This window comes from Coptis chinensis, chromosome 1 (genome assembly GCF_015680905.1).
Source record: "Coptis chinensis isolate HL-2020 chromosome 1, ASM1568090v1, whole genome shotgun sequence".
Taxonomy (NCBI): domain Eukaryota; kingdom Viridiplantae; phylum Streptophyta; class Magnoliopsida; order Ranunculales; family Ranunculaceae; genus Coptis; species Coptis chinensis.
In genome coordinates, this window is record NC_141456.1 from 51,642,296 (window position 1) to 51,714,384 (window position 72,089).

General features: G+C 39.2%; 4 protein-coding genes across 6 annotated transcripts; 3 read left to right on the forward strand and 1 right to left on the reverse strand.

Annotated features, from left to right (window-relative positions):
• The first annotated feature begins 2,749 nt into the window (after nt 1–2,749).
• On the forward strand, nt 2,750–3,088 carry LOC147524478 (uncharacterized). The gene has a single exon (XM_086575031.1). It carries the CDS (start codon nt 2,750–2,752, stop codon nt 3,086–3,088), a length of 339 nt encoding a protein of 112 aa, XP_086431157.1.
• Nucleotides 3,089–12,929: 9,841 nt separating this feature from the next.
• Nucleotides 12,930–20,020, forward strand: LOC147524479 (Zinc finger (CCCH-type) family protein). Its single transcript, XM_086603381.1, has 2 exons — nt 12,930–13,960; nt 19,265–20,020. The coding sequence occupies exons 1-2, from the start codon at nt 13,219–13,221 to the stop codon at nt 19,558–19,560; spliced, it is 1,038 nt and encodes a 345-aa protein (XP_086459507.1). The 5' UTR covers nt 12,930–13,218; the 3' UTR covers nt 19,561–20,020.
• A 15,576-nt stretch (nt 20,021–35,596) lies between these two features.
• Nucleotides 35,597–36,304, forward strand: LOC147524480 (RING-H2 finger protein ATL29-like). The gene has a single exon (XM_086575057.1). It carries the CDS (start codon nt 35,597–35,599, stop codon nt 36,302–36,304), a length of 708 nt encoding a protein of 235 aa, XP_086431183.1.
• A 478-nt stretch (nt 36,305–36,782) lies between these two features.
• Nucleotides 36,783–40,805, reverse strand: LOC147524481 (replication factor C subunit 3-like). Of its 3 annotated transcripts, none has more exons than XM_086603408.1 (11): nt 39,873–40,805; nt 39,402–39,512; nt 39,281–39,313; nt 38,986–39,157; nt 38,711–38,889; nt 38,470–38,606; nt 38,113–38,208; nt 37,854–37,923; nt 37,692–37,769; nt 37,487–37,598; nt 36,783–37,086 (listed from the first exon to the last, which is right to left on the reverse strand). In XM_086603408.1, the coding sequence occupies exons 1-11, from the start codon at nt 40,710–40,712 to the stop codon at nt 36,980–36,982; spliced, it is 1,935 nt and encodes a 644-aa protein (XP_086459534.1). In that variant the 5' UTR covers nt 40,713–40,805; the 3' UTR covers nt 36,783–36,979. The 3 variants fall into 3 exon arrangements, with proteins under 3 accessions (XP_086459534.1, XP_086459518.1, XP_086459526.1); XM_086603392.1 differs by having other exon boundaries at nt 39,402–39,503; nt 39,873–40,784; XM_086603400.1 differs by lacking the exon at nt 36,783–37,086 and adding an exon at nt 37,341–37,374 and having other exon boundaries at nt 39,873–40,785.
• Nucleotides 40,806–72,089: the final 31,284 nt, after the last annotated feature.

A 72,089-nucleotide genomic window follows, 5' to 3' on the forward strand; every position in this document is an offset into this window, starting at 1 on the left:
CCTAACTGAACAGTTCCCTTCCATTTTTGAAACTAATGGAATCGTTAAGTACAAATACCCTGGTCGTCCTACTATAACTTATACATTTGGAGATCGATATGCCACAACTCCACTTCTAGAGTTGGGGGCAAGTGTGGATTGCTTACTCCCATATTACATATTCAAACAACTATGTCTAAAACAACAAAAACCAACTAAAATGTCTTTGTACCCAACTGGTCGTTCCATAAAATACCCCAACGGCATTGTTAAAAACGTCCTTATAAAAGTTCAAGATTTCTTCTACCCAGCTGATTTCATTATTCTTGATACTGAAGTTGCTCATGACATTGTTCCTATCATCTTAGGGAATCCCTTCTTGGCAACTTCCAACGCCCTAATTAATTGTTGTGATGGATCAATTAGCATTTCCTTTGGAAATCTCTCTAGGTTTATTATCAGATCATTGGTGGATCGATTACCATTTCCTTTGGAAATCTCTCTGGGTTTATTATTAGATCGTTGATGGATCGATTACCATTTCCTTTGGAAATCTCTCTGGGTTTATTATTAGATCGTTGATGGATCGATTACCATTTCCTTTGGAAATCTCTCTAGGTTTATTATTAGATCGTTTAAGCAATTAGTCCAATATTGAACGAGTTAACTCGGGCGGTTCTCCATTAAACCGGACGGTTAAGCACTGGGCCGAGCCAATCTAGCTAATTGCCTAACTGTGCCATTCTTATAACTTCAAAAATAAATTAGTTGCGAGCAAACTCGAATCTTGGTTCCACACATCACCTCATCTTACTCATTAATTAACCCACTACGTTTCCCACAAAATATTATTGATATAATGATGTATAAGTATCTAAATATGTATACAGTCCACAAGTAGTGACCCACTAGTTGAACCACTAACCCAGTGACCCTTCACTGGGTTGATTTTCGGGCTGGGTCTGATAACATTGGTTCGGATAAATACTTATTATCGAATTGCCGACTTTGCACAATAATGTAATGGTCATAAACTTCAACCGTGCTCATCATTGATTCTCTATTATTCTCCATCAAAGCACATTTAACTCTCTCTTCAAGAGAACCTGATTTGACACTGAAAAAATGAAGAATCACCAAATTTACTATATAAAGAAAAGAAGAACTACGTCTGATTGGATTCAAGTTGACCTGAGAAGTTCATATGTAGGCAGCTCGCACAGACCCGAGCTCAGTCATTACTACATTCTCCCCGTTTTCCCATAATTGGAAGGTTATGCACATCGCTCGTCATTGATTCTCCATTATTCTCCATCAAAGCACATTTAACTCTCTCTTCAAGAAAACCTGATTTGACACTGAAAAAGATGAAGAATCACCAATTTTACTATATATATAAAAAAAAAAAAAAAACTATGTCTGATTGGATTCAAGTTGACCTGAGAACTTCATATGTAGGAAGCTCGCACAAACATGAGCTCAGTCATTATTACATTCTCCCCGTTTTCCCATAATTGAAAGGTTATGCACAAAACGAACCTTTACAATAACCATTCCCCATTCATAAAATCTTCTCATCAATTCTAAATTATTTTCAGAGTAATATCAATTAAAAGTCTTATAGACGAGAATTAGTATTTACATCGACCCACCTATTAACTTCTTCTGAAGAGTAAAAAACAAACACTACTACAACAATGAAATAGTCACTTTTCAAAATCAAATGAACAATATGTGTAGTGGCCGAAGAATGGGAAGTGGACTGGGTCAGCGGGGAATGGTTTGGAATAAAACATAACAAGGGAACTCGAGGAGTAGGGGATCATTGCCATGGAAACCTAAACCGCAGATGTGGCAGGGGCATGGAAATAAGGGGGACCGAGGGATGGGAAGACAAATGGGAGTCCAAGATGAAGGTTGTGGTAGGATCTGGGGTATGGGAGATCGGTGGTGGGAGGCACCCGAAATAACATAATCGGCGGAGGTGTGGTGTACAGGATCGGACCACGGACTCAAAGGTACTGTACGACAACCTTACACGTGGAGAAAAGAAGGCCGAGAGATAGAGGGCTAGATGGATGGCTGGGATCAAAAGAGAGAGCGGTATAAAGAGGGAAAAGGAGGAGAAAGAGAAAGGGGGGAAAAAGAAAAGGAAAAAGAGGAAGAAAGAGAGGCGAGACCTAGGAGGTGAGGAGAACAAGATAGTGTAATAATGTGATTGATACTACATTTGGTGTTGTCTGTGGGGAAGATCAAAGCAATCCAAAAATGGCAACAGGAGCGAAGAGAGGGGTGGTAGACCAAAAAGGGTAGTATTGCAGGAGCCGGCGTCGGATGTGATGAGTGATGAAGAGGGAGATCAAGCAGAGGAGCCAACAGTAGAAGAGACACGACTTATGCAAGAAGAGATTATGAGGTTGAGAGAGGAGAGCAACGAACTGAGAAGAGAAAAAGAAATGGCAGAGGAAGAAGCAGGGGAGGAAGTAAGTAAGGAGTCTGACAATGAAGAAGGTGTGTTGGATCTCATTGAAAACCCGGTGACCGGCTTGACAATGGAACAAGTTCAAGAGATGATAAACAATGATAGGGAGGCAAATCTTCAGCAGCCCATGGAGGAGCGGCTAGCCAAGTGGTAGCCGGTCTAAACCGTAATCCATTAGCGGATGCCATCTGGGCTTCAAAGGTTCTGAAGCGTTTCAATCAGCCCTGATTCGAGAGATATGATGGCAAAGGAGACCCGGCGGATCACATTCACCATTTCCGATAGCAGATGCCTCTTTGGAAAGAGGCTTGGTATGATGGGCTGCGGTGTATGATGTTCTCAGCTAGTCTTAAAGGAGGGGCTTCGGATTGGTACTACATATTGCCAGCTAGAAGCATAAATAATTTCCAGGAGTTGAAACAGGCGTTCATAGACCACTTCATACATCAGAAAATGCGAGTGGTGGACATCACAGCTTTATTCAATGTTAGGCAAAGATCTGCGGAGTCAGTTAAGGACTATCTGTGCATATTCAAAGCTGAGACATTGAAGGTTAAAAACATGGATGAGAGAACCGCGGTAATAGCATTTGAAAGAGGTCTGCGATCGGGAATAGGAGTACATTAGTCCGTGGCTTAAAATGAGATCGCAACCTTGCATGAGCTGTATCCACGGGTGGAGAAATATATAAGGTATGAGGACACCATGCAGAAAGATTACAAGAGGTTAGGAAAGGCAATGTTATCTTTAGAGAAAGGCATGGAACACCGGAGAACGGAGACGCCCGAGAAAGGGAGTGGGGGGTATCGCGGATACTTCTCACAGTCTGAAAGAAGCCGGGAGGGGATCAAGAGGGAGAATAAGGAGAGAAAGCCATACCGCGAGATGGAGCAGACACCGCTGAATAGGACGCTGAGTGAGATCTTGCCCTTGATTAAGAACCTTCAGGGATATGAAGGACCGCGGAGCACACCGATAGATATACTAGACAAGCCATACTACGCATATCACCAGGTACAAAATCACGAGACTAATAATTGTTACGCATTAAAGTGGTTGGTTCAGAGGCTGGTAGAGAAAGGGATGATGAGAGAGTTTGTGAGGGGCACACAGAATGAGGAACAGATAGAAGATCATATCATCAGTACCTTATAAAGTATAAGTAATCGTTCACAACCTAAATGGATTTGGACAAACCATTGGTACGGTTGTAGTATAATCTGGTATTAGTCTATCTTGACTATATGATTACACTAGTACACTTTGTGTGTATTAAACAAGACCAAGTGAGGTTGTTTCTTTTTATACTGACTATAAAAGAGAACAAACGCCTCTGTTATTATGGATGTTTGTCCTCCTAATCCGGATATAATAACGAGCACTTACATGCATTATATATTACTTTAAATCATCAATGAGTGAGATTCATTTGTGAATCATCAAACTCGATGGATTGGGTAATGACATTGTATGTAAGGTGTGTTGTTGATTATAGAAGGAATCCGTGTCCCGCAAGAAGTCGGGCTGATGATGTCCCCTTGAGGAGCTCAAAAAGATTGTTATGTAAACCCTGCAGGTGGATTTATTCCGACATGACAATGAGGTTGAGTGGTACTACTCAAGGACATAAGAAGTTGATTAATGTAGTTGTCAATAACTTGACTTAATCAACGACATATCTCGATATCTTAAACACGGGAGATCAACGAGCATATAATATGGAGCCCATAAACGCCGACACGTAATTTGGGATTAGTATGTAGTGTAACAATGGCCTTTAGTGGAATAAGTCATTTATTGACGGATTTGGGCCGCGGTGGTGCGGGCTTAACATGGGAAGCCCAAGCCCGCCGGGAGGTCCAACCCTAATTTCTCCTCATGATCCCTGTTGTAACCTATAAATAGAATCCTTCTTCTCTCTGGCTGAAATTAACCTATTCACTATTCACTGGATTAGAAAAAGAGGCAAGGAAAGATAGATCCAAAATTGGATCTAGGTTTGTGAGAAAGAAGGGGATTGGTAGATCGTTGTCCACACAATGTCCAATCTATTCTAAAGGAATACAACAGAAGATCAAGAGGTTGATTTTGGATTTCATAAAGCTTGAATTCTCAGAGTTATCTAAACCAGATCTAAAAGGTATGTTCTCAATTCAAAATCGTGAGAACCCCATTGATTCCGCTGCGCGTGGGTTCTCGCGGTTTGTAGAAATATTCATTCTGAAATGGTTCCTACAGTCTTTGCTTGGGTAATTAAGGATGTCACTGGATTAGACCCAGGATTCGCATGTCATCGTTTGCACATGAAGGAAGATGCTAAGCCAGTGAGACAAAGGATGCGAAGCATTAGGCCGAAGTATGCCGAGGGAATTTGTGAGGAGGTCGCGAGGTTGAAAGGAGCTGGAATAATACGAGAAGTGAAATTCACAGACTGGTTGTCCAATGTCATTGCGGTACCGAAAAAGAATGGCAAGGTCCATATGTGCGTCGATTTTACAAATGTTAACTTAGAGTGTCCCAAAGACAGTTATCCCATGCTGCGAGTAGATGAATTGGATAGAACAGCGGGATTCAAAATATTATCGTTTATGGATGCATCTATGGGATACAACCAAGTCGCGATGTACATACCAGATCAGGAGAAGATGGCCTTTGTGATGGAAGGCGGTACATATTGTTATACAAGAATGCCATTTGGGTTAAAGAATGTCAGGGCCACTTTCCAGCGGTTAGGAGAGAAAATGTTCGAAAGCAAGATCCGAAAAGGAATTGAAATATACATAGATGACATGGTGGAAAAGAGTATGTCGAAGGAGGAGCATTTAGAGGGTCTAAGAGAGACATTCGGAATACTACGGAGGCACAATTTGAAGCTAAATCTAAATAAGTGCACGTTTGGGGTGACCGCAGAAAAGTTTCTGTGTTACATTGTTACTCACCGGGGAATAGAGGCTAACCCCGAACAGATAAGATCCTTAGTGAAGATGTCATCACCACATAACGTTAAGGAAGTACAATGGCTAGCGGGAAGGGTCGCGGCCTTAAATAGATTTATTTCAAAATCTTCTGATAAGTGTAGGTCGCTGTATCAATCACTAAGAAGTACACCAGATTTCTTATGGACATTAGAGTGCGAGGAGGTGTTCCAAGAGTTGAAGAGATATTTGGGCAAAGCTCATTTGTTATCTCGGCCGGAGCAGGGGGAGAAATTGTATTTGTATATGGGGGCCACAGAGTACGCAGTTAGCTCAGTCCTCGTCCGGGTCGTCGACAAGGTGGAGAAGCCGGCATATTTCCAGACCAAAACATTATTGGATGCCGAGACGCGATATAGTAGAATAGAGAAGTATGCTTTGGCGTTGATATTCTCGGCCCTAAAGTTGAAACCTACTTTGAATCACACTCAATGGTGGTGGTGACGAACCTGCCTTTGAAATAAGCGTTAAAGGCAGAAAAGTCCGGCAGAATGTTAAAATGGGCAGTGATGCTGAGTTATTATAAGATACAATATCAAATAAAGACCGCAGAGAAGGCACAGGCGATGGCAGAGTTTTTGGCGGAGTTCCCAGCAGAGGACCCCACTTGGGGAGAAGAGATGGTCATGGAGCCTGAAAGGGATATGGAGCATGCTCTCCTAGACCCATGGGATAAAAGGAATGAGGGGGAGGGTGTTCGCAGATGGATATGCCATGGATGCATGCAGCAGCATAGGGGTTGTATTGGTTACGCTTGATAACAATATAATAGAACAAACCATGAAGCTAGGGTTTGCAGCATCTAGTAATGAATCGGAGTATGAGGCGGTGATAGCGGGTTTGAGAATGGCCGAGGATTTCGGGGTAAAGGAGATGACAGTGTATTCCGACTCAAACTTAGTGGTGTGTCAAGCAAATGGAGGGTTTACTGCACGGTGCCCATGAATGGCGAGGTATTTGGAGGTGTTGTACAAAAGGTTAGCTAAGTTTATGAAGATCAGGTTTGTACACTTGGGTCACGGTGAAAATAGACATGCGGACGCCCTTACTTACGTAGCCGCAACAATACCTAGATCCGAGGAAAGAACAATAAAAGTAGAGAGGTTGGAGAAACCGAGCACGGAGGAAGCGATAGAGGTATGTCAGACCACGGAAGAAGAAAGGGGTTGGATGGATCCTATCAAGTGCGTTTTGTCTGGGAAAAAGGTGGCTGATAAGAAAGAGAGAAGAAGGTTGGAACCGACTTCTTAGAGATACGTACTGCTGGAAAGAGAGTTGTATCGAAAGAATTTCAATAGGGCGCTGTTAAAATGTCTCGGGCCGAGATTAGCACTAGAGGTGCTAGCAGAACTGCATGGGGGATATTGGGGGAGCCATTCAGCGGGAAGAACTACGACACATCGGCTGTTGACACAGGGCTACTTTTGGCCCCATATGAAAAGAGGTACGGTGGAGTTTGCTAAGAAGTGTGGCAAGTGTCAAAGATTCTCTCAATTGACCTTCGCACCCACTGAACCACTGCATAATGTATCTAGTCCGTGGCCATTCACCATGTGGGCGATGGATATAGTAGGGCTGCTGCCCATGGCCAGCAGCAAGAGGAGATTCATGCTAGCAACTACCGATTATTTCACCAAGTGGATAGAGGTCGTACCTTTGCAGCAAGTGAAAGAGGCGCAGGTGATTAAGTTCTTATGGGAAAATATCATATGTAGGTTTGGACTGCCGTATGCCATCATCGCGGACAATGGGACTCAATTCACATGAGCAAAGGTACAGGATTTCTTGCAAGAGTACAAGGTGAAATAGGGGTTTTTGGCCTCATACAATCCCGAGGGCAATGGACAAGCGGAGTCTTCCAATAAAACCATAATGAACAACTTCAAGAGGAAGTTGGAAGATAAGAAGGGGGCGTGAGGCGATGAGTTGAATCATGTCCTCTGGGCTTATTAAACCACACCTCGGATGACCACCAGAGAGACCCCTTTCTCCCTAGCTTACGGCGTTGAGGCCGTGATTCCGTCGGAGATGGTGGCATCTACAACACGAACAAAGGCTGTGGAGGAAGGTTTGAACTGGGGCATACTGGCAGGGGATTTGAATTTGGCAGAAGAAAGAAGAGACTCTGCCCGTATCAAGTTAGAAGAGTACCACAGACGCCTACAGAGATAGTATAACAAGAGAGTCAAGCCACGGCAATTCCAGATAGGAGATTTCGTGCTCCGCCGAGTGACCACTAGTACTAAGAGGGAGAAAGATGGAAAGCTGGGTCCAAATTAGGAGGGCCCCTACACCGTGGTGGACTTAGGAGGGGCTAGCACCTACAAGTTACAAACAATGGAGGGCAAATTAATAGAGAAGCCATGGAATGTGAGAATGTTGAAAAAAATTTACACATGAATGTAATGGAGATCCAGAGTATGAGACTGGAGCTGTTTGTAAATATATAATGCAACGACACTTTTGAGAAGAGAATATCACTTGTAATGAAAGGTTTCCAAATCAGACTTGAAACAGGAGAGGGGATGAGCCCTTCGCTGACATAAGATTCAAATCGAGCTTGGGGCAAGATGAGTTGCCACAACAGGCTTTATGGCTTAATAGAGCCTGCGGAGTGGGATGTGCCCTTCGTGGACGGGAGATACAAACTAAACATGGGGCAAAGAGTGTTGTCCCCCTCAGGCTGCACAGCCAATCAAAGAGAGGGACAGCAGAGGGGACAAGCCCTTCACTGACACAAGGTCCAAATTGAGCTTGGGGCAAGATGAGTTGCCCAAACAGGCTTCATGGCCCAATAGAGCCCGCGGAGTAGGATGAGGCCTTCGCGGAAAGGAGATACAAACTACACATGGGGCAAAGAGAGTTGTCCCCATCAGGCTGCACAACCAATCAAAGAGAGGGGCAACGGAGGGGACGAGCCCTCTACTAACACAAGGTCCAAATTGAGCCTGGGGCAAGATAAGTTACCCCAACAGGCTTCATGTTCTAATAGAGCCCACGGAGTGGGATGAGCCCTTCGCGGACGGGAGATACAAACTACACATGAGGCAAAGAGAGTTGTCCCCATCAGGCTGCACAGCCAATCAAATAGAGAGACAGCGAAGGGGATGAGCCCTTCACTGACACAAGGTCTAAATTGAACCTGGGGCAAAGTGAGCTGGCCCAACCACCTTCATGGCCTAATAGATCCCGAGGAGTGGGATGATCCCTTCGTGGACGGAAAATACAAACTACACATTGGGCAAAGAGAGTTGTCTTCGACAGGTTGCGCGGCTAACCAAAGAGAATAGTGAGGTGTAGAAAGGCTTTAGGAAGTTAGGGCCCAATAGTACATTAATGGGGTGCCAAGGGTTTAATCGAGAACATATCCAAACTTATACGATCAGAAGGGATCTAAAAGGAGGAATAGTGGCATGAAAATCTTTCTGCAAAGGTAACTTGTAATTCCAAAGGCTAGCAAAGATCAAAGGATAAAGGAACAAACACATTAAGCAAAGTAAATTCAAGCACAATATTAAGCAAAATATCCACAAGACAAAGTTCGAAACAAACAATGGATCACGAGTTTTCACAAAAGTACCATAGCAACAGAGAAAAATGGGAAAGAGCCACAAAAAAGAGAAATACAAGGCTCGGAGCCAAGAGAAGGGTTCCTAGACTATCTCAGGTACAGGTTCAACAACTTCTACCGCGGTAGTCTCATCATCTGCCACCTCCTGGTCCGCTGACCCCTCTATCACGGTGGGCTCATTAGCCACCTCGTTGGCCAGCACCTCCTCCACAGCGACATCAGGGGTTTCAGGTACAGGGGTGGCTGACTTCTCGGGAAGGAGGCGCTCTTCTTGGAGGAGTCGCGCATGTTCTTCTTGGATTTTCTTTGTCACCCTATTGTTAGCTAGGAGTTTGAAGCATTCGTGGAGCTTGCCCATGTCCACCTAGTGCTACTTTAGAAGGTCTGCGGAAGCATCCTGATGCCGCTGAGTGAGGGCATCCTGGTTTTCTTGATGTTGTTGGAGGAGCGTTTCCCTTTGACGGCTGAGGTGGTCATTGACCCCATCCATGTATTGTTGGTGGGAGGCCTCCGCAGACTTCAGTTCGTCCTTAGCCTTGAGTTTGTCTAGATTGGCAGCTTCTAGTTCTAGTTGGAGGCAGGCACAGACAGCCCGTAATCCGGTAGGGCCGCCGAGTTCTTTCTCAAAGGACTCCACCTTGGCCTTGGCACCGAAAAGGCCGCAGATCATGTAAAAGATGTCCATGCTCACCTGAGATCGAAGAGGAGGGTGGGTCAAGGATAGAATGTAAAAAAAAACATACATTCTCCCAGTTGGTGTACAGAGAAGTCCAGTGCTGTTCAAACGACCCCCCTTCCGCATAAGCCAGATCTTTAGGAAGATGGGCGCCATAAAATAAGGAAGAGGCCACGGCCGGGTTTTCTAGAGCTGAGTCCACGGTGTTCACCTTGCGATTGCGCACCTTAAATATAGGGCATAATTCCTCGGGGATTTCAATCGCGGACCCTGGGCCGATAGGTAGAATTGGGTCTTTACCTTCCCGGCGTGTGTGGGGGGAAGAGACCGCAGAATGGACCGCTAGAGTGGTGGAGATTGATTCCTTGGACACCGAGGTTCGTTCCCTCTTGGTTGGAGGCCCATCAGCAGGAGCCCTCACCTCAGTAGAAGGCACCTCCATCACGTCATCATCTCCATCAGTATCACTATCGAACAGTTTCACTTTGCTAACATCCATGTTGTTAGAAGGCTAGTGGGGGGAGGTGTATTGATCTTCCCAGGTGGAGATGGAATGGTATGAGGGGACGTCTTCTGGTGCCAAGGAGGTAAGGAGGATCGTGGGATTCAAGGGAGGCAGGGGAGTGAGATGAGGTCCGGGGATGATTACGGCGGGAGGAGTGAGTGCGAGTCATTTTCTTGGGGGGAGACGAAGCTCGGAATTTCCTTTCCTTAGGTGGTGGAGGCTGATAAAAAGGAGCGGAATATCCGCCGATAGTATTTATTGATGAGATTGGCAATAGCGGAGTACCTTGGGTGGGGTGGATACCTAGGTGGTCAGCTTGAGTAGGGCCATGGTTGCAGAGCCTTTCGAAAATAGGTCAAGAAATGCCAGAATAGATTCTAGACTTGGAGTCCGGCCACCAACCTGCGAAGGAGAGTAGCCATTGGTCAGTTGATAATAGGGAGAGCATATCAGGAAAGAAAGAAAGGACTAGAAGACTCACAACGGGTTTGGAAGGCGAGATAATTAATAGTTAAATTGGAAGGAAGGTCCGTGGATAAAAGATTCTCATATATGTATAGCGGATAGTGATGCCACACTTTGTCTGAGGTGGTGATGCAGAGGACAAAAGATTGCTTCTTAGGGCATACACAAAAGGACTGATACCCTACACTGACATATTTGGTACTTGTCTTTATATAGTAGTGAGAGAAGATATCGCGACTCGTAATCTTGGGTTCTCCTATCCTATTGTAAAAGTTAGCATCATACATAATTCTCCAAAAGTTTCCTATGCATTGACTACCTCGATGTCTAATAGAGTGAGGGGAAGCCATAGACCGGCAACAATTTGACTGACTGTAACAACAAGATATCCCGGACGGCGGGGAACCAGATGGGGATAGTGGGTGACGGAGGGCACATGTTTTAATAATATATCGGCCGAAACCCCATCGGCAACCCTAATTGCGACCAAATTAGGTCTACAGCACCGAGAGGGGGGTGGCAATAAGGGGGTAAGACACCCAGAGGTGGAGGGGATTGCAGTCGGGGCTAGAGGAGGGGGAGACGCTATCCTAGTAGACCGGGAAGATGATGAGTCACCGGATTCAGAGTTAGACATCGAAAAGAAGAGATGAACAGACTCGAGGGAGGGGAAAAACTCAAGTACATTTACCAAACAAAAGAGAGTAGAGAAAAGAAAGCGTACCAAAATGAAGGGAAGAAGGAGGTAACGATCCTGAGGAGACTGTCCGAAAGAGAAGAGAGTCACCTAAATCGTAGACGTGTCAGGGGGATGGAAAGAAGGGGGCCGAGGGATGGGAAGACAAATGGACGTCCAAGATGAAGGTTGTGGTGGTAGGATCTGGGGTATGGGAGATCGGTGGTAGGAGGCACCCGAAATAACATAACGGCGGAGGTGCGGTGTACTGGATCGGACTGTGAACTAAGATGTATTATACGGCAACCCTACACGTGGAGAAAAGAAGGCCGAGAGATAGAGGGACAGATGGATGACTGGGATCAAAGGGGAGAGCGGTATAAAGAGGAAAGAGGAGGAGAGAGAGAAAAGGGGAAAGAGAAAAGGAAAAAGTGGAAGAAAGAGAGGCGAGACCTAGGAGGTGAGGAGAAAAAGATAGTGTAATAGTGCGATTGATACTACAATATGTTAATAACGAAGATTACTAGTAACCTCCATCAGAAAATTGCGGTTTAGGTATAGAGAAGTTGAACTAGAAATTTTTCAAGTTGGAAGACACTCACTAGTTTTGTAAAGTGGAAAGATGGGAAGGGTTTGGGGTCGTGGGAACCCAGATAGGATTTAGGGGCTATTTGTTTTTTTTGGGTTAAGTTATAAGAGGGTCTTATAAGACCATGTGTTATAAGAGGGTTTTATAAGATGGTCTTATAAAGTGGTTTGTTTTTAATTTTAAGTTCCTCTTATAAGCACTTGTAAAATAGAAAAAAAAATGACATCTTATGATGGTCATTTGACAAGATGGTCATTTGACAAATATAATATATTAATTTTAAATAACGTATAGTTTGATTTTAAATATCAAATTAATTTGAAATAAGAATATCAATTTTGAAATTACCTTAATGGCGGTGGTTCAAGTGTTCAATTTTGATAATGGAGGTGAATATGGTTTTTAGGATTGATGGTGGTGGTAGTAGAAGTGGTGAATGTCTTAATAGTGGTGGTGGTGGTGGTGGTTTAATATAGTTTTAATGCGATGGTGGTGGGTGGTGATAGTCTTAATAGTATGGTGGTAGTGGTGGTGGTGGTGGTTTTGGTAGTGGTGGTGGTGATGGTGGTGGTAGTGGTAGTGGTGGTGGTAATGGTGGTGGTGGTAGTGGGTGGTGATGGTGGTGGTGGTGGTGGTGGTGGTGGTGGTGGTAGGATAATGGTGGTATTTGGAAAATAAGTTATTTGGAAAATAAGATAATGAAAAGGGAAGAAGAGATAAATAAGGCTATGGGTATATGGAGGGGGGGTGTTTAAGTCATTTTTCAAGTTATAAGACTTACAGAATTGAAGTATATCTAATTTTGGTACTTATAGAATTGTAGCCTCTTATAAGACATTTATAGTAGAATGCCTCTTATAAGAGGCAAAAAACAAACCAAAAAAATGTCCAAAATCACTGAGCCATATCTTATAAGAGGTTATAAGAGGCAAAAACAAATGCCCTTAGCGTCAATATGACCCATTGCCACACGGCATTCCCCTATTTCTCCATGTGCCGAACTTGTTGCACGAGCCGAACACGCGCTCATCTCTCTCTCAAAAACAAAACTTATTATCATCAATCACTCAGCTCTTTCTTATATTTCACATTTCTCATTTACAAACACCAATAATTCCAACCGAATAAATCGGAGGTCCCTCTCAACTCAACTCCACTAAACATGCTCATCTCTTTTGTAAGTGTCCAAAAATGCCCTTCTTCAATTCCTTTGACTACATCTGTTTAATTATATTTAACTGTGTACCTAATAAAAGGGTAATTAAGGTATTGATGTTTTTAATTTAATTAAATAATTCCGATGGATTACGGAGAAGGCCGATTTGTTAATGGAAATGTAGTAGAAATAATTCCACAAGCTCAAGAGCCAGATAATTGGATTAATGATCAATCAATTTGGGCAACTGAAGATGATTATAATGTATGGAATGCCGACGATAGAGGAGGAACACAGTCCGGGGGTGAACCACCTAATAAGAAATCTAGAGGAGGAGATTCGTCCCAATTTGGAGGAGTGGACCCGGGGAATCGAGCTAGAGCTATTGGGAAAATGTTTTTTAAGACAAAATTATGTTGTAAGTTTAGGAACGGGACGTGCCCGTATATTACTAATTGTAATTTCGCGCATGGGATTGAAGAATTGAGAAAACCGCCACCGAATTGGCAAGAGATTGTGGCTGCACAGGATGATGAGCGGGGTGTGTCGTTAGAACCGAGGGAAGAGCATCAGATACCGTGTCTGATTTCTACGGGTGTGGGGACGGAGAGTCAGAGGTCGTATAAAGGACGGCATTGTAAGAAGTTTTATACTGAAGAGGGTTGTCCTTATGGTGATAATTGTACTTTTCTTCATGATGAACAGTCGAAAGCTAGGGAGAGTGTTGCAATAAGTTTGGGTCCGAGTATGAGTAATGGGTATGGGAATGGTGTGAATGGACAGAGTCAGAAGCCTTCGAACTGGAAGACAAGGATTTGTAACAAGTGGGAGATGACCGGATACTGCCCCTTTGGAAGCAAGTGCCATTTTGCCCATGGGTTAGGAGGTATGGTTCATTAGCTGGTCTCAGTTTATATTTTTTTATCTATCATAATCAAATTAATAATAAGAAGGAAACTACTAATATCTCAGCTTTGAACTGAATATCATATTATTCTTTAGATTTTTGTTTCAAGGAAACCGATATACTTACTCTTTCTATGTTTCCTTAAGCATTCAATGCATTTCGGGCCATGGAATTTCCATTCATTGAAGCTATGTTAATTTGTATGCTTGGATGTGCTGTTTTACTTTTCTACTTCTTTAGTCAAACTGGTTGGTTTTCTTCAATTTCTTGAATCCCTGAGTTCATTAAACAAGAAAGAATGTTCAATTATCTGTATTCTGCTATGTTACATGGACAAGCCATAAATTTAAAATAAATCCGTGTCGGACACGACACGGACACATATTGTGTGTGATATACCTCAGTTTATGATATATATCTGTGGCAGACACTTCGTATCCGTGTCAGATACGGACACATATTTGTGTCAATGTAGCTTGGGTATTTTCACTATTTTGAATAGGGTACCAGTTGCTCCTTGCTCCTGTCTAAAAAAGGAGCAAACAGTTTTTGAAAGCATGATCAGCTGGGACAGCTTTTAGACTTCACTACTCTTGATCTCCTTGTCCTTGCTCCTTTTTAAACATCCATATCTCAGATTTGCTTAAGTGGTCACCTAGCTGTCCTCACTCAATAAGGAAACTGAGGATTCACCTTCCATCTTAGTGATTGATAAATATCAAACATTCTGGCTTTCATTCCTAAATTATAACTTAGTTCCCTTGGTTCTCCCAGTGCTCTTTAGTTAAAAAAAGTTATGCGGATTTTACAGTAAAAATGCACCTAGGGGAATTTATCCAAATGAGTATGTCCCTATTTTGTTTGGCCTTATTTAACTCGTAAGGACATTGTCAGAAACAGGTCAAGGGAACATGCTATGCACAAGACAATGTTCCCATTCAGTTTTAGTAGGGTTCATAAGTGCATCCACCTTGAGGAGGGGGTTGAAAATAGGAACAACAACTAGCTCTCTTAGCTTAGTAGGCTTGTTATTGGTTCCTACCATGCATCGTTAAACACGGAGAGAGAATGATCATCACTAATATCCCAGATCCTTCATTTTTTATCCACTCAAAGGTATTCAAAATTTCCCTTCTAAAGTATGAGGTGTGATCAGGTAGTTGCTTAACTGCACCCCCCGGGCACTGTTTGCATTAGATTACTTTAAAAGATCTAGTCCATAGGGAATTATGATCAGTAAGTAACCACCAACAATGTTTAGCAAGTGAAGCATTGTTCGTGGCTTTAGCTTCTCCAAACCCCAAGCCACCAAGTTCTTAGTTTGCAGAAAGCAGACCAACTAATAGTATAAACCATGTTAGCAATATGCTGTTTAATTCACGTTTAATACTCGAATCGTTCGTATTTTTGATGAAACGTTTGAAACTTGCGAATCATTTAAAATTACCTAACAAATTCACATTTTTTAAGTTACCCGATTAGAACACGAATAATGCTTTGCCTAATAAGAATTTTTCGTAAAACCAAGTAAGTAACTATACACTTGGTTGTACTATTCTTTGTCTGGGGATCATGTAGAACATAAATGTGTAAATGATCAGTCCTAAATGAGTGTCTACCTGCTGTAGACCACCCAAGCCTGATGGGGTTTTATCATTATCCTACCAAATATAGCTTCACTAATCACTAGGGCCATTAACTTTGGGCTTTAAGTGACCTTTGAGAAGTGCAAACCAAAGTTCATGAGGTTTACCATTTAAAGGATGTTAGGCTGCGTTGCTAACAAACTTTGCTTAAGGATCTGGCTTGGCAAATGCCAAGTCCTTGAAGGGCCTAGTTACTGAAACACTATTCCAGTTAACAAGCACCTATGGGTGATCAGATTTTATCTATTAAAGACTACTCATGGGAGCATGTTTTCATAAGATTTTTTTAATTTTTTTTCTTATTTTTACCTTTTGAAGTTTTGAGTATGAGGGGTCCACTGCAGAGGAATGTGGCCTGTGATGCATGTAGTGGTAGCATTTCAGAATTACGCGTGGCGGCATTTTTTTTCTCTTTTGTACAGTTGAGATATGTTCTGTAGGTCCCACTTCAGTTTTTCTTTGTAAGAAAAAGGAAATTGCAGACGGGACGGGACAGGATAGCTGTTACACTGTAGCAGCTTTGCTACACGGCATTATGATGATTGATTTGATCAAGAGTGTCTTGGATTCATCAGGAAAAAGCAAAAATAGGCATAGGTTAAGTCGGTATGGACGTGAGGACTGGTGTAATCAACGTAAGCCGACCCACTTTTAGTAAGAAATCGTTTTTCCACCCTTGAGGCGTATATGTAATTGGGCAATGAGTGGTTCAAAGGCTTGAATAGTAAAGACAACCCGTATACGATGATAAGCCTAAATATTTGTCTTCGTTAGCGTGTGGACTTGTATGAAATAAATATAAGGGGTTTTTAGGTATTGGTCCTAGTTGATAATAGGAAATTAGACATTGAGGACAAAATAATGTGTAATTAGAGATTGGTCCTAGTTCCATCTTTTAATAAGTTTGGCCGTGAGCAATCTGCTTATATTTCTCAAATTCCTATCATACCCTTAAGAGTGTGTTGCATTAGAGCATTTAGAATTACGGATTGGTCCTATACGTGTCATGGCTTTTAGTGTTTTAATCTCATGATGTCTATATTGCACAATGAAATTGAAACGCATATCTCGGTTAGAATGATTCAGCTTGACATTGAGTACATACTAATCAAAGCATTTCCCACGAAATGATTCAGCTTGACCTTATACTTACCCCACATATGAATGAACCCATCTTCTGAGCTCAGTGCTCCTAACTGAGAACAAGCTAGCAGATAAGACACAAACAACAGTAACTTCAATCGGTCTAACATTTTCCATGTGCATCTTCCTAAACAACTCCAAAGCTTTATTCATTTCTTCATTACTCACAAGCCCATCAATCATCACCGTCCAACAAAAAAAATCAAAAACCTCAAAAGCATCTTCCACTAAACCATATGATAACAGCAACAACATATCATAACAGTTGAAGCCGTAACATCTCCTTTAGGCATTCCATCAAACACTCTCCTCGCATCTCCAAACTCCCCACACTTTCCATAAAACTCCATCAGCTTCATTCTAACCAATCTATTTAAACCAAGTTCAAGATTCAAAACCAAACTATAAACTTGCTTCCCTTCTTTTAAAGCCAACTCAGAACCAGAACCACAAGCTTTCAAAACTAATGGAAGTACATAAGCATCAGGTTTAATACAACTCATCATTCGCGAAAACTCTCGAATCCCATCAATACACAAATCAGATAAAATAAGTCCAATAAAAATAGTGTATAAAAACACATTTGGGTTATCGACTTTTTCGAAAACTTTGTATGCGTAATCCATGCAGTGATTGTTAGAACAAAGACGAAGAAACTCGAAGAGCCTAAAAGGGTTTTGGTCTTGTCCATTTTTTATTAATTGTGCGTAAAAGTTTTAAGCTTCAAAGGTGTTTTTTGTCATTGAATAGATTTTTTCATACATTTCTTATTATGCTTATTAGATTTGCTTTCTAGAGTTGAATGAAGAAGACAATCTATTAACCGTTGGATTATATGTAAGAGTATTACACGTGACATCTTTTTAATTGGGGAATTATTAAGAAACATGTGTTTGCCATGTGATGGGTATTTCATACATTACACCAATTTTTAACAGGTGGTTTGAGTCAAGTAACAGTCAGTCAGCCTATGGTCAAACTGGTCAAGTGACGGGAGTAGGACCAATCCCTAATTACACATTATTTTTTCCTCAATGTCTATTTCCTATTATCAACTAGGACCAAAACCTAAAAAACCCTAAATATAAAGATGAGGCATTTGGATGTCAAAGCCAATGGTTTCACTCAGGAAAAAAAAATTGTACTAATTTGGAACCTTGCTCATGTAACTAGAATTGTATCTTTTAGAATTTTAATAAATTTGTGACCCACAATTTATTTATTTATCAAAAGGCTTTTCTAAAACATTTCATAAGATGACAATCCTGATGAAGAAATTAATTTATCAGCATGAGGGTACTTTCGTACCAGGTAATGAGCATAAGCGTTGTTATTATAAAACTAAGATATAGGGCTGAACTTGTTCAACTTTTCCTTGTATACTAGAGTGTGTGCAAGGATTCATTTCTATGGTCAACCAAGTTCTTTTGGTATAGAAGATATAATTTCTAGATTAAACAGTTCTAATGACCGGTTGTGCGTGTAGTGGCATATATCTTGAAGGGTAAAGTAAGGCATACTTATTTGAAGGGTAATTGAGGAGAACTTTTTGGTACTCTTCTTCTAGCTGTTAGATTGTATCATAGAATTTTTTTTATTGATCCCGATAAAAGAAGTTGGAATCTAATAACGAATAAATTGTTGTCAATATCAATGGCTTCGATCATACCTGAAGGTTTCCAAAGAGGTCTGATATGTGCTTGAAATTTGTTAAACAGCAGTGCAACCAAAACTTTCGCTGAGCAATGTTTTCCGTTGTGCTGTCAAATGAAGAGTAATATGTTTGGGAGTCTTCTAGATACGAGCAAGCTTTTGGCATGAGTTTGTGATGCCAGCCCATTCCATTTTGGGTGGTACAGATCTGCTTCAGTTTCAGTAGTTAAACGATTTCTGTATGAAATCTGTATCAGTCCCCTTGCTAACAGCGAATGATTATCATTTGTCTCCATGTGTATAAACTGATGCACCAGAGAAAGGTGCAGCAACATTTTAAAGCTTTTTGTTAAGTAGTTGGTATTGGGTGGTTTGTTATATGAGGATCTGGTGGTTTATTGACGTTGGAAATGGTGAGAGATTAGTAGAGGTCATATAGAGAGCTTGCAATGTTTCAATTTGAATAGATGAATATCAACTCTGTTTTCCTAAGTTACATTGACACGGACACGTAACATAGCTGTTTTCTATAGATAGGATATCATTTCCATAAAATACTAGCCTAATCTAAATTTTCTAAGGACACCAACCATTGTGTGTTTGTTTGCATCAAATTTATGCATCTGTCTGCTCCACCTGTGTGTGTGTGCACCTGTGTTTATGCCTGTTTTCTATATCGATTAAAATGCATTTTCTGCACAGAGACATAGTCCATAGGTTTATATAATAAACAAGAATGAAGAGACACTAAACTTTCTTTTAAAATTTTATTTTATTTTCTGTAGATTCGATACAATTACTAAATTGTGTGTAATTTTAAAGTTCAATATCTCTGGTGCAGAATTACATAGATATGGTGGAGGCCTCGTGGATATGGAAGGTAGAGATGTTGCATCAGCTCCTCCTGACTTAAAACAGGTTGGAGTTTCTTTAAAAATGCCAATGGATACTGTGGTTGTATCCACCTCGTCAGCTCCTCACGCAGATGTTTATCACATGGGAGTTCCCTCACAAAGGTCTTCAGTAATAAACCAGAGACCTGGTATGAGGCCAATGCAGAAGTGGAAGGGCCCAGACAAGATCAGCAGGATATATGGTGATTGGATTGATGATAATGAGTGGGATGCATCTCGATAGTTGAATTGCATGTGTTGTTGGGGAGGGTAGAGAATGTTCTTGATAAATACTTGGATATATTAGGGATTAGGGTGCTACAGGCATGCTTCAAAAACAGAACAAATCGATGCACTGGATCTGACGGTTTAGCATGGTTAAGGAAAGGCATCTCTACTTTGTTTTTCTTTAAATAATATGGTGTTCATTCAAGTTGTAGATTTCATCGATGCTTCAGGCTGGGTCTTTGACCCTTGGTGATCCGAATCTGTCAGTATTTCTGTACTAAATTATTTTGTGTTTTGGAAGACATAATCTATATCCTTAGTTTATATAATGGAGAAGATTCATCATGATATGGTTATGGTTTTTAGACTGAACTGAACGTCAGTACACAATGTTGACACATAACTTTCTTTTGTTGAAGTTATAGATTGTACGACCGCAAAACTTATTATAGATAATCGGTTAGTTTTCAGATGTATTAGAAGACTCGGTTAACATTTATTTCTTTGTACAATATATGCCTATTTTGGGCTAGTTTTCAGTTCCATCAGTAAATGTTCAAAAGTGCCCATGCAGCATGTAAAGTAGGAATTCAATTTATTTAGAGTTGTATCTTACTTTTGAAATTTCTTGATGTTATGCAACTTTAAATTCAGTGCTAACACATGCGTTTTTTAAGGAGTTAATTGGTGATATTTTGATTTTTGATTTTGTTTGTTTTTTCCACCTTTGTTGCACGCTAATATAAATGCAACCATCCCGGTAAGATTTTTACGGTAAAATGACCAAAATTAAAATAAAATAAAAAATGAAACTAAAGCCGTGACTGGACAATCTTCTTTGCAGTGGAAGTGCATGCTCATTTTTCTGCGTTTTGGAGGTAAAATGACCTGATATCCAGAAAGGAATGTCATTAAGGGATTTTGTTTACTTTGTAGTGGGAAAAAAGACATCGCCATATGGGATCTTGTTGCTTAGTTAGTTCTAAAAAGAAGAACTTGTCCAATCCCCACTCCAACCCACTTCAACTACCAATCCATCTCGTTGTTTCCACCAACTCCTCCTTAGTTGTGGCGATTCCATCTCTTGAGAAGGAAGCTTCCTGCTTTGAGAATATCTCTGGAGCTTCTAATCCAAATCCTTCACAGCTGAACAATGAGGGAAGAAGATGGAGCTTGTTGCTCAAGGAAATCCCACCTTCCGCTGGTTGTGAGGAGTTATTTTATTTTGAACCCGAATTTTTAGGTGATGTTGGTTATTGAAGACCAGGTGTTTGAAGAAGATGCCAAAGAGTGGGAGGACCGTGTAGTTTTTCTTGACAAAAAACTCTCGTATACTATGGTAAAGACCAATGTATCAAAAAGATGGAACTTGAAAGGCGATTTCGACTTAACTCTTGATGGAGATATATACTACTTCAAGTTTTACCACAATGAAGACAGAGAAAGTGTCCTTCATAATGGGTCATTCTATATTGCAGGAAAATTGTTTGTTATCCGACCTTGGACGATGGAGGTTGAAGAGAACAGAGGTTTAATTAGTAGAGTCCTTGTTTGGGTGAAGCTTTATAATGTACTAAAACATCTCTGGAATGCTAAAGGATTTAGTTACAAAACTAGTTCTCTGGGTAAGCCTCTATTCATGGATAAAACAACTGAGGGAAAACAAATGCTTATTTTTGCTAGGATTTGTATTGATATCAATGCTGATAAAGAATTGCATGCATCTATTAAATTGAAGAGTAGAAGTGAGAATATCTACAAAATTCTATTAGAATTCCCATGGAAGCCCTTGATTTGCACCAAATGCAAGGTTTTTGTCACAATTTGACAGGATGTGAAAAGCAAATACCAAAAGCCGCTCACAGTGCAAGAATTGACCAAACGACACGTAAGAACGATGGGAATGTAAAGAGCACTCAAGGGGTATGGAGAAAAAAGGAACATAGACACGAGAAGGTCGCAGATGAGCCGATCATCGAAGCCACCCTAGGCAGTCCATCAGTGAGAAATTTGAATGCAGATAACAATTTGCTGCCCTTGCAAATGACACAACACTAGTTGTTATCTCTGATATTGTTCAAGCTACTACAATAAGAGAATGTGCTATTGGCATAGAAACTCAACAAGATATTCTATGTTTTCTCCAAAACAAGCACCACCAAATGTATGAAGCTCTTGTGAATACAAGTGAGGATAAATGCTCGAATACTATCGATGGTGAGGTCAGTAGATAGAAAGAGAATGAGTTCTTCAATGACCACATTTTTCTTGATACAAACCAAGTTGAAGGAACGCATCCTCAAAATTCTATTGAGGTTACTTCTGAAATTTTGGTAGTAACACCTCTGATTAATGGAGATGAATGGAGAACTTGTTGGGAGATTTCACTAGAAGGTCACACCTCAATCTAGCTACTTTCTATCCCAAATGATTTCAACTTGGAGATCACACCAAGGAAATCACCCACCCAAGACTTTGGTAGTTATCACAACAACCTCAACCAAGCAAAACCACTACTGTATCATTACAATTCATAGCAACAATAATAATGGAAGTAAATATGCAAAGAGACACAAAGATTTAGGTGGTTCGGTAAATGTTACCTACATCCACACACAAGAGCCGAGTTTCCTTTATAACAAAGATTGGAGAGTTTACAAGAGATCAAGAATCAATAAGAAGAGGCCTCACTCAAACCCTAGCTCAATAGAGCTCCCACAATACCCTAGAAATGAATCTCTCAAAGTTCTCATTCAAAACCCTAATCTATTTCCTTTATATATGTGTACATAGACAAAGGGGAAGTAAAATGGGCTTGGGCCGCAATTCGAGCACGGCGAAGCCGCCGGCTTATGGGTGAGCCGAGCCTCTCTTTATTTGATCATGGCGAAGCGTCTGTGAGGTGAGCGCCCTCTTCATCAGATCATGGCCTTGAGCACGCATAGGAAGGAGCATCGCCCCTCTTCATCAGGTTCAGGAGTCGAGGGTGGCATACGGACACCGGAGCAAAGCCTCGACGGTTCCAAATGACCCAACAATCTCCCTTGGAACCTTCGAGATTCTTCATGCACATCACATCTCAATTGTAACAACTCAATCCACATCCAATATACTAAAGAAACACTCGGCTCATCCATCATGGTCTTCAAGCAAGAAGACCCACCGAGGTTGAACACAACTTCAACTTCTCGAAGTAGGCACGGTCTTGGTCAACATATCCGCCGGGTTCTCACTCCCTTGGATCTTCTCAAGTGCCAAAACCTCATCCTCCAACAGAGATCGGATAAAATGATACCGGAGACCAATGTGCTTGGTCCTAGAATGAAAGGCGGAATTCTTGGCAAGATGTATAGCACTCTGACTGTCACTGTGTAACACACTTCTCTCTTGCTTCATCCCAAGCTCTTCCATCAATCCTCAGAACCGGATCATCTCTTTGCTTGCCCTCAGAACGCCCACATACCGCTACGTGGTAGACAAAGCAACAATCTTCTGTAACTGAGAAATCCAACTCACTGCAGTAGCACCTACTGTAAAGACATAACCAGTAGTGCTTCTTCTGCGATCTACTTCTCCTGCAAAATCGGCATCCACATACCCTTGCAGGTTCACAACACCCCTTCCATAACATAGGCATTTCTCTGTAGTACCTCTCAGATATCTCAATATCCACTTCACGGCTTCCCAATGTTGCTTGCCAGGATTAGACATAAATCTACTGACAGCTCCCACTGCTTGGGCTATATCCGGACGTGTGCAAACCATGGCATACATAAGACTTCCAATGGCAGAGGCGTATGGTACCTTAGCCATGAAGTTTCTTTCCTCAACAGTCTTGGGAGAGTGTTCCTTGGACAACTTGAAGTGAACTGCCAAAGGTGTGCAAACTGGTTTCGCACTACCCATACTGAACCTCTTCAATACCTTCTCAATATACTCACCGAGACAACCCGAGAATACCTTTCGCTTTATCTCTTCGATCCTCATCCCTAGAATCTGTTTCACGCACCCAAGTCCTTCATAGAGAACTCACTTGCTAACTTCTCTTTCAATCTCCCAATTTCTCGACATATCGAACTTCGCTACTAACATATCATCAACATATAGCAACAGGATGACGAATGGAGTCGAACCTCTTGAAGTAGCAACAATGGTCGGCCGTTGCACTTATAGTAGCCATTTCCTTGCATGAAGTTATCAAACTTCGCGTACCCTTGCCTAGTTTCAAACCATACAAGCTCTTTTCGAGCCCGCGATACCATATTCTCTTTACCCTTCTTGATGAAACCCTCCGGTTCTTTGATATAAATTTCCTCAACTAGGTCACCACGGAGGAAGGCAGTTTTAACATCCAACCGCCAAGATATAAATCTTCACTGCAACAATACTCAACACCGATCGAATAGTATTCGGGGCCACCGGGGGGAGAATATCTGCGGAAGTCAATGCCTTTCTCTGAAAACCCTTGACTACTAGCCTTGCCTTGTATCTCTCTGGGAACCATCATGTTCCTCTTTGACTCTAAACACCCATTTGTTACGTAGAGCCTTCTTGCCCATGGGTAGTTTGGCTAACTCCCCACGCGCCACAAGAGATGAGGGACTTCATCTCATCTTGCATAGCAAGCTCCCACTTGCTTGCATCACTCACCTCCAATGCTTCATCATAGCATTGAGGCTCGCCACCATCGATGAAAGTAGCAAGTAATTCACATAGGTGGAGGGGCGGATATCTCAAACTTCGGTACATGTGGCCCGGATGTCTTCCTTGGGGCACGAGGTGGAGATGGACTTCGATTGGTGTAGTATCCTCATTATTCTCTCGAGTCACTACTCTTGTCATCCTCGACCGTGGGGCTCCCACTATACCATGACTTACATCGAAGTCTTTCAAACTCAACATACTCGGCCGCTCTGCGTACCCGATTCCTTGGTTTGTGCTTCATCTCGTGTCCCTGTACATCACCTTCTCATTAAACACAACATCTCTACTACTGAATGATTTTCGATTTTGATCATCCCAAAAGCGATACCCAAAATCATCACCGCCATAGCTAATGAAGGTGCACTTTAGTGACTTAGCATCAAGCTTGCTTCTAGCTTGGTCACTAATGTGGACATAGGACACACAACCAAACACCTTCAAATGGGAAAGGTTCACATCCTTCCCGCTCCCACTTCCCTCGGAATCTTAAAATCCAAAGGCACCGATGGTCCTCTATTGATCGTAAAGGCCTGCGTGCTAACACTTTCTGCCTGTAATCTGCTTGGGCAAGCCTCGCTAGTGTACGATACACCTAGCTCTCTCTGTCGTTGTTCTATTCATCCGCTCAAGAACCCCATTCTCACGAGGTGTCCCCGGCAAAGTCTTTTCCATCTTGATGCCATTGTCGACAAGATTTCTTAAAACCCTGAATCCTCATACTCTCCACCGTTGGCCGGATCTCAGCTTCTTTACTTTCAAGCTTGTCTCATTCTCAACCATGGCCTTCCAAGTCTTGAACACTTCAAATGCCGACTTGTGTCTCAAGAAATAGACCCACACCTTCCTAGTATGGTCATCAATGAAAGTCACAAAATATGACTTTCCGCCAAGTGAAGAGACATTAGTCTGGCCCCCGTGACATCAGATGTATCAACTCAAGCCTTCTAGCTTTGAGTCCGACCCATTCTCGAAAACTCACCCGCTACGCTTTCCAAATACACGGTTCTCCCGAAGTCAATTTCGATCAGAACTTTGGGAGTTTACCGTAAGAGTGAAGGATTTTCATTCCTTTTCACTCATGTGACCAAGTCTGCGGTGCCAAACATTGGATCCTCTTTTGCCATGTGCCACGGCAATCGACTCACAACCATATGCGGTCATGTAGAGTACCATCTTTCTTACCATTTGCAACAATCAATGAACCCTTCGAGACCTTCCAAGTATCACCAAGTAAAGATCAGAACAAATCCTTCACTTGCCAATTGCCCTACGAAATCAAATTCTTCCAAAATCGGGGCGGTTCGACGTCCCTCAATAACCATGACGAGCCATTCATCTTGATATGCACGTCACCCTTGCCTACAATGTCACAAGGTTGGTCATCACCGAGAAAGACCGTTCCAAGGTCACCTTCGGTGTAGTTCTCAAGGAACTCTCGATGTGAGGTAGCATGGAAAGATGCGCCGGAATCAAGTACCCAAGACTCCTTCTTGTGCTCCATCGAACATATCAAAGCGTCATCTACCATCTCAACAACATTAGCTTCTTGATTCTTTTTCTTGTTCTTATTAATGTTGTTGTTGTTTCTTGGTGCCGGGCAATTGGGGCTATAGTGGCCAGGCCTACCACAATTATAGCACACCACTTCACTTATGTCTCGAGGTTTGTGTTCAACGCTTTGCAATTGGGAGGCTTGAGATTTCGATCTCCCCCTCCACTTCTTCTTACTACGACTCCTGTTTGACTTTCTTCCCCTACTTTCAGTGCTCAATGCCGACCCTGAAGTTGATCCCGAAGATGACGGACAATCCTGTCTCCGGATTTCCTCAGTTAGTACCATACTAACAACGTGCTCAAACTTCAACTTGGTCATTCCCGCAGAGCCACTAATAGCCGCCATAGTCGCCTTCCAACTTGGAGGCAATTGTCCAAGTATCGCCAAAGCTAGCACCTCATCACTAAATGTAATCTCAACCGACTCCAATTGGTCCTTAGTTTGGTTGAATTCATTTAGGTGATCCTTGAAGGAGGTCCCCTCCAACATTTTCATACTAAATAGCTTGGTGATCAAATAGACTTTGTTCGCGGCCGAGGGTTGTTCATACATCGTAGTAAGTGCCTCCATGAGAGACTTCGCCCGTCTTCTGGTCTCTTAATATGAAGGCTACCGACTTCGAAAGACTCAATCGGATTGTGGCCAAGGCCTTTCTATCTTGCAAATCCCATTTATCTTGCGGAATCTCATCGGGCTTCTCACATATCAATGTTTCCATCAAATCCTTTTGATAGAGTACGTCCTCGATTTGCATCTTCCAATAGCCGAAGTTTGTTCCGTCAAACTTCTCTATCTTGTAGCTTTCCTTTTCGGTCGTCATGACTTTACTGAATCAAAAAACCTACGGTGGAGTACCTCTCAGAGGAATTTCCTCAAACACCCTGTAGCTCTGACACAGTCACCTATGCTCTGATACCACTTGATGGGAGATTTCACTAGAAGGTCACACCTCAATCTAGCTACTTTCTATCCCAAATGATTTCAACTTGGAGATCACACCAAGGAAATCACCCACCCAAGACTTTGGTAGTTATCACAACAACCTCAACCAAGCAAAACCACTACTGTATCATCACAATTCATAGCAACAATAATAATGGAAGTAAATATGCAAAGAGACACAAAGATTTAGGTGGTTCGGTAAATGTTACCTACATCCACACACAAGAGCCGAGTTTCCTTTATAACAAAGATTGGAGAGTTTACAAGAGATCAAGAATCAATAAGAAGAGGCCTCACTCAAACCCTAGCTCAATAGAGCTCCCACAATACCTTAGAAATGAATCTCTCAAAGTTCTCATTCAAAACCCTAATCTATTTCCTTTATATATGTGTACATAGACAAAGGGGAAGTAAAATGGGCTTGGGCCGCAATTCTGGAGCACGAGCGCCGAAGGGCTTATGGGGTGAGCGGCCCTCTTTATTTGATCATGAGCTGGCGTCTGTCTGTCAGAGTGTGCGCGCCTCTCTTCATCAGATCATGGCTGAAGGCTAGCAGTGGTGAGCTGTGAGCGATCGCCTCTTCATCGTTTGGAGTCGAGGGTGGCATACGGACACCGAGCAAAGCTTCGACGGTTCCAAACCAACGTAACTATTGAGAAAAAAAAAAACTAAGAAGCACGCGTTCAACGATCTCCCCGGTGAAATTGATGATCCCACTCTCGCCATGATGAAAAATGTTTCCTCTTTGGCCAGGAAAAAGGTTGAGCATCTTGATGGTTATATTAAAGAGATTTGGGATGAGCAAATGGGTCAGACATTTTCTTGCATCCATTATGGAACCTTCTTCCGAGAGTTTGGTAAGGCCCAAAAACATATTTCGAAAGATCACCCAGCCTTGGCAAAACAATTCTCAAAAGGAAAGTAGGTGGAATGAGGTACTTCTAGCAATGGTGTACTTTGAATAGATTTGGTGTTAGGCTTGAGGCCTTAGAACTTGTATTTTTGTCGAACCCTTTCTAATGACTATACTCCTAAGGAAGGTATGTATGAGGATGATGCCTTAGCAACTCCATATGTAACAAGTTGATTATCAATAAAACAGGTGGGGCAACCTTAACCCAGCTTAACTTTTCAAAAAAAAAAAATAATAAAATAAAATGAATACAAGCAAAGTACTTAATAAGTTGTTGAGTTATTTTCAATAAAACAAGTGGTTATGTTTGGAGTGACTTTGTGGTGGTTTGATCCCTTGACCTCTTTGTGGGATAGTTGTTTAAGTAGAGAACTTTAGTCCCACATAGGAGAGGAAACACTAGTGAGTAGTGTTTATAAGTGAAAGTCTTATACTAAGGGCGTGCCTTTAGGGTACAAATGCTTTTGGGTTAGGAGGGAGGACTCACACAAAACCACACATGCGTGCGCGCACGCCAAACCGGGTCGGGCTCGAGCTTAGGCTTGGGCTCTCTTTGATCCCTTATCTTCTTTTTGATAAACCATTTTTCTTAAACTGTTTCCAGATAAGTTTGGAAACATAATTGGATATGGATTGGGAAACAGAATCGTGATAGACTTGTAGAATCTAATCCTTATCAGGAAACTGAAGTAGTTCTCTATAATCCGGATCTACTAAGTGCTCCACGTTTTTCCTCTATAAATACTCCTCTATCAGCAGCTTATAGAATGAGCGAAAAACTATTTTCTATACTACGTTTTAGGCAATCATAAAATTAGTATCGTGGTTCTTCCTTTTCTTCTTTGGTTTATCTGCAGTAAACAAATGAGAGTATAACTGGTTGTTGTATCCTGGAGGCTGACGCGCTTTGTCTGCATAAAGAGGAATATACACGAAACAACCTTAAAGAAAGCGTTTGATTCGTGCCTCAGCCAGTCTTCTTTTTATTCACAGTTTGTTCTTGTGCAGAAATTGTTACCAACAATTTTAAGGTTGTTTGACAATGGAACATGAAGAAGGTAACCAGTCCAGGTCCCACAACGACAATAGCCATAATCGACCGTTCAAGTTTGCTGGTGAGCACTTCAAGCGGTGAAAGTGGAAACCGTTCTAAGTGAACCGATTCCTAATGAAGATGTCTTGTTGGAACCTGCTCTATCTGTTGCTGTTGATAAGTGGATCGATGCGGATTTCAAGTGTAAGAACTACATCTTGAACTCGCTTGCTGATGATCTATACGACTTATACTCTGAACTTCCATCTGCTTCTGATGTTTGGGAAGCCCTGCAAAAGAAGTATGACACTGAGGAAGCTAGTTCCAAAAAATACGTTGTAAGGTTATCTTAAGTTTCAGATGGTAGATAACAAATCTGTTGTGTTTCAATGCCATGACCTACAAATTATTGTTCATGAGATACTTTCAGAAGGGATGAAAATTGACGGGCAATTTCAGGTTGTTGTCGTCATTGATAAGCTTCCTCCCTCTTGGAAGTATTTCAGGAACATACTTAGGCATAAGTCTAAGGAGTTTTCGATAGAGAGTCTTATTATGAGACTCTATATAGAAGAGGAATCACAAATACAAGACCTTAATGAGGAAGTTGCCATGTCATCTGCTAAGGCTAAGGTTAATGTAGTAAATCAACAAACCAGTAAGACTAAATCTAGTTTGAAACCTAATAAGAAGGCCATGAAGAACAAACCTATTAACAAGAATGCTCCACAAAATCATAACCATAATCAGGTGCATATGAATCAGAAACCACCCGTTGACATGTCAGAAGTTGTCTATTATACTTGCAAGAAGAAGGGGCATTATGCTAGGAACTATAAGTTTCGTAAAGTCAGTGAGGCTAATGTTACTGAGAAACCTTTTGTTGCTATGATAACTGAAGTAAATTATGTTAATGTCTGTGAGGGGTGGTGGGCTGATACTGGTGCTTCTAGGAACATTTGCTATAATAGGAACTGGTTCAAGAGTTATACCACAACTATGAATTAGGAAGTTCTACTTGGTGATAATCATACGACCAAGGTTCTGGGTACTGGTGATGTTAAGCGGCAGTTCACTTCTGGGAAGAAACTGCTATTAAAGGATGTGCTTCATACTCCTGAGATTAGGAAGAATTTGGTTTCTGGTTTTATTTTGAACAAGGCTGGTTTTCAGCAAGTTATAGGTAGTGATCAATATGTGATCACTAAGCCTGGGGTTTTTATTGGTAAGAGCTATATATGCATGTAATGGGATGTTTAAGTTGAATGTTGTTGATTTGAATAAAAGTTCTACTTCTGCTTACATAATCTCTTGTTCTGTTAATGTTTGGCATAGTAGATTATGTCATATTAATATGAAGTATGTTAAGAACATGAGCGTACTTGGTTTAATTCCTGACTTGAATGATGATTTTGCATACTGTGAATCTTGCACTAAGGCGAAAATCACAAAGAAGCCTCACAAATCAGTTGATATAAGTACAAGTTTGCTAGACTTGGTAGATACTGATATCTGTGAGCTTGAAGGAGTTCTGACTAGAGGTGGTAAAATATATTTTATTACTTTCATTGATGATTGCTCGAAGTTTGCATATGTTTATTTGCTGAAGAATAAAAGTGATGCATTTGATGTTTTTAAAGCTTATATACTTGAGGTTCAAAATCAGCATGACAGGAACATTAAAGTAATTCGAAATGATAGAGGTACGGAATGTGGTTTTGCTGATTTTGATCTTTTCTTGCAATCACATGGTATAATCCATGAGACGACAGCTCCTTATTCACTTGAAATAAATGGAGTAGCTGAACGTACGAACAGAACTCTTAAGGAATTAATTGTTGTTATGTTACTTAGTTCTGGAGCACCCTCAAATTTATGGGGTGAAGCTGTTTTGACTGTATGCTATGTGATGAATATAATTACTAATTCTAAGACAAAGGTTACACCTTATCAGCTATGGAAGAACATGAAGCATAATTTGAGTTACTTCAGAACATAGGGATGTCTGGCTTTTGTAAGGAAGCATGATCCCAAGATCTCAAAGCTTGAGAGCAAAGCTTATAAGTGTGTCTTTCTAGGCTATGCTATGAACAATAAGGCCTACAGGTTTCTAGATATGAAGACTAATGTCTTGTTTGAATTATCTGATGCTGAATTTCTTGAAGACATGTTTCCATACCTATCTAGAAATAGTGGGGGTGCGTCTTCCTCCAAGACACCTACTTCTGATGTTTTTGACTCTTATATACCTAGATTACATGACAGAGACACTGTTACAGAATCTGAATCGAGAAGAGGTAAGAGAGCAAGTGTTGTTAAGGAACTGGGACCCAATTTTGTCACTTTTGCTTTGGAAGGAGATCCCTCCTCCATTGAAGAACCTCTCGCATCTTCTGACTTTGAGTTTTTGAGAGAAGCCATACAGAGTGAGCTTGATTCTCTCATGGATAACAAAACTTGGGAGCTTGTTGATTTGCCTCCTGGTTGCAAGACCATAGGAAACAAATGGGTTTTAAGAAGGAAGTTTAAAACCGATGGTTTAGTGGACAAGCTTAAAGAAAGCGTTTGATCCGTGCCTTAGCCAACATTCTTTTTATTCACAGTTTGTTCTTGTTGTAGAAATTGTTACCAACAATTTTAGCTTGTTATCAAGGGTTTTTGACAGAAAGAGAACTTTGATTTCTTCGACACATATTCACCTGTTACGAGAATAACATCCATTAGAGTATTATTTTCTATTGCTGCTATTCATAATCTTGTTATTCATCAGATGGATGTTAAGACAGCCTTTCTAAATGGGGATTTTGAAGAGGAGACTTACATGGATCAGCTAACAGGTTACGTGGAACCAGGTAAGGGTAAAAAGGTATGCAAATTACTTAAGTCACTTTATGGGTTGAAACAGACACCTAAATAGTGGCATGAGAAATTTGATAACTTTATCATTACTAGTGGGTTCAAGATAAATGAAAGTGACAAGTGCATTTATTATAAGCACTCTGATGGGATATGTGTTATTGTATACTTATATGTTGATGATCTACTAATCTTTGGTTCCAATTTACATATTGTGAAAAAAACCAAGAACCTGTTATCTTCTAACTTTGATATGAAGAACTTAGGTGAGGCTGATGTAATATTGAGAATCAAAATTACAAGATCTTCTGATGGCATATGGCTGGATCACTCACACTACATTGAGAAAATGTTAAAGTATAACTACTTCGATTGCGTGGCTGTTGGTACTCCTTTTGATCACGGTGTTAAATTATTTGCGAATAATGGTGAACTTGTGAATCAGAATGAATATGCAAGTATCATTGGTAGTTTGAGATATGCTACAGATTGTACTAGACCTGACATTGTCTATGCAGTAGGTGTTCTTTGTAGGTATACTAGTAATCCTGGCGCTAAGCATTGGCAAGCAATTGGTAGGTTAATGAGATACCTAAAGGGAACCATTGATTTGGGTATTCATTATCAGAGATATCTTACTGTTCTTGAGGGGTATACAGATGCTTACTGGAACACTCTCTCAGAAGACTTTAAGGGCACCAGTGGCTATGTGTTTAGCATTGGTGGAGGTGTTGTATCTTGGAAGTCCAAGAAGCAGACTATTATAGCACAGTCTACCATGGAGTTTGAACTGATTGCTTTGGCTAGTGCAAGTGAGGAGGCTGATTGGTTACGAGATCTTCTCACTCATATTCCGGTTTGGCATAAATCGGTACCAGCCACTTTGATACATTGTGATAGCACTGCTGCTATCGGGCGTGTCCACAGTAAGTTTTATAATGGTAAATCATTACAGATTCGTCGTAAACATAGTACTGTTAGGGATTTTATATCTAAAGGTGCAGTGACTATTGATTTTGTGAGATATGATGATAATCTAGAAGATCCATTTACCAAAGCTTTGGCCAAAGAAAAACTGTGGACTACTGCCAGAAGCATGGGACTGAAGCCAATTGAAAGATGAACATCTATGATGGTAACCCAACCTAGGGACTAGAGATCCCAAGAACTAAGTTCAAAGGGAAGAATAAGTCATAGAATGTTGGTTGTGAGACATGCATTGTTACTTATCTGTCCCGTAGTTGGATAGTAAAATGTATGAAATCCTGCAGCGATAAATAAAGGTTGAGGTTTTCTAGAAAAAAAACTCTTAATGAAGTTCTATGGTCCTTATGGGCGGAGTGCATAACTACAGGAGCACTCTTGATAGACTCACATAGTGAATGTGAAAGTAGAGTCCGCTTTCTATAAGAATGAGGGCTGATTCTCTAGATCATTCACGAATCCAGGAAGAGAGCACAGGGCTTTTAATGTGCAGAACATGAAAGGAGAACACTGGATATGTTGCGCGTGATTAGAACTTATTGTATACTCAAGACCTAAGTTTAAGACTTAGTCACTTATGGCTCTTATACTTTGAGTAATTTTCACTACGTAAAGGTTTAAGTCTTGGACACCTTCATCTATGCATAACATGTTGATACTGATATTGTTTGCATTTAAGTGTATTTTCTATTTTGTTTTTATCAAAAATAAGTGGGAGATTGTAGAGTTATTTTCAATAAAACAAGTGGTTATGTTTGGAATGACTTTGTGGTGGTTTGATCCCTTGACCTCTTTGTGGGATAGTTGTTTAAGTAGAGAACTTTAGTCCCACATAGGAGAGGAAACACTGGTGAGTAGTGTTTATAAGTGAAAGTCCCATACTAAGGACGTGCTCTTAGGGTACAAAGGCTTTTGGGTTAGGAGGGAGGACTCACACAAAACCACATGCGCGCACGCCAAACTGAACCGAGCTGGGCTTGGGCTCTCTTTGATCCCTTATCTTCTTTTTGGTAAATTGTTTCCGGATAAGTTTGAAAACAGAATTGGATATGGATTGGGAAACAAAAACGTGATAGACTTGTAGAATCCAATAATCTTTATCGGGAAACTGAAGCAGTTCCCTACAATCCGGATCTACTAAGTGCTCCACGTTTCTGCATAAAATCAGTATCGTGGTTCTTCATTTTCTTTTTGGTTTATCTGCAGTAAACAAAGGAGAGTATAATTGGTTGTTGTATCCTGGAGGTTGACGCGCTTTGTCTGCATAAAGAGGAACAGACGCGAAACAACCTTAAAGAAAGCGTTTGATCCGTGGCTCAGCCAACCTTCTTTTTATTCACATTTTGTTCTTGTTGCAGAAATTGTTACCAATATAAGTTAATAAAGAATAGACTGCACGGACAAATGAATGCGTTGCACGGACGGACAAATATCGATCCCTAACAACTTAACATAGATCGACACATATACGAGAAGGGAAAATAATCGCGACGCAGATTATATCTGCACTGTAAAATATCATGCTGGCTTTCATATTTCCATGAGGATAAGTTGCAATACTTTGGTACCATTACACATTAGACTTTGGCTTTGCATAGGGAGCTCACTACACAATCATCTTTGCCTTGAGTGTAACTTTGAGCGCACAGTTTACGCTTTTTTTTTGTACGCATTCTACTTTGCAGTGGAAGTACATGTTGATGTCGTTTCCACATGGCATCCCAGTTATTAATTTCCATAATATGATGAAGTTACCACAAAAGGTTTGAGTGCAAATTCTACTTCGCTATAATGCATAATCTTTAGGATGAACTAGTGTTACCCCCTATTAGATGAGCAAATTAGGATTTTCCCCCCACTAGATGCGAAATTAGGGTTTCTCTCCTAAATGCACACAAAAAAAAATTGGTCAACCCAATTTGACTTTTTTTTTGTGTGTATTTAGAGAGGAGACCCTAATTTTTTTGTGTGTATTTAAGGGGTGGTTAATATTGGTTAACCCTAATCTTTATGGGTGGTCATGGAACTACCCAAGTCGAGTATTGCCTGCTCAAGCTCGACTAGAAGCTCGACTTTGAGTTTAATATTGGGCTCAAGCTCGATTCATCCAATTCTACTAATAGCTCGAACTCAACTTGTTTTGCACTACAAGCTTGAGCTCAGTATTGCTTGTTTAAACTTGAACTCGAGCTCAAACTCGAAAAAAATGTGTATAAAACATAAAAATGGGTATAAATTGTAAATTATAGTTCGGTATAAAGTATAAAACGAGTATAAATTATAAATTATATACTGAGTATGGGCTTATAAAATGTGTAGCTTACAAGCTACTCGAGCTCGACTTGAGTTGCTCATGAGTACCTCGAGCTTGACTCATATTTTGCGTGGATGAGTTTGAGTCGAGCTTTTTACGAGCCGAGCTCGAGTTAATCGCAACCAGCTCTACTGGATGACCAGTCCTAAGAATCTTCTTTCCAGCTAGGCTTCTAGGACAAGAACGATTCTATCCGGCGAAAATTGGAGTCATGGGCTTTTGGACTCTTCACTCTCAAATTAACCTGTTCCATACCAAGCCAAATTATATAAGAATCTAGAAGTAGAATTTATACAAGGTTCATAATTACGCTATCTGAATTGTGGTCACGAAGTATTGACCCCAACAATATAGCACAGTAATTCTCAAACCTTGAAATGACTACGTGCCCGTTTTAGATTCTTTCCTACATCACCACGCGCTTTCTAACATAGGACTCGCTCAATGACTATGGTCGTTACCGCAAACAAGAAACTAACGTTTCCCAAGAAAGAATGGAAAACCAACCTTTTCACCATCTTCATATCAACACACAAAAGATTACTTCTTATTATTTTCAGTCTTCTAAGATTTATCTATATGCAGATTAAGAGCTAAGTTCTTTATTCCGGTGATGTCGTCGAACCCCTCCCGGTCTGAATCTCACGGCAGTTTGCAAGTAAACAATCAATCTTTACCTGTGATAATAACTCTAGTACTTCTCATTTTCTTGTTTATTGGTTTTTTATCGATATATTTTTGCCGTTGTATAATGGAATATGTGAGCAGTGCAAGGGGACTACTACGTCGTAGCCAAACTGGTAATGCCATGCGTAGAACTTCTAGTCCTAAAGGCCTTGATCCTTCGATTTTATCATCTTTTCCAACCTTCGAGTATTCTGAAGTTAAAGATCTTCGACAAGAGAAGCATGGTCTAGAATGCGCTGTTTGCCTATCAGAGTTCCAAGAGACCGATACTTTAAGGTTAATAACAGTGTGCAATCATGCCTTTCATCCAGAATGCATTGATATTTGGCTGGGAACACATACCACTTGTCCTGTTTGTAGACGCGATCTTGTTAACCCATGGGAAAAGTCTCCAGAGAAATCACCAGAAGTTAGTATAAGAATACCAAATGATGTTGAAAGGGACGAGGAGTCTAGAAACGATAACGGTAGGATCTCTTTTAAGGTAGATGAAGGGGAGAGGGTGGGCAGAAATGATGGTGGCTTGAGTGTTCCTATCGAAGAGAACCTTGGAGGGCATGACACAGCACAGAGGCTTCCGAGGTCTCATTCGACAGGACACTCTATTATGCGCAATGATGATAGATATACATTGATATTGCCTGACAATGTGAAAGAGAGAATCATAAGAGGGCATAATTGGACAGGAAGTTGCACTACATTTGGGAATTATTCAGGCAATGTCACGGTTGAGAAAAGTGGTCTGGGGGAGCTTTCAGGGACGACACGCTGAAATGAATAAGAACACACATTTTGCTTCCATTTTTCTTCTTATATAACTTGGTTTTAGCTGTCAAAACTTTGAGTTGTTTCTCCAGCTTGGAGGCCATGGGTATGCGTAACACCTACCATAGATAGTTATTGAAGGAAAATATCGCAACTGTAGGTATCCACAATCATTAGCATCACCGCCCAGAGATTTTTTGTTTGTTGTATTTTTTTGGAGGGGGGAGGGGAAGGGTAGCTGATGAAATTAGTGATAGCAGATAGAAAATGTACAAAATAACATATATTTGGGGCAATAATAAGATGTCCATCTTTGTTGTTGTTGTTGCTATTTTCGTTCATTTTGAACTCCTTTTATTTTCATATGATCCATTCAAATTATTTATGGTACGGTGTTCAACATTTCTTGATAAATTTACAAAAGCCTAAAACGTGTGATTAGCTTTGATTCAAAATGGCCAAATAAGCACTGGAAAATGAGGATGTCATGGTATAAGTTTTGAAGAGGAATATATAGACCTTTAATAATATTGAAGTTACTTCTCATCTGTCTTAGTTACAGGCCTCCTGTGCACAATACTGAATCATACTTTGATAAGTACACAAATCTTCTTTACCTTTCTCCCCCCATTTTATTTCGTCTTTAATGGTGAGTCACTGCCTTACTGTTGTCAGGAAAGAGTCATATAATTGTTTCCACCTGAGCTGTGATAGTTCTTATACCAATTTGGTGGTCGATGCTATTTGCAACAGAAGTCTTATAACAGCTCATGAATTTCGCCGTAAATTCTGGGAAAGAAAAATATAAGAACTGTCAAATTCTAGGACAACAGATCGATTGTATTTGTTGATCTTGTAGACCATCTTTCAGCTTTTAAAATGGCATAACGTTTACTTGTAGCTGAGAAGAAACCGTCATGTCAAGATCATTTTATACTCAAGTTCAAAGTCGATAAGCTAGATGGTATAAATTATCACCTCTGCAAAACCTTCTTTAATCTCATGATCATTTGTAAGAAGTGCTATCAGCCTATCACCAATTTGGTTGCGTTCAATGCTATGATGTACTCTAGTCCTCTAGTATAAGGGTTAAATGAAGATGGGAAACATATCTTAATATCTTCGTGAAAGAAGAAGAGAAATTGGTTTTTAATCAAAAAAACTATCTACTGTTATTTTGGTGGCTTACCTTCGATCCTCAGAAACTGGTGAACATTCTTCCTCTTTCCTTCCAACCCCTCATTTCCATGGCGTAAGAGGGCTATTGGCTTATCACTGTTTGTAAAACCTCCATAATCCCTCTGTATAGCAGTGAAAGAAATCGGTAAGCCCAGGAGGTAATTACCACGTTATATGCACGAATGATACAAGATTGGAGAGCACAATGTTCTTACATTGTATTCCTGATACAAAGTATCGATTCTGGCATGGAACTCGTCACCTAGAATCTTCTTCAGTTCATCTACTAGAGTCTATTGGATCACCAGAAAAACAATACTTAAAGGTTCATACGAAGCAAATATGTAAAGAGTCTGAACTTGGATTGAAGTTCTTACACTGAAAATAAATTCAGGAGAAACATTATGCTCTATCAGACTTTGAAGCTTCCCACGAATTGCGTATAGCCTGCAAAGATAGATAATGTGATTAGTTATTTCAGCTCATGGTGGAAGTTGGATTCGACAAGTAAATAGACAGGTCATTTCCATACATAGAACTGAATTATTATTCATCAAACGAAATATTCGTCACTCTAATCTGGTTTAGTTTAGAAAAAAAAAAACTATATGGTATATTGGGTGAGGCACCACTTACTGTTTTGGACTTTGCTCGTCGATAATGTTCTTAGCTATGTTTGCAATGTCTTCTTCCCATCCAGTCATAATAACTTGTTCTTCTTTAAGTGGAGAACTGCAGATAAACCGCATGCATGTAAAGATGATTAATTAGTAATTCCTTGTATGCACGCCATCGAATCTTTTGATGAAATGGTGAGAAAGGTTGAAAAACTGAAATACGAATGAACAGAGGATTTTAATTAATTCAGAGGATTTCCGAACGTTAGAAGATGCATTGATTGCTAAGAGCAGAAACTAAGTTCCTATTTAAAGTTTTTGCAAATGGAACGCATTTCCGTTATCCCTAACATTCAGTTGATTCTACTTCGCTTACTTGAGCTGCCAGGACGCTTCAAATGACCGAATTGCTTGCCGTAGGTTATGCTTGGAGTTTTCAGCAATTCTTTCTGCTAGTTGTCGCGGCAACTGTAGTCCTTCTTGTTCAGCGATAAACTCCAAAACATCTGCAATCTGATTATATACAACTGTAAGATTAACAGAAGCTAATGCGGCAGGAACATATACCACTTACAAATATATCGTTTTAGAAACAAAAAATGGAAAGAAAAAATCACCTCCATATTTGATGGTGGAAGAAGCTTAACCACCTTACAAAGGGGTTTGATGGTTTGAAGCTTTGAGGCATCATGGCAGCAAAAGAAGATTTTATTACATCCTTTATTCCTCTCCATGAGCCATCGGATGTAGAGTTGTGCATCTGTTGACAACCTATCTGCCTCGTGTACAATAATTGCTATCGAACACACATACAGTTCCAATGTTAAGAATACCCTCATTTTCATTTTATATATTGCCACACAGTAATGAGAGAGAAAGACTCGATTGATACCATGACAGTTAGAATGGTCACACTGCATTCCTTGGTCTATTGCCATGCTATGTTTCTCTTTTATCAGTTCCATGATCACCTGCTTCTCGTAACCACCTAGTTCAGATGAATTAATCTCGACATGATGAGAGGATATTTGCATATTTACTTTGATGCTAGGAAGAGCTTCTCCCTGCCACGGAAGTACAAGTATGTCAATCGCCATTCGCCAAGATTTCCCATATGCAAGGATAGTTGTTCTCACAAGAGAAAACAGAAACAGTTCAACGGCATCTAATATGGAAAAAAGTTTTACCTTGAGTGAAAATTCCTTGCTCTCCTCCTTTGTCTACGAAACAGAACAACCCAACCATTACTACTGACTCTGTTTTAATAAAAAAAAAGTGCACCCGTCTACTTTAAAACTAAAAATTTACCATTAATTTATCAGGTCCAAAAGCTTCTCTTAGCAATGCCCAAACCATTGTTCTCTTCCCAACTCCATGAGGTCCTTCAAAGATATAATGACTACACTGTCCCTGTTGAACCTAAGCCCAACCAACCATAGTATGACAGTTCGTTTTATAGCTAAAAGCAGAATCAATTTCTTTCGAGACAGTAAATATTTTGAAGAATGATAAAGCGTTCATGTGGTACAATGTACAAACACCGCAACACTAGATCCTAACGTCATAAGTCAGGATACACTACTATTCAGCGTATATTTACAGAGAAAGACTTTCAAGTCTGAATTATTTCTGAAATAAAAATGCTTAACAATCATATTTTTCATTATGTAGTTATTTGGAAGTACTATGATATCCAAGATCGATTCATTTGATATATATAAACCTATATATAGCTGATGATATAGCTGAATGGATATAAAAGACTTAGCCTATTCTTACCACACCAATTAGTTCTTCAGCCTTATCTCTATTGCAGATGAAGTCCTTCAAAGCCTTGGGTCGATACTTGTTCGCCCAAACAAACTGCCTATCCTTTTTCTTGGTATTCTCTTCCGGTTTCTCGGTATTCTCTACCATAATCACTGTTTCTTTCTTCTCCAACACCACTGGTTCCTTCTGTACTGCTTCTATTGACACTCTCTCCCTCATGGGCTTCTCCTCATTAATAGAATTTCTCATCTTGTACACACTCAACTCTTTCCTTCTCAACTCCAGTGCTTCTTTAATTGCAGTAGTATTTGTCATGGCAAATGAGTCCACCTTGCTCAATTGCTGTAACGAATTACGACTGTTCCTGGAAGCAGCTACGTTGATTCTAGAATCGTGCTTGCCTTTGAAACAGGAAATACTCCATTCTTGAATCTTCATAAACACCGTAGAGATTGAGCTTGAAGTACTAGTAGTCTTTAAACTTTCTGGCCCATGATTAAACCCTACGTGTTTTTGTCTAGAAATATAAAGGGTTGAATCAGTGAGTCCTTTATAGTTAGGACTAGAGTTGGTATTCTTCTTCATGTCGTTAGCTGCATTTCTTTCATTAAATTTTTCGAGACTTTCTTCAGTTAAATAATCAGAAGTTGTTTTCGCATTACTTTTCCGACGTGGCCTATTTCTTCCTCCCTTCCTTCGAGTGGTCGTTGAGGTGGTTGACTGTGTAGAACGACCCGAAGGAGGGAGGTGAGAGGACTGATTGGTTGAGGACAGATTCGGGTCCGATAAGGAACGTGAAACAAGTGGACCGAGATTGGAGGAGTCGTGATCGGTTGCGGATATCGGCATTGCAGAACTGAGTCTGCAAATTGGTGGAAGAGAGTGTGGGTGGGAATTATGGTGGACGGAAAGAGGTTTGAGCTGTTATTGAAAAATCAGTTTGGGCGGGGAATCCTAAGGAGTGGCGATATATGCAATGAGGTGTGACGCGATGTTCGGGGCAAGGGGACAATTTGTAGTGTCTTTTAACAATGAATTTCCTGCCGTTCCAATCTACGATTTTTCCCACCTAGCTTTCATGGGGATACTAGTGGGCCATATGCCATAACTAGATTTGTTCACGTACGTTTCACTTGTCCTGAGAAAATGGTATAGATTTTGTAGTGATGATGCTATAGATTTTGTGGAAAATAATGTATTTAATTTACTTGAGAAAATGGTATCAGGAATTGATTCAAATGTACAGTAGAGGGTGAAGTAATACTCATAGTTCGTGATTTCGAACGTAATCTCACAATTTTGTCGAATATTTCGGTTTTTGAAGAAATCAAAAATAACATTATTAGACTGTTAAGATAAAAAAAAATGTAAATTCCAAAGTTTAGTCGAAATGCATTCCGGTTTTTGAAACTTTTGGAATTCCGAAAATCCCTAAATCTTAAACCATGAAGAGAAGATAAATTTGAGACTCGTTTTGGAAATTCAAACTCACAAGGTGTAAGATGAAACTTCACCATATATACCATACATGCTTTCTCTTAAACGGACTGTCCATTTACAGACATGTTACATAGTGTGTTGAGCAGTTTATATAGTGTCATATATAAGCTGCCCATGAATAAGTTAATAAGCGTAAATTAAAAAGTTGTTTAAGATACTATATAAGCTGCCCCACAAACATGTCCATTAACGGATATGTCCGTTTGAGAGAGAGAGAGAGAGCACTTTTTATACAACAATTTATACAATACTCTTTTATAAGTTAAAATGTCTAACCTTTTCAAAACTTGATTTGAAATGTGATTTATTTTAACAATCATGATTTAAAATTTTGCAACCCGCTTTTGGCTGCTTCTTTAGAAATTTCCAAATGAGCCAAATTTTTGCAAAGATGTTCTCCATGGTAGGAAAATGACATCCACAAAAAATCAAGTCATAAGTAAATTTGTAAAGGGAGATGGAAGCCATTGTATAAACTGTTGTATATTGATCCTGACCATATATCATTCAATCCAGACAACCAAGAAATCCGTCCCCACTCAGACTGTGCACCGATGCTTACAAAAAGTTGTTGATGGACATTTTGCTGCAGTGGTAAAAAGGTTGTCATCATAAGGCGTTGCCTCTAATACTGCAGAGACTGTACATGCACTAGAGAAGAAACACACAATGCGACAACCACCTGTGAGACCAACTATTCTTTTTGTTGAGCCCCATTTATTTGTAGAGAGAGACACCTTATTGTCATGCATTAGGTTGTTTCTGAAAGGAACTTTTTGTGGCCGTGATGGTCTCTGTGCTCAGCATTTGTTGGATGCCATGAATGGTGCTGCAGTAACTACTATATTGTCTGACTTGTTAGATGTTTTGACTCCTGTGGTGAATCTTTGGTTATAGGGTCAATGTCCACAACCATAAGGGGAATTCATAGCGAGTGCTCCGCTTACTCCACTTCTTAAACCGGATAATAGCATTCATCCTATAGCTGTGGGCATAGTTTGGCATCACTTTGTCTCCAAGCTTGCAATGAAAGAAGTTTCCAAATATGTGGTAGGGTACTTGCAAGATTTCCAGTATGGGGTCAGTGTCCCTGGTGGAGCAGAGGTGATTTTGCATGCTGTCAATCACATGATATATGCTAACAGTGACATCACATCTCTTTCTATTTTGCTAGTAGATTTCCAGAATGCTTTTAACATGGTTGATCAGACTACCATGTTGAGAGAGGTTCGCATCCGATGCCCAAATATTGTCCCTTCGGTCGAGTATTTATATTGTTAACCAGTGAGGGTATACTTGGGGGATGGTTACATATGGTCTGCTATTGGGATTTAGTAAGGTGACCATTTGGGTCCACTTCTCTTTGCACTAGTGTTGTACCTTGTGATTCTACAGATCTAGTTTAGTTGTCAGTTATTGCTCTAGGCTTGGTACTTAGACGACGAGACTTTGATTGGGGTTATAGAGCAAATGGCTACAACTTTGTGTATGATTCAAGAAGAAAGTCATTCTTATGGGTTGGTACTTATTGTGGTTAAAATTGAGATATTTTGGCCAATACTAGATCCACATCGCTCCACTCCCTGTTTTTTTCCTTCAGATTTATCCTGTCCTCAACAGGGGGTCAGGTTGCTTGGAGGGGCAGTCAACACTGATTAATATTTTGTTATGGGCCTTGCTCGCAAGTGTGTCAAAAATGAATTTGATGGATCGTTTAGCTTTATTGAGGATCCACAATATGAGTTAGCGCTCTTATAAGCTTATGTTCGGTTCTCTAAACTGGTTTTTGTGGTTCGTACTTGATAAACACATAAATGCTACACATTTATGCTCACGTACATTTACATTATATTGGCTAGTTAATTAATATAAGTCCATTTGATTAGTCTGTTTCATTGGTTTTACAGGAATCAACGCGAATATGACGAAACGGGCTGAGACTGGGGACTTTACGGGGTTGTAAGATCCTCACGGCTTGACTCCAGAGAGAATACACAAAACAAGGTTGAAAATAGCATGTATGAGGTATTCTAAAGCTACTATGAAAGTTTGAAGTGTTGTTGTCAAGAGGTCAAAGGGCGCACACCCCCTAGTTGGCATAATCGAGAGGGCGCCCGCCCCTCTTCTAATTTTGTAGAATTATAGATCTTTTTCCAGACCCTTCGTAGCTTGCTTCCACTGCTTGGAACTCGATTTGGACAGTTCCAAAAGGAGTCAAACACTGAAGGAAACCTTTCCAAAGTGAACCCCAACTCATGCATGCCCTAAAGGAGACTCTATATAAACAAAGGGAAACAAAGAGAAAAAGGCCTCTCTAGAACACATAAAATAGAGAAAAGAAAGAGAAGAAGAGAAAGAATAGGAGAGTGCTCGAGAAAGTAGGAGAGAAGAATAATAAGGGAGAGAGAGACCAAAGGATTAAACAGGTGCTATCTTTTGAAGGTCGAGAGTTGGAGCGCAACTGTTGGAACATTGGAACTAGCAAGAGCTTGGAGAAGAAGACACTACAACAGGCTACGATTTTACATGGCTGACTTTCTTCCCCTATTTGTTATTCCTTTCATTATGTCTAGCTAAATTCCAAGCTAGGGCTTAGATGAAGCCCTAGACTTGCGTAAGATTATACTGTTGAATTGGTTAATTGTTCTCCAACTTAACAATTAAACTTGATTGTTTTCATATTGATATTAGTGGTATAGCTTCATTAATTATTTCTTGCATGTTATGTCATGACTTGACTAGTTAATAGTTGGATTAATATTCTGTTCTGATCAAGGCTCCGTTTTTAGGGTTAATTAAATCTGTGAAAGGTTGTGCCTTAAACAAACAACTTTTGCTAGGGGTTTATACTTTTGTTTGTCGAAATTCAATCAAACCAATATATAGATTTATATAAGAGCTCAACGTTCACATCTTCGAGCAAGCTAGGGTTACTTTTACGTCGTGCTACTCATAATTAAAAGAGAACTTTAAGCTGATTTGACCTTGATAATCTACAACAATCTAGGGTGGATTCGAATGCCTTAGTATTCTCTCCATTAATAGTTTTAATATAAGTTTTATTGCTTTCATAGAATAGTTTAATTAAATAGAGTTAGTTATTATCAATTCTACTTCCAATCAGGACATCATTATTCGGATTAGATTAAGTAATATTTTAACACTAAATTGTCCCCAACACGCATTCTTTGTGGGATTGACCTCATATTCACATGCCTACTACAATAGACCTCGTGCGCTTGCGAGTATTACAATTATAGGATTTAATTAATTTGTTTATTTAGGTTGGTTAAATATCTATCAAGTTTTTGGCACTGCTGTCGGGGATTACAGTGGTACAATTGAGTTTTAAAATCTTATTTTTTGTAATTCGTTACTTTTCATTTTAGTTTAATTGTACTTTTGTTAATTAGTGTCTATATTAAGTTTAAGCATACGACCTCATAAACAAGTTCCTAGCATTTGTGGGAACCTGTCAGAAAATTTTGAAACCCAACTTTGAGAAGCAGAGAGGTTGCACGCCCCCTGACTTTGGTATTGAGTCATCTGATCATTTGCAGGCTAACTCCAGTTGTTTTGTAGGATCAAGAACCTTGCTCGTACAGTGTTCTAGTACTACCGGATACAAAGAGAGTCGGAGGTACACTTCTGATTTGTGAGATTGAATTGGTTTGTGTCGTGTGTTTTGCTTAACTGTTTTTTATTTTTATTTGCATTTAGAATTGGATAATTCACATTGACTAGCCTTAGGCATTTTGCATTAGGGCAGGTTAAGCCCATTCATTAGGAAAACCTTTTTAACACGTGGATCGAGTGACGGTGCTTTTGCATAAGAACTGAGAATCTTGTTATTTGGGTTTAGGAGCAACCATATTAAACAATTAATTTTTAAAATTGAATTTAATATAATTGTTTGATATTGTTTGGATGGATTGTCGTATTTAGAGTCTTAAAAGAAAAAGAAAAAGATTGAATTGAATATGATGAACATGTGGGGTTCTAATGCATACATTCCTTCTGTATTTTCATTTTCTTTAGCACACTCTCTTGCTCAATTAGAGCAAAGTACCTTGGGAATGCAAGAGGTCAAGAGAGAGGCACTAGCTACCTATGAGGCAACACAACTACTTGAAACTCGTGTCAATCAGTTAGTCAACCTTATTGAGGAAAATAATGAGAGAGAACTCCAAAACCAGTTAGAGCCTAATGTCTTTATTATAAGCAACCAACTTGGGGAGTCGGAAAATTTACGTGAGCTTAGTTTGGTTGAGATTAATAACCAACTGTTGGGTAATAGTGATGACACTAAGGATGATTTTTGGTCGTCCGATTTATCTGAGTCCATATATGTTAGGCCAGACCACTTTAGTGATAATGATGGTGATATACTAAGGGAAGTGGTGACTACTTTATCGGCAGAACTTTCTTTTGTTAGTACTCCTAATGTTAATTCTTCATGTCCTAATAATATTGTTCCCCTTTCTAGTCCTTGCATTCCATGTCTTGATTATAGTTGTGATTCCATGGTGAATGATTCTCATGAGAAACTTCTTGAGATTTATCGTGATTTGTTAATAAAAAATCAGCAATTGCTTGAGGAAAATGAGAAGTTGTTTGAAAGAATCTTATCTCTTGAGAATGAAAACATTGTTTTCTCACGCTAATGAGACTGTGTGATGCTAATAAGCTACAAGTAGAGAATGAATCTTTGATAACTATGAATATTTCTTTGGAACGCGAGTTTGGCATGCTTAAGGAAAGGTATAAATTTATTGACATTATTATTTGTTTTACGTCAGGTCCATCTTCTTTAGAACCAGGGTGTATACAGCTAATGTCCCCCCCCCCCCTGTTGATCATAATAGGCAACCTGTCATTTGTTATTATTGTGGTGGTGTAGGTCATATTAAGTATCATTGTCGTGTTCGAAGAAGCAATTCTCAGGTTTGGCATAAATCTAGTCATGTACACCCGATATCATTTTTGAACCAGGTTCCACAATCACATGTTTCATCTCATGACATTGCTAATAATGTGGTTATATCTACTATACCTAATAGACCTATGAGATGTACTTATAATTTGCCTAGGACTCATGGTAAGAAAATGGGAGTGAAATATAAACATGCACAACCTAAACACCATTTAGCTAAGGTCTGTGCTATTTGGGTGAGAAACGATGATTTGAAAGTGTTGTCAGATTTGAGAAAATCTGATGGTATTATTGCTATTTGTTAAGTGTACTGTCTCATGTTAACCTACTATTCATTGCATTTGCATATATTCTTAGGTGATACATGACATAGTTAAGTGTGTTTTGCATTAGTTTGGGGGTGGAAGTTGTAATATTAAGCATTGCATGCTCTTTTGCTTAAGATTGAAATATTTGATTATATGCATGACATTGCATGCATTTGTCTGCTAGAGACGTTAAATTTAGTGCTTATGGGAGGCAACCCATGTTTTTGTTTTTATTGAAGTTTATTGTGCACATATCTTATGCATTCCACTCTAGCACCTTTTCTCCACCTTGTTGGAGACGTGTAACTCTATGGAATGAGACATGTGACACATTTTAGTCGTTGTAGTAATTTGGTTCCTTATATATATATTGTTACTGTTATATCTTTAGTAAGGTACTAATTTCTACAGGTGACTCGAGCTTTATTTTTCATTCATAGAGCTATTGGTAACCTCTTTCCTTTATCTTTACTTGTCCATGTTGTTATCTTTTTCATTTGAGCATATATGTCAACATTGAGGATAATGTCTAGCTAAGATAAGTTAGGGGGTGGGAACAAAATGTTTTGTTTAGTGAAAATAATAATTATTTATACTATACATTTAGGGATAGTGGTATTGTTTCCAGTTCGGTGATGATTATAGTATGGAAGTCTCATTTAGCATTACAATTAAGAGTAGTTATTAGAAACTTAGGTTAATAAATAGGTAATAGTCATTGCATCTTTTCATAAATGTCTTGCATATATGAACATCATGATTGTATTTGGCAGTACTTTTCTGAGACCTAGGTTAGAGTACTTAATTTACATTTCCAGTGAGAATCTAGCCAAAAGCCTCATACGAGTGATATCTAAGTGATGACACAAATGAGTAGTAAATTATGAGTAGAGAAATCACACGTCCACTTGCTTGATCAATATTAGTCTTTTTTTATTAGCATAGTTCATTGCATGTATGTTTATATCTACTAATTGTGTAGCATTCCAAGTAGTAAATTTCGAGAAGAGAAAAACCTATGAAAAAGCCAATATTAGCCAGTGCTTCAAAAGAGAAAGATAAGAAATGAAAGTTTCCAAAAGAAAAGAAAAAGAAAAGTTAGTACTTCAAAAAGAGAATCAAAAGGAGTGAAAAGCCAAAATAAGGGCTAACTATGGGAACAAGTTTAGAAGCAAAAGAAAAGAACAAAGGTTGTCTCTAGTAATGTTTTGAAGACCCTATTTTCTCATACTTGATTTTTGAATTCCATTTCCTTCATTCTTAAACTATCACCTAAGCCTTCCATAACACTTAATAAAAACTTCTAGCTCAATTAGGAATAGGTTGGTGAGATAGTAAGCGGTAGTTGTGTTTAATCGACCTTGGCTCTCTTGGACGTCATTGAGATTAAGAGGAAAAGTATGCCCACTGCACATTGGAGTGAGCGAAACTTGAGTGAAAAAATCAGAGTGATTTGTGTCTTGACACATTCCTTGTGAGAACCTACTTAAGGACGCTATTCCAAAAGTTTCAGAAACGGACCTACCATTGCATTTCATTGCATGCATTGTTCATTGCTTGTATGTTTATTTTTAGATGATCTGATTATTATGCATGTATTAACTTAGGTTTTGAATGATTATTCTTTATTCATTGCTAGTGAGATGTATAGATATCTGAGATTAAATTAAAGAAACATTGCTTTTATTTTTTAGTCGCTATAATATAGATGAAGTTTGTGATTATCTTCTCTGAAAACTCTCATGAGACTAAACTCGTCCACTAGAGTGACCTAGGGGTTTAAAAGGCTTGTTACACCTGCTAAGTGTAATCATGATTCTTACGAAAGCGAGTTAGGATATTTATTATTATTCTTATTTGTTTAGTTTTAGTTTACTCAAGGACTAGCAAAATATAAGTTTGGGGGTATTTCATAAACACATAAATGCTACATATTTATGCCCACATTTACATTATATTGACTAGTTAATTAATATAAGTTCCTTTGACTAGTCTGTTTCATTGGTTTTACAAGAATCAACATGGATATGACGAAACGGCTTGGGACTGGGGACTTTACGGGGTTATAAGATCCTCACGGCTTGAATTCAGAGAGAATACACAAAACAAGGTTGGAAATAGCACGTTTGAGGTATTCTAAAGCTACTGTGAACGTTTGAAGTGTTGTTGTTGAAGTTGCTGATTGTGGAAGTAAGGTTTCAAAAGAGTATTGAAGATGTTCACCATAGATTGTTTGGAAGATAGATTGGTCGGAGTTGTGAAGGAGAAAAGGTAGTATTCTTAGCTTTATGACTTGTTTTTTAATGACTCAAACTTTGTATTGAATGAACAACTTGAAAAAAAACAACTTGATTGATGTAAGGAAAAACTCGAGTGAAGATTGAAACATAAACTTAAAAGAAACAACTTTGATTGAATGATTGAAACATAAAATTGAAAAGAAAAAGATTGAATTGAAGAACAAAAAGTAAAACAAAACTTGAATGTAAATGACTTGAAAATAAATCCTACACTACTCCTACATGACACTAGAATAAGTCTAGGTGCCTTCTCTCCTCCTACTTTTAGGTTCTTATACCCCTACTTTTACAAAAGACTGATTTTCCCTCTCCCTTTACAATCAAGACACCTCACCATGTTGCTTTATGCTTTTCCGTTTTTTCTTTTTCTTTTGTTTTTGATATCTTCTTGATTAAGCTAGGTTTTGAGCAAATCTTCTTTTGTATCAAGGTCATCCATCTTTGGTTTTGAGTCCTTGACCTTTGACCTTTGACTTTGACTTTTTCATAGCCGTTTCGAGTTTACATAATAAGCGTTAATAAGGCTCCTTTTGGTGCTAAGATGCAGCTTTTATGATAAGTGATCTGAAATGCTCTGTAACCTGGAAAAGGCAATAAAAGCTATGAGTTGTCTCTTCATTATGTATAAGAAGGGTTGTAATGTAGTAATATAAGGGTAATAAAATGCACATTTGGGAGTCGATCACCACCACCAAATAACATTTTTCTTGTCTTCAGGTAAGGATGAGAGAAAAAACTAAGATCACAAATGAGTGATTTATTATTTATTGCTAATCTCGTTTTGCAGAGTGCGATTGCATTGACCATATGCAACAAGGCTTTAAACCACTAGGAATTCCCTAGTGGACGAGCTTAAGCCTCGTGAGAGTTTTCTAGAGAAGGTACTCACAAACTTCTTTTATCTAGTACAAAAGGTCTTGTCTCCTTATTTATTCTCAAAAGTCTATACATCTCATTAGCAGAGAATAAGGACAAGCTCATTTGAACTTAGAATAATATATGTATAGTAATTTAATCATCTAAAGATAAATGTGTAAACATGAGTAATGAAATGCAAACGTAGAGTCGTTTTTGAAACTTTTGGAGAGCGTCCTTAAAGTGGGTTATCACAGGGATGTGTTAAAACACAAACTCTCTGATCACTCAAGTTTTGTTCTCTCAAATGCAGTGGACATTTATATTCCTCACATACACGAATGATGTCCAAGGGAAACCGAGGTCAATTGATCACCCTTGCCACTTACTATCACACCATCCTATTCCTAATTGAGTTAGAAGTCTTTTATTAGGAGTTATGGGGCTAGGGTGATGGTTTAGAAAGAAAAAGGAAGGGAAAAATAAAATTTGATAAGTTTAGAAATTGGGTATTCAAGATACTTGTAACTAGAGAAGAACCTTGTTTTGTGCTTTGCTTTCAAATTGTGATTCATTCTTTTGCCCTTTGGCTTTGTGACTCCATATGATTTGAATTTTGAGAGTTCTAATTTTGCTTTTGTTTCTTTTTACTTATGTTTTTGATATCGTCTCCTTTTGATTTTGAACTTTTGGGAGATTCGATTTTTGACTCCTTTGATTTTTAGAGCTTTGGTTTTTGATATGATGGGTATTTCTTTTCTTTTGTTTATTTTCTTTTCGAAGCAACTAACTGATATGTTTTTTTATACAAGGTTTTCTCTTCTCTTTTTCTAATATCAATCCAATTCTCAACTCGTCAGTTGGGTAAACGTTTTTATTGTGTGTTGTAACGGGTCAAGGATTTATGGCGAAGAGTAAAAAGGCTTTTAGAAAATTGTGAAGGCTCAAGAGGTGTAACTAGACGAAAAACTATCTTTTTAGGTTTTTAACATTTATTTGGCTATATCGATCCAAAAAGGGCCTAAATTCTCTCCTAGGATATGTCGTGGTGATCAAGCAAGTGGACGTGTGGTCTTTCTATTCGGACATTCTTTGTGTCATCACTCAATAATCATTCAGAGGAGGCTTTTTGCTAGATTCTCACAGGATATGGAACTTATTTGTTCTAACCTTGGTCTCGGAAACTCACTGCTATATACAATCAAATGCTTATGCATGCCATTCATGAAGAGATGAAGAAACTATTGTACGTATATTAGTCTAAGTTCAAAGAACGAATCCTTACTTTATTGCTATAATGAGACTTCTAGACTTTTTATTCATCATGGAAAAAGGAAACGAAACTTTTAATATAATACTAAACAGAAAAATATTTTTGGTCTTTTTCAATTTTTTTTTTAGAAAGGAAGAAATATAATACTATATCTATTATAAGAAATGTCTAGTTTTTGTAAAATGCTACTATACTACCCCCAAATAGAAATATGCTTTGTCCTCAAATTATGAAGAGATAAGGAAAGAGATTACCATAGAAACATGAGCAAAAACGGCGATACACCTGTATTATGTTCTTCATGATGAAAATATGTCACCCTCAAATAAATTTGGGATGTGGGTTGTTTGATATAAAACGAGAAATACATGGTTTATTGTACTAGGGATAATTATTCTACTATGAATTTTTTGGTTTTTTGTATTTTTGAAAGCATATATATATGTAATGCAGAAAGACAAATGGAAAATTTTGGCACGATGTATTTGTATTACTTTCTACTCATATATCAAATTCCATAGAAGAAACGATTAAAATAAATAGATAAAATTAAAATTACACTACTAGTTATAATTACACATAAGTGCGAAAAGAAAAGAAAAGAAACAAACTGAAAATAAAACATAAACTATCTATACGGACACTAGGGAGCTACCTAGTCAGAATCCGTGCATGACTCGTCACGACGTCGAGAAGATTCTTCTCCTCACTGACGTCGGGTCCTAGGGTGTCTATTACTACGCGGGAGTGCATCTCTAATGTTTTGCAGTGTCCTTGTGACATTGTGTTGAAAACGTCGCTGCTCCTGCTGGAAAGACTGTTCCTCCTCTTTGAAGATTTGCTGAGCCGCTCTAATAACTTGTTGACCTTGCCTAAGGTGGTGGACGTGCTGGTACAGAATCCTCTGGACCTCATGGAGGAAATGAATTCCATCCATGGGATGAGTGAATTGTCGAGTGGCAACTTCAGCGAAGTAGTCCACTGGCTCGGTTACACATGCTTGCTCGGCGGCTCTGGCGGCAGGTGGATCCAGAGTTTCTAGATGCAGTGGGCATAGATAGGATCAATGGTAGCATCCTTTACCTCCACTAGAGCATCTGTAGCATCGAACCTCCAATGCTACATGATCCCAGTGACCAGCACTGGTAGAAGGGCGGTGAACCTCCTGGGTTTACAGAGTTGCTCCCAGACGAAGGTGGCGATGCAGAAGTTGTTCTTTTGCTCCTGATGAATCCACAGGATGTAGAGCATTGCCTTACCGATATCAGAAGGCTTGACTGAGCCTATCATGTTGAAAGCTGTCCATTGAGATACTGCCAGCTGATTCCTTTGCAGTGAACTCTGAAATGCGCAGTGTCACGTAGGGTTTTTCCTACCTTCGAGAAGCATTTCTGCCATCATCACAACGATGGTCTTGTTTTCTGGGGACTGTTCCATCTGAGTATAGACCTTTAGAGGAATCTCCAAAGCCTCACTCACCACCTCCTTAGTGAACTCCAACGTGTGGCCATCCCTGACAACCATGATGCGGTCATCCTCCCCTCGTTGCATGTGGCTGTAAAATGAAAGAGTGAGAGAGGGAGAATAACTCGTGTCCTCCAACAAAATCAAAGACTCCCATTCTCTTCTTCTAATCTTAGCCTTGAAGTGCACTTCAAATAGATCGAAATTGAAGAGGGGTTCAAAATTTTGCTCCGGCACAATTTTTAGGACTCGAGCCATTTTGAGTAGGAGTTGATGAAATTGGGGTTTTTAGTTGGAAAGAGGGTTGAAAATGGAACTTATTGTAAAAATTTGGAAGGGGGTGTTTGTAGATTGGCGGGCAGTCACGTGGACGCGCGAGTGGTTAGTGCAGCTAGGGTTTGGGAATTTTAAGGAAGATGAAGGTCGATCGGGCGGTCACGTGGCTATAAAGGGTTAGATGGCACGTGCCTTGCACGTGCCTCTTTAGTCGTTTAAATTTTTTAGCCCAAGCCCAAATGAAATCAGGTAATTCCGATCATATCCTCAGTGTTTTGACAACATTAAAAGCCGATCTGCGCTTCGTTACTTGTCTGATTCTGACCCGTGAGGTACCAAAATGATCAACATTGAAAATTCTACATAAAGGTATAAGGTATGCTTGCATCCAATGGTGGATGAAAAACAGATAAAGGAAAGAAACAAAAAAGAACTTATGGGAAATATATATAAACGAAAGAAGGAAAAATATTAATTAACTTTTTTGATTACTCCGGGGAATATAATTTTCATTTTTATATCCTCTAGTTTTGAAAACTATATGTAGAGATGTTTTAAGAAACTCGTACTTAAAAGCTGTGATTCTAAATTCTAATTTTTGAAAACAAATCATAACAGTAATCTCAGGCAACTTTCGTGTCGGTTTTGGAGTGAACCCAATCTAGACAGACAGAGCTTCCACTATGCGAGTTGGGGGATTTACTACGTAATACATGGAATGTCCTGACCCGTATGAATAATGCGGTGATATAGGCTACCCTTAATAAGCAAAATTGATCTCAAACCGCCCCTAGATTGCGTTGTTCTAGGGGTTGGTCTGTGTAGAATCCATTGCCCATTTTATTTTTGGAAAATCATATAACTATTGATGTATCGAGAATCTTGCATTAATAGAACGGAGAAAATAACTGTCTTGAAAAAGAAATGTAATATAAAGAAAAAGAAAATTATATACTCGCTCCACAGGTTCACACTTACTCAAACGACGAGTAAAAAGTGTTTTTCAAAGAATATGCGAGATATACATAGACTAAGGCTCTGGCACTTACAACCACACACTCCAAATGGAGGGTCCGGTTACCTTATTGATGTATTCCCTTTAAAGAAAAAGGTGGAATGGAATGGGGAATGAATACATCATGGAAAAGAGGATTTAATCCTCGTAGATAGGATCTTAATTGGAGAAGGGTTTCTTCTACATTCGTAGACCGTAACTCATGAAAATGCTTGAGGCACTGACCATTTACTTGAAATGTGTTGCTATCCTTGTGGTTCTTTAAAGTAATTGCCCCGTAAGGGGTGACTGCAATTATTTTGAAAGGGCCAGTCCATCGAGTATTAAGTTTTCTTAGGAAAAGATGCAATCTTGAGTTATAAAGCAAAACTTTTTGACCAATTTCGAAATGTTTTCGTAAAATATGCTTGTCATGAATCCTTTTCATGTTAGTTTTGTAATCTTTTGAAAGGTTATAAGCATAATTTTGAATCTCTTCAAGCTCGTTTATTTGTAGTTTACGCTTTTCACCTGACACATCGAGATTATAATTAAGTGTTTTTATTGCCCACTGGACGCGATGCTCTAGTTGAACTGACAGATGACAAGGTTTTCCAAAGACAAGCCTGTAGGGTGACATCCTTATAGGTGTTTTAAAAGCGGTTTTGTATGCCCATAATATATTGTTTAGACAGAGCGACCAGTCTCTCCTATTTGGATTAACTGTTTTCTCCAAGATACGCTTAATCTCTCGATTGGAGACTTCCACTTGACCACTTGTTTTTGGATGATATAGAGTTGCAACCTTGTGGGTTAATCCATATTTTTTCATGATATGTTCAAAAACTCGATTGAAAAAGTGTGATCCGCAATCACTGATGATGGCTTTTGGAACACCGAATCTTGAAAAAATGTTTTCTTTTATGAAATAGACAACCGTTTTGTTATCATTGTTACGGCATGATATGGCCTCGATCCATTTGGATACATAGTCGATGGCTACTAGGATGTAAATGAAACCATTAGAAGTTGGGAAAGGTCCCATGAAATCGATGCCCCAGACATTGAAAATCTCCACAATGAGAATGGGATTTAAGGGCAACATGTTACGTGCAGAAATACGACCAAGATGTTGGCAACGAACGCATGCCTTGTAATGAACAAAGGCATCACGAAAGAGTGTTGACAAGTAGAATCCACATTGTAACACTTTAGAAGTAGTTTTATTTGCACTAAAATTTCCTACCACGAGACTGCTCATGACAAAAGGAAAGGATCACGGACTGTTCCCATTCTGGAATGCAATATCGGATAATCTGTTTCGGGTAGTATTTGAAAAGATATAGGTCGTCCCAATGATAGTACTTTACTTAAGCTAGAAACTTCTTCCTCTGATTTCTATCCCATAAGGGCAGAGTCTTTTTAGTCACCAGATAGTTCACAATATCAGCATACCAAGGTGCAGAAAGGATCACATAAAGGTGCTTATCAGGAAAAGAATCTGAGATGTGATCGGAATCACTGTCACTATCATTGGTTAACCTAGCTAGGTGGTCAGCTACTACGTTAACAACTCCTTTTTTATATTTTATCTTTGATAAGCACCCAAAAGTGTAGTTTAAACACCTTAATAGTATTATACTTAGGCCAATTATGTTTATAATAAATGAAAGTTAGTACTGTTTATATGTTTTTGTGCATTTCAGGACTTGAAGTTGATTAAGTGACTAAAGTCACCATTTTTGCATGGAAAATGAGTCAGGATAATTGCTGAGGAAGTTCTATGTTTAAATCCCAAGAATTAAGAAGAAAATCCTTTTTCAAGCCCAGTCAAAGCTGGGAAGTCAAAGTCAATTTGGATAGAAAAAGGATAAAAAGCCACTAGAACTTCAAATAGGCGTATCTTTGGACTCGAGCCTTTGAATTGGGCCTACTTTATGTCAAAACGACCAGCTCGGAACCAGCGTTCCAATGGACCCAACCTTGGCCCAATCAGAGCTATAAAAATGGGCTAAAAAGGCATTAAAGTAATTTCTAGCAGTTGTGGCCTATTTAGACTTAACCTAATGGACTTTGGGCCCACATTAGAGGCCCAAAGTCCTCCTTTTTGGCCCATGCACAAAAATATAACTCTAACTCTCTCCTATATAAAGAGGGTTAAGGCTAAACTTAAGCGATCCTCCTTACTCTTAATTATTACTCTCTCATTAGTTTAGTTTAGTTTTTAGTTAAGTAAATTAGGGTTAACATTGTAGCATCCATTAAACCTTATCAATAAAGATTTTTCAATTCAATTCAATTCAAGTTCTTATATTATGTCTTCCTATTATTATTTAGTTAGTATGATTCTGATGACATAATGCTAAACCTCCATTAAAGGAGGTTTATGAAGCCATGTAAGGATGATTAGTAATTAGTTATTTATTGTTTTTGAAATAGAGTTTCAAGTCCTTTGTTGAGAGTTTCTAGAGATATAACTTATAACGAAGGGCTAGAGATTAACCTTCTCTAATACCTTTTATCATTCATCAAATCACTATTTAGTAATCTTAAATCTACTGTTTTCATATCATATATTACTCTCATCTTAGTGAATTAGTTTAGTTGGTCTAAATAAGTATTCAAGTACGTGCAAACAAGAGTGGATCGGACATGACTAGTCTCCTATATCAACATGTTTGAGAGTATTATTATTTATTGATTAGTATGAGTTTAGTACTGTAGAAACACTGTTTTTATATCTATTAAACAATAGTTATGAAATGGCGCCACTGGCCATCTTGTTTGCTTTCGTATTGCATGTTTAGAACACATTAAATTGTTCACTGTTTTCAAACTAAAATATTGTTTTCACTGTTCATGATTTTCCGAAATATTTCTGCTATTGTTTGAGTGCATACGAGTTGAGAAACCAACTCCCTGCATCTCCGTGACCTGACCATAAAAATTTGAATTTTCTCTTTTTATTCACGAGCTCGCGCGCGCGCCCTAAATTTGTCTTCACACAACCCTCCCCGCGCCCTACTTTAATTAGAAAATTTTAATTTTTTGCCATTAAGTACAATAATACTACCTCACGAGTATATTATAGAACTCGTATGCCCAAAAAATTTAGTAATTAAAATTAATTTTTCATACTATACGGTGTCTAGAAAATTCAAAGAATTAGGGTTCTCTAAATAAGGAACGTGCACGCACAGATAACCTCCCTTAATTCTTAAGTGGCCTGACCGTTGGTTTGACACAAAAATACAAAAATACAAAAAAATTAATTAATATTATTTAAATTAGTAAGCCCACCCCGCTACCAAAGCCCGTATCATAGGCCTGACATCCAGGCCCAACACAAAGCCCATAGTAAAAGGCCTAAATATTATTCTTAAAACTTTAGCACTAATCAGGTTAAACTTTTTACATGACTTCATAATCCACATTATGTACCCGGACCAGTACTCATATAATTGTTCAAGTAACAAATAGACATGCTTCAAGGCTATTGAAGGCGCTATTTATATGCTTAGCAAGGCCGCTCCAGGTAACACCTCCTTACATCCTTGAATCCACTGTAAGAGGATTCTATTTCTAGTAATAATTAGGCTATTTTTGCATGCTTACTAGGAATTGTCTATTAGACTTAAAACTTACATGAGATTAAGATTTGGTACGCATAAACCTGCCATATTAGTTTTTCATAGACGCATAAATAATTTCCTATCTAGAAATTCACATATCACCACACACACAGCACCTACACCCACCAACACTACATCCGTAGCAATGGGTGAATAAATAGTAGAGAGACCCCTATCTGATTTCTATAAGGCTTTAAACGATGGACTTGAGTCTTGCATCATTCTTGCAGATACTACGCGAGATTTTAGAATCCCCCCCATTATATTTAATCAGCTACCTGTTTTCCATGGCTTAGACCATGAGAAACATTATTAACACTTTCATAGGATACAACAAGTTCTTACTACATTTTATCATCCTAACGTAAGACCTGAACAAGTAAAGCTTACGGTGTTTTCTTTCACCCTAGCTGACAAAGTGGCTGCTTGGCTAACATCACAAAAGCCGAACTCTATTGACACATAGGAAAAACTAGTTGAATTATTTATGGAACAATTTTACCCACCACAGAAGACTGATGAGATGCTACAACATATTTATTTATTTTTGCCAAAAGCCTAAAGAATATTTTTCTGAGGCTTGGAATCGTTTCACTGATCTTTTCTGAGGCTTGGAATCGTTTCACTGATCTTCTAGTAGAATGTCCCCATCATAATCTTGGTCAAGACACACTAGTTCGTGCCTTCTTCAAAGACCTATCCCAACACCATAAGGAGACTTTAGATATCATGAATGGAGGAAATTTCTTAAGTAAAGGAGCCACAGATGTATATAACTTCTTAGATAATCAATCCAAGAAAAGTAACAACTAGGGAGGTAACGATTACTCCCGCTCCATCCCTTTTTCTTTTACAGCTAAGGCAGCCAGTATGTTTGAGGTAAAACCAGATCCTGAACTTAGAACTTTAATTGAATCCCTCACTCGTAAGGTAGATGCCCTCTCTATAAATAAACAAGAAGCAAAACCCACTCTAGTCATGAATATAAACTCTTCTCGTTGTAATTTCTATTTTAGTCTTGAGCATTCCAATCATTATTGTCAATTTGCATATGAACAACCACCACCACAGCCAGAAGATGTCTGCACTTTTAATATTCCTAACACACCTTGGAGACAAAATCCTAATTTTAGTTGGCATAATAATCACCATCAAGCTGCGCCTCCAGGTTTTAATAATCAAAATATTAGGCCCACCAACAACTATAGTCAATTTCAACCAAGGCAAGGACAAAGGCAAGATAATTATAATAATAATAGAAGTCTAGTCCCGGTAAATAACAACTATCAAAATCCACCCGTTAATAATCAACGTGAGATAGTTCCTGTTACACAACCTGTGGCCACTCAACCTTCCCAACCTGATAGATTCGATGCATACATACAAGCTCAACAACAGATTTTACTATCCATCCAACAGTTAGCCCAAGAAAAGACCCAACAAAAAGGTGTGTTTCCAGGTTAGCCCGTACCTAATCCAAAATCAACAAACACAGCCTTCGAAGTAATTGGTAATACTAGTAATAAAAATTTAATCCAAGGAAAATTAAAAGCCGTAACTACTCTTTGTTCAGGGAGAGTGGTTGACAACAAAGTAATAATGCCAGAAGATTCCCCACAAACTGAAAAAAGTAATGGAACCTTACTAGATACCTTAGTTGAAACTGAAGATCATACAACTGTAGAAGTACTAGTTAAACCTCAACCTAAGGGGGAAATAACAAAAGTAAAAGAAAAGTTTAACACTCCTAACCCTTATGCTAAATATATGGAAAAACCCCCGTTTTCCCAGAGACTAGCCATGCTAAAGAAGGACGATAATTTTGACGAGATTAGGGAAGTTTTCAAAAATTAAACTATAAACCTACCTTTCCTCGATGCCATAAATTGTCTTCCAAAACACGCTAAGTTTCTTAAAGATTTGTGCAACACAAAGAGGAAAATGAACATACCTAAGGAAACCTTTTTAACATAACAGTTTCCCTCCTTATCTGAGCACAACGGAATCGTTAAGTACAAGGACCCTAGTCGTCCCACTATACAATGCACCTTAGGTGATACTTTCACCATAACTTCTCTTCTAGATCTAGGGGCGAGTGTTAACTTACTCCTATTTTATCTTTATAAATAACTAGGTATACATGATCTAAAACCAACTAAAATGACTTTGCAGTTAGCCGATAGTTCGATTAAGTATCCTAAAGGTCTTGTTAAAGTCCAAGACTTCTACTATCCAGCTAACTTCGTTATTCTCGACACAAAAGTCGCTCATGACTCTGTTCCTATCATCTTAGGGCGTCCTTTCTTGGCAACTGCCAATGCCCTAATTAATTGCCGTGATGGTTCGATGTCTATTTCCTTTGGAAACCTTGCTATTGAGGTAAATGTTTTTAAGATGATGCAATAGACACCAGACTCGATTATATATGGAGAAGTTAGCATGATTGAGAGTCTTGCTCAAGATTATTTCAATAAAACGTTTCTAGAAAACTAGATGCACCAATTTCTTTCCTTTGGCAGTACTGAGGATTCTTACATCCAAGAAGTACATGCCTTTTTAGAGTCTACTCCTATCCATGATGTAGCTCCTAAGTTTGAAGAACTTATTCTTGAACAAATCTATGTTTTTGAGGAGGAAGAACCTCCTGAATCCCTCATTCCCACCCCTGAGCTTAAACCTCTTCCCGCTAAGTTAAAATACCTTCATCTTGATCCGGATGGCACTCATCTGATTATTATCTCATCCTAGTTATCTGCTACTGAAGAGGCATAATTGATTAGGGTTATTCGTGAACATCGTTCTGTGATTGGTTGGTCTCTAGACGACATTAAAGGTAGGGTGTATGCAAACATCGCATACATTTGGAGGATAATGCAAAAACCTCCCATGAACCACAATGTCGTTTGAGCCCTACCATGAAAGAGGTAGTTAGAGCGGAAGCTTTGAGATTACTCGATGCTGGCATTATATAACCCATCTCAGATAGTGAATAGGTGAGCCCAGTTCATGTAGTCCCTAAGAAATCATGTGTTACAGTCATCCGTAATGAAGATGGCGAGTTAGTTTCCATCCGAGTTCCTATAACATTGTGGATTTGTATCGATTATAGGAAGCTAAATGCCATGACACATAAAGACCATTTTCCTTTACCTTTTATAGACCAAATGCTTGAACGTCCAGCTGGCCATGCTTATTACTATTTTTTAGATGGCTGCTTAGGCTACTTTCAGATTGTTATTAACCCTGATGACCAAGAGAAGACTACATTCATATGTCCATTTGGTACGTATGTAATAGGGTTATATACTAAAAGCATTACTTTTGTATTAACTCTAATTCTTTATATTTTGAATGAGAATCATATGAGCAAATGTTATGCATATTATATATGTTATTAGTTATATGCATGTGTCTAATACTTTATGTTGTAGATGATATGGTGTGGACACACAGAAGATCATATCATTAGTACCTTATAAAGTATAAGTAATCGTTCACAACCTAGATGGATTTGGACAAACCATTGGTACGGTTGTAGTATAATCTGGTATTAGTCTATCTTGACTATAGGATTACACTAGTACACTTTGTGTATATTGAACAGGACCAAGTGAGGTTGTTTCTCCTTATACTGACTATATAAGAGAACAAACGCCTCTGTTTACATTGCTTTAAATCATCAATGAGTGAGATTCATTTGTGAATCAACAAACTCAATGGATTGGGTAATGACATTGTATGTAAGGTGTGTTGTTGATTATAGAAGGAATCCGTGACCCACAGGAAGTCGGGTTGATGATGTCCCCTTGAGGAGCTCAAAAAGATTGTCATGTAAACCCTACAGGTGGATTTATTCCGACATGACAATAAGGTTGAGTGGTACTACTCAAGGTCATAAGAAGTTGATTAATGTAGTTGTCAGTAACTTGACTTAATCAACGGACATTCGATATCTTAAACACGGGGAGATCAACGAGCATATAATATGGAGCCCATAAACGCTGACACGTAATTTGGGATTAGGGCGTTAGTGCAACAATGGCCTTTAATGGAATAAGCCATTTGTTGACGGACTTGGGCCGTGTGTTCTAGGCGAACATGGGAAGCCCAAGCCCGTCAGGAGGCCCAACCCTAATTTCTCCTCATGGTCCCTATTGTAGCCTATAAATAGAATACTCTCTCTATGGCCAAAATTCACTATTCACTGTATTAGAAAAAGAGGCAAGGAAAGATAGATCCAAAATTGGATCTAGTTTTAAGAGAAAGAAGGGGATTGGTAGATTGTTGCCCACACAACGTCCAATCTATTCTAAAGGAATCCAACAGAAGATCAAGGGGTTGATTTCAAATTTGATAAAACTTTGATTCTCAGAGATTACATCTAAGCCGATTCTCAAAAGGTATGTTCTCTATCCAAAATCGTGAGAACCCCATTGATTTCGCTACGCGTGGGTTCTCGTGGTTTGTAGAAATATTTATTCTGAAATAACGGTTCCTATAGTATGCATATAAATGAATGTCCTTTGGCCTTTGTAACGCGCTAGGTACTTTCCAGCCTTGTATGCTGCATATTTTTAGTGACATGGTGGATAAATTCATGGAAGTGTTTATGGATGATTTTTCCATTCATGGTCATTCCTTTGAAGATTATCTTTCAAATCTTTTTAAAGTGTTGAAATGGTGTCAGGAAAAGTACTTAGTCTTAAATTGGGAAAAATGTCATTTTATGGTCACAAGAGGCATAATACTAGGCCATATTGTATCTAAAGATGGCATAGAAGTAGACAAAGCTAAATTAGATAAGATAGCATCTCTGCCTATACCACGTACTGTCCGTGACATTAGGGCATTCTTAGGCCATGCAGGTTTCTATAGACGTTTCATAAAAGATTTTTCCAAAACAGCTAAACCGTTAACAAATTTGCTCCTAAAAGATGTTGTTTTTTATTTTAATCATGACTATAAACAGGCTTTTGAAACTTTAAGAAAGGGGCTGAAAATGTAGTTGCAGATCATTTATCTAAGTTAAGTAATGAGGATGACAATGATTCCGAATCGATATCTAAATCTTTTTCGGATGAGCATCTTTATTCAATTTTTTCTGCACCATGGTATGCGGACATTGTTAATTTTTTTAGTGTCCAAGATTATTCTTGATATATGGTCTAAGAGTGAACGCAAGAGATTTTTTTGCCAAAGTTAAATTTTACTAATGGGATGAACCCTACTTTTTTAAATATTGTGCAGATCAGATAATTCGTCATTGCATTCTTCAGTGGGAGCACAATAAGTCTTATCCTTCTGCCATGAACAATCATGTTTAGTGGAAAGAAAACTATCGTCAAAATTCTCCAATGCGGTTTTTATTAGCCTTCTCTTTTTAATGATGCCCATGCACATTGCAAAGCGTGTATTATATGTCAACAACTTAGGCATATTACTCAATGTAATATGATGCCCCTTAATCCCATTCTCATAGTGTAGATTTTTTATGTCTGGGGTATAGATTTCATGGGTCTGTTTCTCATCGCGCATGGTTTTATTTATATCCTTGTAGCTGTAGACTACATTTCTAAATGGATTGAAGTCATGGCTTGTCGTAGCAATGACCATAAGACCGTACTATTTTTTATGAAGGAATATATTTTCTCTCATTTTGGCATACCTAAGGCCATCATAAGTGATGGGGGAAAATATTTTTGAAATAGAGTTAATGAAGCTTTAGTCAAGAAATATGGAGTTACCCATAAGGTGACGACTCCGTATCATCCTCAAACTAGTGGTCAAGTCGAGGTGTCCAATAGAGACATAAAAAAGATATTATAAACGACTGTTAATCCTGATAGGAAAGATTGGTCTAAACCCTGCAGGTGGATTTATTTCGACTTGACAATGAGGTTGAGTGGTACTACTCAAGAACATAAGAAGTTGATTAATGTAGTTGTCAGTAACTTGACTTAATCAACAGACATTCGATATCTTAAACACGGGGAGGTCAACGAGCATATAATATGGAGCCCATAAACACTGACACATAATTTGGGATTAGGGCGGTAGTGCAACAATGACCTTTAGTGGAATAAGCTATTTGTTGACGAACTTGGGCCGTGTGTTCTGGGCGAACATGAGAAGCCCAAGCTCGTCAGGAGGCCCAACCCTAATTTCTCCTCATGGTCCCTGTTGTAGCCTATAAATAGAATACTCTCTCTCTGGCCGAAATTTACTATTCATCTAAACAGAAAAAAAGGCAAGAAAAGTAGATCTGAATTTGTTTATGATCTTGAGAGAAAGAAAGGGATTGGTAGATCATTGCCCACACAACGTCCAATCTGTTCTAAAGGAATACAACAGAAGATCAAGGGGTTGATTTCGGATTTGATAAAGCTTGGATTCCCAGAGTTATCTAAATCGGATTCAAAGGTATGTTTTCCAATCACAAATCGTGGACACCCATTAATTCTGATGCGCGTGGTGTTCGCGGTTTGTAGAAATATTTGCATTCTGAATAACGGTTCCTACAGCTTCACATGCTAGATGTTAGTTGGTAGAGATTACCATGAACAACTAGGGATTAGGAAGAACCAATTGCTATGCGAAAGCATTGCAATTCGGATTACGACGAATCTTTGCTAGTTAATTAAGTCGAGTTAAGGTGGAATCAATCCCCCCTAATTCCTTATCATAGTATCAATTTCGCATTTCATAGTTGAAATTATCGTATCTTGTTAGCATAATTTGGATCGTAGTATAATTTTTATATTACTCTCATTAACTTTGGATAGATTGATTATCTTAGTAAACACTAATACTAAAGAACTAGGAGTGGAACGAAATTTCTACTCCAACTTTATTGCGATAGCATTCGAGAGTAGAATAACTTTGATAATCAAGACACAAAATGAGTTTTAGTTTTACTTGCGTTTAAGTATCATCATTTATTCGTAGGTAAAACTATCATTTTACCATTATCAAATGGCGCTGCTGCCATCTTAGTTCCCTTTAGTACTGTTTTCTTTAGTATTGTTAGTCTTCCAAAGTCCCATAACCCACCCACCCTTGTTTGATTCTAACTGTGGTTGTTTGTTGCAGAACTGAATTTTTCCTCGCAGGAATACACGGAGCGCGACCCGCGCCCTACTAAGGCAAAACTTCAGCCCCCGCAAAGCGCTGGAACTTGAGTTTTACGAGAAAGTGCGACCTGCGCCTTGCCAAGGCAAAACTTCGGCGCCCACCTCGCTGAAGTGCCTGGAACTTGAGTTTTACCTCGAAGCGACCAGCCGCTTTGCCAAAGGCAAAAATTTGAGCTCCCCCAGCTGAAGTGCACGGAGCTCGAAGTTTGACCTAAAGCCGACCAGCCCTACCTGGGGTTGATTCTCGAGCGCCTCGCAAGGCTCTACTCTGAACAACCCGATTTCCACAGGTTAGTTCAAACTTCCATTTCTTCAAGTTACTCAGTGTTCTAACTTGTTAAAATACACTGAGCTCGCATATACAAGACGTTATTCATAAGCGAAGCAAGGAGGCATTCAGGTATTTCTTTCTTCCGCTCCTCGCATCTCCTGTTAGAGGGTTTTACTAGCATATCAGGATTGTTTTGAGTATTGTCATGTTTAGATAAGATTGGTCTTAGCCTTGCATGAGATTAAGGTCAAACAGAAGAAAAATGCCTAACGTAATAAACCGACAACATCAACAAACACGCCTTTCTAGTATACCACTCACTACACCTCTAGCTAATATATCACACACTCCACCTGAAATAATGGCTGAAGAAAGAGAGTCTCCTCTCTCTGACTTTTACAAAGCCTTGAACGATAGCCCAAAATCTTGCATTGTTCTATCAGACCCAGTGGGGGATTTCCAAATCCCCCCAAATATATTTAATTTGTTACCCGTTTTTCATGGGCCATGAAAAACCTTATCAGCACATGCGTAGGATTGACCAAGTCCTTACTACATTCCACCATCCTACGGTTAGTGCTGAACAAATTAAACTGAGGGTGTTTCCTTTCACTTTAGCCGATAAGGCGGCGTCTTGGTTAACTGCCCAAGCGCCTAATTCTGTGGACTCGTAGGCCAAATTTGTTCAACTATTTATGGAACATTTTTACCCACCACTAAAGACCGATGAAATGCTTTCCAAGATTCATTTCTTTTGACAAAATCCTCATGAATCTTTTTTAGAGGCTTGGAATCATTTCACCAATCTTCTTATAGAGTGTCCACACCATAACCTCGCGAAAGACACGTTAGTTCGTGCCTTTTTCAAGGGACTGTTACACCACCCCAAAGAGGTGCTTGACATAATGAATGGGGATAGTTTCCTCAGTAAAGGAGCCTCAGAGGCTTATAAATTTTTAGAAGATCAAACAAAGCGTAATAATAATTGGGGGTAGTGATGATATCTCCCGCAACGCTAGTTCTTCTTCAACAACTAAGGCTACCAGTATGTTTGAGATGCAAACCCAACAACAGATTTTACAAGCTATCCAACTTTCCTTATAGCAGTTAGCACAAGAGAAAGTACAACCCAAAGGTGTGTTTCCAGGTCAAGCAATACCTAATCCTAAAACAACAAACATAGCCTTTGAGGTAAACGGTAATACTATCCACCCATTAATGAAAATGCAAACGCTAACACTCCTCCACAGGTGAGCCAAATGCCATCACCACTTTCCGCGGTTAGCACAAGAGGTACAAGAGTGGTTGATAACAACAAACGCTTTGAACTATGCCTATAGTTACCCTACCAGTAGTCCCTACACCAGATATTGAACTAGATACCGAAATGATAACTGAAGATCCTACTCCTGTAGAGGTACCAGTTAAACCACAACGTAAGAAGCAGAAAGCCAAGGTTAAACATCCTATTGATCCATATGCTAAATATAGAGAGAAACCACCATTTTCTCAGAGATTAGCTATGTTAAACAAAGATATAAATTTTGAGGAGATTAGGGAAGTTTTTAAAAATCTAATGATAAACTTACCTTTTCTTAAAGCAATTAAAAAGTTACCTCACCATGCTAAGTTTCTCAAAGAGTTGTACACTACTAGGCGTAAGACAAAGATTTCAAAAGACGCCTTTTTAACTGAACAATTTCCAACTTTAACGGAACACAATGGAATCGTTAAGTACAAGGACCCTGGTCGTTCTACTGTGCAATGCACCTTAGGGGATACTCACACGACCACTACTTTATTAGACCTTGGGGCGAGTGTTAACTTACTCCCTTATTATTTATATAAACAAATAGGTGTACAGGAGATGCAACCTACAATAATGACGTTATAATTAGCTGATAGGTCTATCAAGTATCCTAAGGGTGTAGTGGAAAATGTGCTGGTTAAGGTTCAGGATTTCTACTATTCTGCGAATTTTGTTATCCTCGATACAGAAATCGCTAACGACTCTGTTCCGATCATTTTAGGGTGCCCTTTCTTGGCAATTGCCAACGCGCTTATAAGCTGTCGCGATGGTTCAATGTCCTTGTCCTTTGGCCATCTTTTTGTTGAGGTCAATGTTTTTAAAATGAGGAAACAGTTTCCTGACACTAATATCGATGGAGAGGTTAGCATGATCGAGAGCTTAGCTCATGATTATTTCAAAACCACGTTTCCGGATGATCAGATGCACAAATTCCTTTCCTTTGGAAGTTCCAACTTCGACGAGAACTCCTTGGAAGTCGAGGAAGATTTCCTTCATATATTTTGCAACTCTTCCTTGCCACCTCGTGAGTCCCACACTGCCAACATTCCTTTATCCCTTGACACTATGACGGAAGATGAATTTTTCACCCTCTATCCCAGTGATTCTTTTGACCCACCTATCGAGGAATGTCTTGCATATCTCAAGGCTTCTAATGATCTAGACCTGAGAGCTCTAGCTGACACTCATTCATCTTCCATCACCAATTTTCCCTACCTTCCACCTTTTCAAAGGAACCTAGAGTTTGTGCTTGACCTTGTTGCTTCTTCTGTGCTAAATGATTTTCTAAATCCTCTTAATACAAAAATAATTCCCTAGGAAAAGGCACTTGACACCTTCATTTTCTGAATTGAGACAGTTCCCACCTACACCATGAATGAGTTTTGTGCTAAACCCACATTCTCATTTCTTCCATTCCTTACGTCTAAAATTCATCCATATCCACCATATCTTCTACAAACATCCATTTTCTCACGATCATTCACTTGGACACCCTCTCGTTCAAAGATGAAAAAGAAGGTGCATGCGCGGTTACGTTCTAGATCTATTAGCCTTCGCTTCCATTTCACTAAGTTGCGTCGTAGAAAATCTTGGTGTTTGATTCTATTTGGGGGTGCATTCCATGTTATTTATTTATGGAAAGACCCACAACTCTTTAGGTTGTTGATTTATAGAAAACTACAAGGTATATATATATATATATATATATACCAGTTATTTGTTAAAGTCTCGAGTATCTGACTATAAACGGCTCAATTTGTTATTTGGTGTACTTCCTTACAATTCCATATATTGGTTAGTGCATCATTCAGGTAACCGGGCCCTCTCTATGGAGTATGTGGTTGTAAGTACCAAATCCTAAGTCCACATTTAACATAATTCACATTTTCCACTCTTGCATGTTTTATTAGTTTTTGAGTCATGTTTCTCTATGATGTGAATTATGTCTTTATTGTTTTTTGTTTACTTATATTAAATCTTATTCATAAAAAGTAAAAAAATATATCAAAACCATAAAAATAGTAATCTAGGAAGTCTCGGGAATCTAACTTTAAAAGACCCACGTTTAAAACAAATTTTCTAAACTATGTTGTCTAAAATTTGTTTGGGGTGTTCATTTTTCTGTCCTTGATTGTTCAACTTTCCATTGTGTTGATTAGGCCGCTTAATCGTATTTTGATTTGGGGTTGACATTATCTATGAATTTAGATTTTATTCGTTCACATAACTTACGTCACGCACGTATTTCGAGGTATTTTTCATCTTCTTATATGTCACCCACGGTTGGAATAAAGTGTTTTATGGATCATAGGATTGGAAATTCTCTCTTGATCATTTCCATAGCTTATTCGCAAAAATCAGACTGGTAACGAAGCGGTAATTTTAGTTTGAAGTTGTGCGAAAAATCGACAAATTTCGAAAATCGAATTGGGCTTGGGCCCAAATCTCGCATGCACGTGCCACACACGTGCGTCCCCTTCCTTCAAACCAAAACAGATTGCGAGTTTTCCTTTTCCCCACCACCATTAACAAAGCTTCAAAACCCAAAAAAAAAAAAAAAAAACCTATGCCTTAAGTTCAAATCAACTTCAAATCTTCTCCAAAACAGTCCCCCACCAATTCCGACCTTTTGGAATACAGAAAACATACAAAAATTCACAAATTTAGAACTGCCACTGCCACCACCGCGCCTCCTCCCATTATTTTTAGTGAGTTTGTTTCAAAACTCGTCTCCCTACCTTATTCAAACCCACAAATCCTATCAAAACTCCAATGGCTCAAAGATGAAGAATTTTGCCAGAACAAGCTTTTCGTGCCGACCACTTTGAGCCGTTTTACAGTGAGGAGATGATTCATAGAGATTGGAAGCATTTGTGGTATACTACGAACGATTTTTATCACGAAGATTTGGTCCAACAATTTTATAAGACGAGGGAGTTGGTTGGAATTAAAATTTTTGTTAAGGTGAATAAAGTAAGGCAAGAAGTGGATAGAAATTTGTTGGCGCGTATCTTCGGAATGGAGGAAGGACGCACTCTTGTGGTCACAGTGCAAGAATCCCAAGTTAGTGGGATCGAGGCCTTGATGAACGAGACAGTTTTGGAGGGTAAATACAATACGAGTTCGCATTGTGTTCGCCAGTCGTCTCTGCAAACCAACCAGCTGGCTGTAGCTCAGTGGATTGGGAGGAATGTCATTGGAAAGGAGAAAGTCAGTGACATCAGCCTGAATTGTCTTCACGTTCTATGGATACTCCAGGAGAGGTAGTATGAATTCTGTATCCTCGAGATTTTGATAGCTATGATTAGAGGAGTTGGGAAGAGTATTGCACCTCTCCCTGTTTTGATAACGAAGATCATGATGACCTTGAGAGAGACTCCGAAGTTTGATCGGATTTACCAAAAGAGGCACCAAAATCCTACTATTTATACGGAGTGTATCCAAAAGACGTGGAGGTTGCCTGAAGAGAGGGTAGTGGAAGAGAATGAGTCGGAGGATGAGGAGGACATGACATGTTTTGATGTCGATGCTTTGGAGAGGTGTACGTCTGATGCATAATGCATGTCGGTGTTTCATCGTGGCATGCGTTCTCTCAATACTATTTGTGCAGATCTCTAGACTCTGCAGGCTACCCTACATCATAACTATGAGACTCGTGCCCAGCGCGAGGATGAGCGTTGGGAAGAGATGAAGGTCGAGATGGAAGCTCAGTGAAAGTTCCGAGAAGATTTGCTGGAAGGAGGAGGCGTCTGTGAGGCACGAGCGTTGTCGCCGAAGGACGGATGTCTCTGGCCCATCGGGAGCTCAGGAATCATCTCTTTCTCATGTGCCATCCACTACCAGCATCGCGTTGTTTAGGGATCTTATGAGTTGATGTTGTTTTGTATTTGTTTTTATTAGTTCAGATGTTAATTTTTGAATTCCGTAGTTAAATTTGAATTCGCAGTTAAATTGTATGTGAATTTCAATTTCAATTTAATTTGGTTCTTTTTAAATTGTGCATTGATTTTATTGTTAATCCCACCTTCCCGAATTGTTTGGGGGTGGTATTATTTATTCTAGCATGATTTTTATATGATCATCAATTTTAGAAGTTGTTTTGGAGTGATTGTTGAGAATATTGCTGATATTGGCATACCTATGATTAGATGTTGTGGTAGGATGAAATCTAAAAGAGTTTAGAAGTTACTATTCTAAATTCAATCTAAAAGATATTAGGTTTGTTTTAGAATCAAGAATATGGATTGTTTTCGTTTTCAATTTTGGAAATTTTTTGTTTCTGGCAATTGCCTTAAAACTTTTTGGCAACTTCCGATTCGTTTCGGAAACTCAAAACCTATATAAACTTCATTCATTCTCCACACAAACTCACATCTCTCACTTTCATCTCTCACCTTTCACTCCTAAGTTTTCCTTCTTTTTCTACTTCACTTCAGCACTCAGCCGCTCGGTTGAGCGCCACCCGAGCCCTAAACACTGTCAGTCCATTTACTCCTGAGCGCGACCCGCGCCCAAAACACTGTAAGTGCAATTGCTCCTGAGCGCGACCCATACAAGGCTTAGGTTGAGCATACACCGTGCCCTGACCTCTGTAGACACGAAAAATTCCGATTTTTCATAGGTTATTCGAGGATCGTTTGCAGCTGTTCTAGAGAGTAGTTTTGTGATGACATCTCCTATAGTCATACCTGAACAATCTTTCAAAGACTTGTTGGGAAGCGAGTCTTATGGACATTGGTTCCGTGACAGGATCTTGCAGTTAGGATGGCGGCATCTACTGGCAAGTGAGGACGACTCGTATTCACCTCGGCTTACTGAATTTTTCTACAATAATATTACTTTCTATTGTAACCAAGACTTAGAACAAAAACTTTCCCTTGCAATTAATGACACGACAATGGATTTTTGTAAGTCTTTGGTAGCGTTAGTTTCGTGATTGCCCTTGCCTCATCCTATGCACACGTGGGGATATATGACCGACAATGCATACCTCTATGACTATACATATTTCCATGAGTATTACAGGGGAGGGGTGTTTCGTGTCATGGACCAAGGGCGATATAGCATAGCCCTTGGTAGCCTATCCCTTAATGAAGGCACCACCATGTTATTCATTATGATGAATATTTTAGGGGAGTGGTAGTTTATACGCAAATAGTAATCATTGGTGACGCGTTTTCCTTGCTTTAGCTGAGGGACGTCACCGCTATGACATTCCCCGAGTATTAGTGTCTAGTTTAAAGAGAGCCCATAGCATGAGGCATAAGTATCTTCTTATGCCTATTTTGGTTTGCCGCATCATGCAGTTGTGTACCTGAATTCTATACCCAGTTCACGGATTGGAAAAGGGTTGAAGTCATGAGACCTACTAATTGGGTGGTTCGTTCATTACGAGTTATGACTTGGCCGGGATGGCAGGTGCAACCTCATTTGGTTGCTCCTTACACCCAATCAGACATAGTAACACTCGACAGGTTAGCACGAGTTGATGACACATGGCGGCGGGCTTGGCAAGTTATCATGGCATGGCAGGACGCAAAGGAACCACATCTCTTTAAAGAGGATGATGAGGAGGATGACGAGTAAACGCGGGAAAGGAGGTAAGTTGTTAGTTTCAGTTAGTGTTTGCTTATGTCCCAAGCAATTTAATTCTTATTAACCCCATAAAGGGTGGAACTCCTATAGAGTTGCGTCAGTTTTTATTTTCTATATTAGTATGTTTTAACTTTGTTTTGCAGATGTTCCAGAATTTCACGTATTTCCATGGTATTTTCCTACCCTTTTTATTTAAATACTTTGAGGACAAAGCATGCTTCTTGTTTGGGGGTGGCATAGAAACACGTGTAATTAAGGCATCTGTTAGGATATAGATAGGTATAATATGCACTTGTTTTCTTGTAAAAATTCAAAAATTTCAAAAATATAAATAAAAAGTTTATGCTGTACACTTAGAAATATTGGTATTGTTTTCCTTCTCTATG

Bases quoted from the DNA above. Each gene is read 5' to 3' on its own strand.
- LOC147524479 (XM_086603381.1), top strand. From the start codon at position 13,219: ATGGATTACGGAGAAGGCCGATTTGTTAATGGAAATGTAGTAGAAATA. The intron at 13,961-19,264 runs GTATGGTTCATT...TCTCTGGTGCAG, and splicing joins TTTTGCCCATGGGTTAGGAG to AATTACATAGATATGGTGGA.
- LOC147524478 (XM_086575031.1), top strand. From the start codon at position 2,750: ATGCCTCTTTGGAAAGAGGCTTGGTATGATGGGCTGCGGTGTATGATG.
- LOC147524481 (XM_086603408.1), bottom strand. From the start codon at position 40,712: ATGCCGATATCCGCAACCGATCACGACTCCTCCAATCTCGGTCCACTT. The intron at 39,314-39,401 runs GTAAATTTTTAG...TCTGTTTCGTAG, and splicing joins TTGGACCTGATAAATTAATG to ACAAAGGAGGAGAGCAAGGA. The intron at 38,890-38,985 runs GTATCAATCGAG...TGTGTTCGATAG, and splicing joins TGACCATTCTAACTGTCATG to CAATTATTGTACACGAGGCA.
- LOC147524480 (XM_086575057.1), top strand. From the start codon at position 35,597: ATGGAATATGTGAGCAGTGCAAGGGGACTACTACGTCGTAGCCAAACT.